Consider the following 60,303-nt stretch of genomic DNA (forward strand, 5'->3'; position numbering starts at 1 on the left):
TAGGTAACTAATAACAAAATCGTAGTTTCTTTTAACGTAAAATAAACGTAAGCGTTCAAACTAACATAATATTCCAAATTCCAAATGAAACCCGTTAAAGTGAATTATTATTATTATTATTATTTTGTAATCTTATAGTTTTCAGTGGGACGTGATGACTGATAACCTAATAAATTAATATTCGCAAAGCATATTCGGAGTTCCGTATAGTTAAGTAAAACAAGTTTTTTTAAATGTATGTCTGTAGAAAAATCCCTAATAAGCCGACGATGACTAGTAACATGGTGTGCTGCGTTAGTTCGACGAAAAAAAATACAGAAAAGAAAACACAACCTTCGTTTCAAGCATAGTTTCTTTCCACCAGTTTAACCAGACTATAAGATGGGTACCTATTAATGTTTTACCGAGGAGTAATAATATTATATCCGATTAAAGCATATAAAATATAAATTAAAATAATTAATTTATATAGTATTGTTGTTACTTATTGATCTCCAAGAGACATATATTTTAAGTTAAGCAAGCACCTATACACAGTAATGCCGTATTTAAGGCCTCGAGGGAAGCAATAAGCGGTAAGTGGATAGTCATCACGCCATCCCTCTAAGAATATGGGCAATGGGCATAGTTTTTTTAATTGTTAATGGTTGTATTCTATTGAGTCACAAAACTAAAAAAAAACCATACTTATTAATTTATTAAGCACTAGGCAAAAATACCTAGGTGTTACAATTAAGTCGAGCAGAAAAAAATTACAAATTATAAATGTCTATTTATAATCAAATTATTTTGAAAATGTTATCAAAAATATAAAATTATAAAATAAATATTTAGTTAAAATTTCAAGTGACAAGGTTATTCGTTTTAAATTACAACAAAATTAGAGAATTGTTAATTTCTGGGAATTTTATTCTTGTGAAGAATACCCATTGTCTATACAATTTATACTTCAAACGCTCATAAAAATTTATTCCGGTTAACTTTTTTTTAAAGGCAGAAAAACTTATGAGAAACCTTGTTCGCATGTAGGGCATTCTTGGAGTATGTGTTCTATATAGTGATGCGAGTTTGATATATGTTACATTTAGGTGGATGATCTTTGCTGATTAGGAAGGAGTGTGTAATGGAAGTATGGCCGATTATTATACGAGTGATCGCAATATCTTGACGTCAACTGAGGTCCGGGGGTGTATACCACTGTTTCATAGAACTTTTTATGGACTTAAGTTTCTTGGTAGTTGGAATGGAGTCTCAGTGGTATTACCATGACAAAAGGATTTTGCTTTTGACGGACGTGAAAATATCATAGGATGATATTATTTTGTTGATGGTGCTGTTGATTAGATCTTTAGAAACGAGGGAGGCTGCTTCGTCGGCCATTTCGTTACCTTTTATTCCTAAATGGGAAGGCACCTACGTAAATTCGAAGGTTTTCTGGGGGTTGATTAGTTCGGATTGGGTAATTTGAGTGATTCTGATTCATGTATTACTATCATACAATTATTTGAAAAATAAAATGTTTTTTTAGACCTAAACAAGGATTTTATCACCAAGCGATGAAAATTGTAAAAAAATATCATGGGCGAAAATAACCCCACGAAAAAAGAAAATATATAGACAGAAGAATATCTAAAAAATACTGTATACGGTTATGAAATTATGAAACTACGAAATATTATACCATACTTATTTAAAAGTCATAAGTAACTCATAATAATTTCTATTTCTATTTCTATTATTTTCTTACAATTGTTTATTTTATTTTTATATTCAAAGGATTATTTGTAAATTTTCTTAATTGCTTATTTACATAATTTTGAAAATGTGTATAAATTAAAAATTAAAAAGGGTTTAAGTAGTTCACCGCTCTGTTGTACGGTTGAGTATTTGAGTGTGTCTTGTCATTAAATAGGCACTGTAATGGATTTGTTAAATTTTAATTCCATGATACATCGTTGTTTACGAGTACTGATACGAGGTTTTTTACTTGTGTCCGTCTTCCGGTGCAGCCATTATTTAAATGGTTGCCATTGATGACAGATTAAATTACTCATTATAATGAGTAAAGAAAAATGGCCACGTAAAAATGTTTACAAATATGAATAGTTAAAAATAATAAATTTTTTAATCAAATACATATGAACACAATTAGGTACCTACAGTAATTAGGTACTATTTTATGATTTGACTTCTTAATTCTGGACATATTTTTGATGTAAGCATATACAGACGAATTCTAGTCTTAACGATATTGGATTTACATTGGATTTTAATCATTATCGTTGAATTTGTCTCCAGTTTTTTGTGTTAAGGTAAAAAAAAGTCATTATAATTGTTTTTGTATTATATATTTCTAATTGAAATATCCAAAAACTGGTTGAAATATATAACCTAACATGCTAGTTAATCTTTACAAAAAGTTAGGGTACCTACCTACGCTAGGAGTCAACAGACTAAGTGAGTCATCTCAGCTAAAATGATAAAAAATTTGATTTTCCTTTAAAATAAATTAAGTTTGTTTTTCTTTTAAAATTATAGTTTGAGTCACTAATAATAATTCTAGTTCTTTGTAAGACGTAGGTATACTTAGTTATTGTTTTATGGTATTCTGAAAATTATATTTCTGAAAATATATTACGTTTCCACCCACAATGTCGTCCAATTTCAGTGAAAATTTATATAGATTAGCAAATAATGTTGAATCATTCCATGCGAATTTCAAAGAACAGTTCTACAAATCACGCCCTAAGTTTAATTTCAAGTGTTCAAACTAATGGAGGTATTTAAATTAAAATTAAATAAATAAATATTTTAAAATTAAATATCTAAAAACCAAAAAGATAAAATATCCAAAAAAGATTAAGCAACAAGTCAATTGCAATATAACAGAATATAAAACTAAATATTACCTTCATCGAATTTTGGAGAACAGAACCTGTATCTACGTAAGGCACGAATTGGCGGACAAGAATTTTTATTTTGATGGAAACTCCCACTCCAAGTATTAAAATATTCGACCGGTTGTCAGCAAGCAACATGGCAGAAGTCTTGTAGCAACTATAATTACGGGACTTCAAATCACATGTACCATAGGTCATCAATATTATTATAATATCGGCTGCTATTTTATCAGAGTGCAGAGAGCTTGGTAAATAATTACCGAAAGCAGCCCAACCTCTCTATAATAATGTAATCTCCACCGGTATTTTTGTAGGTACCTGTCAATATTATTATTATATTAGGTATTAATACAAGGTTATTATACCAAAATTATTATGGTATTATACACGGTGTTATATCATAAGTACCTACTCCTTACTCGCTCCATGTTCCATTCGATTATGCCCGTGCGGATTATATACATGTGTATTTTGTATTGTTTTCATTTTTAACTTCACATTGACAGACGTCAAATCCGTTGCTTATTAAATATTATATTATTATATATAATATATTAAGTGTTATCGGCAAAGTCCTATTACTATGTAAAGTTAGGTCTCGTCGGTTAATACTAGGATTTAATAAACAGTAATCGTAGTCAGAAAAGGCATGTTTCATAGTTATTTATAAAAAGGAAATTATAAGATTAAAAAAATGAAACAATAATTATTGTGAAAACAAATCAAAACAAAAAATGTATAAGCATGATTAACTAAAATTTATCATCTGAAAACAATATCGTCAATTAAAACAAATTACAGAGTTAAATTAATAATAAAAAATAAAAACTTTTCTGCTGCATTATTAGATCTTGGGTCAAACAGTGATAGTGAAAGTATCTGATTTTTACCGAATGGTAAATTTGTTTCTCACACATTAAATATCGTGTAAGTTATTGACGACGCATGTTTTAAGGTCGAAACTCTAAGCGAATTATTCTCTAGAAATAAATTCACTTTATTTGAAGAAAAATATATTTCCATATCGTGTATTTCAAATTTAACGAAAAGCATACGATAAACCGTTGCTCTACTTTCATTTTTAAGTGGGCAAAGATTTATGAGATGTTGTTCCCAGAAAAAATGTGCAACCGAAAAATTTAAGTGACGTCATTGAAATATACTAGGTAATATGCAAATAGTAGGTGTCACAATAATACATCTTGTGCGAATAAAAAATTTCTCCAATAATATTTGTTTTTTTAAATAATTTAAATAAATATTAGAATTTTGTTTTACTAATATGCCTATAGTCATAAACTCCAATCAACAAGTTTGTGATAACAAACAAATGTAAGTAGGTATTGTTTAGTTTAATACACAACTTGATTATTACTTTATTTTGTTTTGTCGTAGATTAAATCAAGATTGAAATGATTTACTAATATTATTTGTACATTCTATAAAACGTTTTTAGTTGAAGTCCAAATAAAATTAGGTTTATTAGCTTTTACTGTGTACGAAAATAGGATTAGTAAATTCTAGTTTTAACTAGTAAAATCTAGCTTCGTGGATTATTCTCACTTGTCAGTACCTACCATTTATATCTAACAAAATATGTGTACAAGTGGGCGAATTGGCTGTATTTTTGATTTACATGATTTTTCGTATTGATACATATTATATCTACTATATGATAATATAATAAGTACCTATTTGTATTATATAGAAATATTTGATATGCGTCGGTACACTGTTATTAGTTCTTTTTTTATAATATTAATTGCCGAAATCCATTGACAATAATAATGATTAATCGTTCGAACGATTTATGAAACTGATTCATGCGGCATTTGCGTATTCGGTATTATTTAAATGCGATTTAATGGTGCCGTACCTTTATTATGTGTTTCCGCCCTCACCACCACTCGCCGTTCGCAGTACTATACCAATTGCATATTATTATAATAACGGTTCGACGGCCCACAGTATATGATAATAATTATATTGTCATGTTATAATTATTATTATTAATTTATAAGCTGTGGACGTACGATAATAATAACAATAATAATATTATCATTAAATCTGCTTATTCCGCAAGCCGATCGATAATATTATGCTCGATGATTATGCGCGGTCTCGTCATCGCATCGGTGTCATTGCTCGCCCGCAGCACCGGCATGTGCACCATGTTCAACAGGTAGGTATAAGATATAGACGCACAGTCACGCCCGATCTATTATCACGTCCACTCGGCCGGCAGTCCTCATACCTCGTTCACGTGATGCCCGCATATGTTGTGTCCGTCTCACGATGAATAGTATAGGTACAAGACGTGTACAACACGGAGAATATTTGAGTTCATCCGAATCCATTTTGTGTCTTTAGTTTTAATATTACAGTAAATTTACTAGTTATCAAACTTAAACGTAAGACGTGCAAGACATATAAGTAGTATATTTAGGTTTTTTTTCTATTTTAGTTCTAGAGCGTGTTACAAGACATACACGCAGTGCTTGATTTTGAAAAAAATTGGAGGGGGGACTTAATGGATATTGGATAAAACAGAGTTCCACACAAAATCAACCGTCACGTTACCGTGAGGGCAAAGCTCCCACAACCCTCATGAGTAACAATCACATCAAACAATATAAAATTTGTTCTACAGATATATATATAAAAAACACTTCTTTTTATTTATTAACAATAACTGAAAGCTGATTAGTTTCATAATTTTGAAAGCAGTGCCTACTGCAGTCTACAGCTGCTATGAACTGACCCAACAATTTGGTTGTATTTAACTGTATTTTATAGTTATAAGAAATTGCAATAATTTTTCTTCGTAGGTATAAGGAAAAAATGTTATGGCTAGGTATTGTTACGTGGTAACAATTAAATTATTGTCTATCCCTACTGGTATACGGTGTGTAATTGTGTATACGTAGTGATAGATCAGTACCAAACGGGGGAATGTGAGAGAATTTGGATGTTCGACAAGACAACTAGTTATACCGAGTATGATTTAACGTATATTTTAAAATGTAAAATAAAATGTAATATAAAATATTTTACTTTACCGATGACCTGGCAGCAACAATACACGGAGCAAGTGGTGAGACAAGACTAACTTCATTCGGCTGACGAATGTGTGGCAGGCCGAACGATCATTATAAATTTTGTTTACTATACGAAATAGTTATACATATATATATATAGCTTTACTCCGTGTGATATTACAGAATGGATGAAAGACGACACGCGCGTCTATGATATATGTATAGTATATAATACAGAATACTATACATAATATTATAATTATAAAAATATGAAAACTGTAATTGTGTTCCACAAACTGTAATGGTATTATATTTTGTATCAGAAAAATTGACAATTTTCTAATTCACGAATAAATATTGCTTCCAGTTTCAAAAAATTGAAGGGGTACACTCAATAAAAAAAGAAAAGAGACTCCCCCACGACCCCCCTAAATCAAGCACTGCATATATGTGTATAAAGTACTAAAATAATTCTCACAACTCGCTCTAAAATATTGAAATAACCAAAACACCAACTGTAGAACACCAACAATTGTATTCCTACCTTTAAAGATGATAATTGGTCAATTATTTACAGTACCTATATGGGCTATGTATCATTAAAACTAACCCAGAATATACCTATGATTCTAAATGCAAATTTGCCATGTTTTACGAGTTCATATGACCGAGTGCGGAGACAGCATGTCATGTTGTGGGCCTCACGTTCTCTCAGTTGATATATACATATAGTATATAAGTATAATTATTATGCCGCGGACTTGAGTCCAAAAAAATAATAATAAATGCCATTTGGTTAGTATATGATTTAATGCACTAATAATATAACAAAACTTAAAAAAATTGTTTTTATTATAACGTTAAATAAAAATGATTAAATAACAACAATTTATTTGTATTATTAGATTATCGCCAAATTTGGTGTTATACTGTTATCTTGATGATTGTGCTAGTCGTAAATAAAACGAAATATCTATAATAACACATACTACTTATATCTGTCTACACATGAATAAAAATAATATGACAAACACCCATTTTCTTTTCTTATTTTATAGTGATGTAATTTACGGTCAATATTATAAGATGTTATCCATTATTATAAACAGAGGTTAAAGTAGGGAGGACGTAAGGGAACTCAGTCCCTCTAGATGGCGGTTAAAAAGCGTCCTTTGTATAATGTCTCCCTTTAAAAATGTAGTATTATTTGTGATTTCAATTAAACGTGAAATAAATTACAAGTTATAACATTATTCAGGATTCAAACATTAAAAGTGGAATGAGTAACTGTGCTCACCCAATCAATGTGCATTACATAAACATTAAACACTCTACATATAATTATATATGGAACGCTTAAACTTTATGGAGATATTAGACATCCTGGGATTTTTTTCTTTCTTTAAGCACTGATTATAAAATACACGCAATATGCACTCAATATATAAAAATTCCAAAAATAAAAGTTTTTTTTAAGTTCTTTGATTTAGGAAACGAATATTGACTTATTATTGTCCTTGAAAAGTTATGTTTCAGGAAACATATTAGCAATTAAATCCGAAGATTGTTACTATCGGTGCAGTATGGAGGTCATCATTAGGTGTAGGTAAATACAATTCATTATTAATAATTATTAACTCATCGTTTTTTTGAGGTCCATTAGTCTAGCTCTAGACTTCATGAATAATAATTTTTTTCGATTTTATTAAAAATTACTATAAGTACCTGCTCAATAAAATATGTATTATGTAAATTAATAACCTGGAACACAAAATTTGTTACTTTGACAAACCTTACTTATAGGTACTAAATACATGCGATTTATATTCAAGATGTTTTATTTCTTCGGTTAAACTTAAGTCCAAACAAGAAATTAAAATGCATGACAATGAGTTACAAATAAATATGATGGCAAATCATACGTACCTACCTAGGTGATTAAATATTAATTATTATATGTTAAAAAGTTGATCTGTAAAAATCATTTAAGTTTGGGTAGTAAGCTGGACGAGGAAGAACATCGTAGGCATGTAATATTATAAAGTCGGGGTCCATTCGAGGATAAACACGTCGATGAAGACACAGTACACACGCAGTTTACTGCATATTATCATAAATATACCTTAATATAATATTATGTTACAGTAATCAACGATTCCTGTAGGTATTGTATTAATGTGGTCAGTAGATTCGTGGTATTATATTGTATACCTTAATACCTACATCATCCAATACACCGACCTGTGACGTTTATTTGACCACACTAAATCTATTATTTATTACGAGTTACGACTTCAAGTAGAGCCCACATTTCATGAGACCTTCTGCGCCGTCTGATCGCCACTTGTAATAATAAATTGTTCATGTGAGTGTTGTTAACTCAATCATCACATCATATCATATTACATTTATGTTCTACAGTTAAAATAACAACGATAGTAATAATATGCAATATTATTATTATGGTTCGAAAACTACGTCGGAGCAATCGATACAGTTTAGTTTCGATGATCGGGTCACACGGGCACGAAGATAATTTCGGTCTACCTCTAAAGTCTATGCTTTTTATATCCACTGTTAATTATAATTTGTATTTTTGCGATGTCACATCGAGTGAATTTCATAAGCTGTATACATTATATATTTAGATTCAAGATTGCATAACATACATTTTCAAGAAACGATACAATTACTATAGACGAATAACGAACTACTAACAAGCCAAAAAGTCTAAAATACTAGAATTTTTTTCAAAGAGAAAGTTTGAATAGATATCATATAGTTTCATAGTAATACTATCACTGTATTTAGATTTATATTAAATTGACCTAATTGTTCTAAACTATATTATTTGATATACCTATATTAATAAATTGAAAAATAAATATATTCTTTTATACGAATTATCAAACCAGTTATTTTGTGTGGAATAGTATTATAGGTAAGCAATCGTTTCATTGAAATTGATTAATACATATTACACACTATATTGTACGTTTGTCACAACAAATAGAACATTTTTATTACAGCAGTAATAAAGAATATTCAAATTCAGATTCGAATTCAAAATATTGTTTATGGCTAAATACGTACCTCGAAAGTAAAAGATAGATTTTCACTATAAGTGTCAACGTCAAACAAATCAAATTTCAAAATATAGGTTGAAGAGCCGTCTACAACAACGTACGAACCATTATACCACTAGCTGAGCTGAATCATTTCACCGGCATTATAATTCCCAATTTAATTCTCCAAATCATAATATTTACAACCTTTAATAGGTTGTCAGACATATGTACATGATTATGTAGGTATATACTATATATAACATAGAGGTAGGTACCTACCTATATACCTATAATCCATATATATTATAATATGTAAATAATAATTGTCTAAGTGATATTTGTATTGCAAGGAATTTCGTTAATCATATTAAATTAGACTCTCATCTCTGTCAAAAATATGATTTTATTATCATGGTTTTATGCAAGTACCTACATATTATTATTGTATACATTTTAAATATTTTTCCAAATTATTTTGCGTGTTTACCCATGCTACCTACTATAACAAAGTGAAAATTACTCAAACGGTACTTTCCCAGTTATATCGTAGGTACGTGTACTTGAACCCGGATTAAAACCTACAGGGGCCCAGGGGCTGTAACTTGATCGTGGGTGTCCATTAATGAAAAAAAATACAGTCCTGTTTATATCCATCTTTGATATTATTATAATATATATAGGCTGCATTGAATATACATTACTTTATAATTTATGACTGTAAGAAATATTATCAATTATATCACCACAGTAATTAATTATTACACATATTATTACGACACAATATGAAACATGTAAATCTAATCAATGGTATTATTCTCATTATCTACATTTAAAGTAAAATACCAAATTATTACCAATTTTTAATTTCATACAATTCAATATTTTGAAAAAGTTGTTATTACTTTAGGTATAAAAAAATTATATAATAAAAGAGTATATGTATAAAAAATATTATGTGATTATACATACCTATATGCTGCATCCACATAGTTTAATTGAACTTTTTATGAAATGGATATTCATTCCACAGACTTCGATCATTGTAAGACATTTTTATTTTCATGTAGGTAATGGATACAAATCGTATCCAATTCGTGAAATGCAAACCATTATTATACGCTCATATATATATTTTTTAAATTTACACCACCTGTATATTGGTAACTTTTTATGAAATAGTCATCGGAGAATATCATTATGTACCTAGCTAATTAACACATTAAATTAAGGTATAAAATAAGTAGGTATACAGCAGAACCTCATCATTCCAGACTAATTGGGACTCTATATGTTGTCCTGATTAAACAAAATAGCTTATGAAATGAGCCAAGCTACCTGCACATAATTTAAACATTGTGGTGCTGTTCAGTAAAAGAAAATGTGTGTTGAAAATTTAAGAAATATAAAGTTTATTTAATATACATATATAGTTATACAAGATATAATGCGACATTGCAACATATATTGCAATACAGTATTAGGCAGCACCTAAGCACTACCACAAGCGTAACAAGGGGAGCCGGCCCCCAGGCTTAGCTCCCCCGACAAAATAAATTATTTAATTGTTTTCTAAAATATAATAAACCTTATAGTGTTAACTGAAATTCTTATAATTTATGTTTTGAGAAAAAATCTAATTTTACAATTTTTACTTAAAATTTATAATTGTTAATTTATATCGCCTATGATAAACATGGTAAATATCATTAGCTGTAGGCCTGTATTTGTTTTAAGGAAACTATATCATCTGGTACGATTAATATCCATAACTTTACAGACATTACAGTATATCTATGCACTGAACTAAAAAATACAGACAGTTTATAATTATTGTGAAAAATGAAACTTGAGTAAATAAATATTTGTTTTTTGTATATTTTAATTGAATATACCTGTAGGAGTTGTAGTGGGGCCGCTCCCAAGTGTTAATTTTCAAGTAATATCAGGGGAACTATAGCCCTCCCCAACATTTTAGCATTTTTAGTTCTAGTTGTGCCACCGAGCGGTGAGCACTACAAATACTAAATAACTAGTTACTCCGATTAATTTTCTGATAATATGCTAATTATTTCGGATAAATGAGGTTCTACTGTACTTGTTTTAAATATATGGTTATCAATAAAAGTTTAAGCTATACATTAGAAATATAGTGGTATAGTATCTAGACGATTAAATAATAAATACCATACTAAAATATAATAAATATCTGCAGCAACATACATTTATTAACACTAATTAATAATCAACAACTTCATTGTGTCATGAATGTTTTATGTGTAATACTGTTTTATAAATTATATTTACATCGTTTCTATATTTTTTTGTTAAAATTACATAGTTTTGAATATTTTGATACAATTTTTAGGTAAAGCTAAGTACCTAAGTGGCTAAGTGCTACCTATGCAGTGTATCTAAACTATAATATACACTATCTGTAAAATAATGGTACCCATTTCACGAAATGAATACAATTTGTGTGCATAACATTAATGTAAAAACAACTTAGACGTTATGATATATAAGTTCATGAATTGGATATTTCTTAAAAATTTCAATTACACCACTTGGTTGTCGATATGCTGTTGCTGTATAGGTGTCGTGTGAACATCGTCATTGAGTAAGTCCCTGTAATGGATGTGGTAAATTTGAAATCAACGATGAATTATTTTCAAAATAAGTTTAAATATTTTGATAATTGCATTGCATATATATATATGTATATATTTATACATAGAAATATTTAGAGTAGTCGTATTAACTACTCTAAACAGTCTACACATGTTGTCAACGCCAAATACTATACTTTATTAGTATTACTGGGTGGTATTGTTTTAACATTATCATATTGTTCTCACATTAACAATTTAATATTAACTTTTCTTGGAGTTAAGACAGAACCGGAGAAAATATGTTGAGAGTAGAATGAGTAGATATAGTAACATGTTCTAAGTTTTTGAGATTAATATTTTTTTTAATACATCAAAATAACAATATAATTGAAAAATCGTAAGATAATACATCATTTGGGTATGAATATCCAATTTCTCACCTTTCAATCCTCTCTAACGGTACTTAGTCGATAATATTGTCAAAATAAAATATCTATGTATAGTTATTACTGTCACAATTTATATAGTTTAAGCTAATAACATTTTTTTTATTAGCATATTTTACATCTCAAAAGAAGTGTATAATAACAACATTATAAAAAGCCAAGTGAACAAGCTGAAAAAAGCAATCGAGGCAAAACAAAAACCTGTGTATTTAATTATATTGAAGTATGAAAATAGTTTAGTAAAATAATTGAGTTTATCAAAGATTTCAATATAAATTAAAAAAGAAAAGTGTTATACAGAAGGTTGTGGTCATAATTAAAAGCATTAATGAGTTATTGTTTTAATAAAAATAATTTCAAACAGAGCCTTGTTTAACTTTTAACCGAAGATATTTAAATTGTTGTTAAAAACTATAGTGTCTGCGTCTTTATTTCGTAATAATTGTTGTTGACTTTTGTGCTTCTATGTTTTTATTTAATTTGAAAAAAATACTTTTATAAAACAAAAATCTGATTTAATTTTGAAATTATAACTGTGCTGTATTAAAGTTGAGCTACACGAGTTTTTTTTATCACTAAATAACAAATAAATGTGAATCTATCATAAGTTAAATAAATCATATGATAAGGTATAGTATTTTTCGATATTTAATTTTAATTATAAGGTAGTAAATACGACGAATAGTACAAATACAATTGTTTTAAATATTTTGTACTAAGCATAAAAAAATATTATTTATGTTGCATTTACCCGAGATCAGTTTAAACCAGAATTTACTAGTTAAAAATATTTACATAGAAATATGTTCGTAAGAATGTGATTTTATCAGTTTTTAGTATTTTACTACTAACTCAATTCACACATGACATAACACTAAAAACTAGTTGTATCCTTATTTTTAGATGGACAGACGATTTATTAACATTCTTATGAGTAGGGTATACAATTATATTAGATAAAAGTTAGTTTAGATGGATAGTGATCAGGGAAGGTCCTAGGGGGGGGGGGGGATTACACTCCCCTAGAATGTCAGCAACTATAATTTCCAGTTTTCATTTTATAGAAATTCTCAAGACGTATAATACCTTCAGTTTTAATTTTTTTTTTTTTTTTGTTTTCTTTGAACTAACAATTTTCATTGTTGATTACAATTATCGTAATTCTTTAAAATAATAATATAGAAACATGAATCGAAATTTCGCTATAAACCATTAATCATCATTATTATATATTATAATTTATAGGGTAGTCGTCAATATTCGAGAACAAAGTTATATATCAATACTGTTTTCCAAAAATAACAAACTCTAAAATATGTACAATATACTGGTGCGTTTCACCTGGTCGATACACAACTACGTGTTTGTTATCATGTCTATTACAATTTACAAATATACCAATGACTAAACAGTAGAACCACGATTATCCAAGATAATTGAGACCTCATCTGTTTCAGTTTCGTGAAAGTTCGGTTCCTGGAAATTGTTTAAAAAAATATTTTTTTTTGTTTTTAAAACATATAACTATATGTTATTTTATATTATTATATATTACATATTTATTAATATTATTATTATCATATTAGAATTACATTATGAATTTAGAAATATATAATCACAAAGACAAAGTACACTGGAACATAATAGTATGTTTATGATATTTTTTAGACAGAATTCGGAGAAGTTCGGATGCTCTAGGTAATTGTAGTTCGGATAATAGAGGGTTCGTATAACGGAGGTTCTGATAATCGACGTTCTACTGTATATTTAAATAATATATTATTCCGGTATTTATCATTCAGCTCATTGTATTTCTCCACTTTCTTCACAGTTTAAGAATTTATGTTTTAAGAATTTTACTGTAAAAAGTGGTTTTATAGTCTTTTATTTATGTCACCTGTTACAACAGCTACCAGTGAACGGACTTTTAGTTGAAACTTATCAAACATAACTTACGAACAACAATGACTTTGAAGTTTCAGACCGATTAAAGAGGATGTCATCTCGTATTTTTTTCTCTATCTGACCAATGCGCAACCTCTTAAACAATTTAAAAGGAAGATTATTATCTAGGGCATCTTAAAGGATTTGTATAACATTTTAAAGGGAGTTATGAGTTTTTTCAGATGTATAAACTAACAATTTTATAATACTCATAACTCGCTTTGAAATTAAAATAATATAATTTAAAGCCTATAAGAAGTCCTTGATAATAATCTTGCCTTTAAATCTTATAAGAGGAAATTTCACTCTAATTTTAGAAATTATTATGGTTTAAATTATAATCATTTCTGTGTACTTATTTTGTGTTTGTCATCACCTTTTAGGGCAGTAAAAATGCTTAAATTTTTTTCAACAGCGTCTTTTCTGGGTAGGAGAGTGAACATAATTAATACTTGAGGGGGTTGGGGGTCAAAAGTAAAAAATGTGTACAGCAGAGCGACATCCATTTACCCGCTTTTTATTATAAAATTTATAATTTTGTGATTTGTTCTAAATCAATATGAGACGCTAAAGTCAAACCAACCAAGACATGAAACAATTTGAACATAATGTATCACCTACCTAAATCGTCTACACATTCGAAATTGATTAGGTAGGATCATAATTCATAAGATAAATGCATAATCCTAAATATTGAAAATTTCATTGCAAGTTCCAATATAACTTAATTATAACAATGTTATTAATATTTTTACTACTAAACAAGCAAGCAGAAGATTGTAAATTGTTATTATTTAATACACCATGGTGATATCCGTTTACCCTCTTTTTTCATTATTTTTTCTAATATATTTAAATTAAACTAATAACGAATATAATATTTTTCGTTTACTGGATAAAAATGTTAATAAATTGTCTGTTTATTCTAAAATAAGAATTAAACTAGTAGGTATTTACTGAGAGCCGAAAGGTCATGCGTAAAAACTAGTTTTTACTGAAAATCTAGTAAAAACTTGGTACACATAAAAATATTTGCATTTTTAGTGTAACCATTAGCAAAAACTAGGCGTATCTTGCTTAAGATCGCATTCTTTCAAACATTGTTTCTAGTAAATTCTGATTTAAAATTATTTCGAGTAGCTATTTGCTTCAACATAATATTATTAAGCAGGTACACATTCATATAGACATATTAACCAAGTTAAAAGTTAGTCTTATACTTTTACTAGATTTTGGAAACTTGATCTGGCTGATTTATTTGATTCTTTGCATCAATATAACACATTATTTAATGTTGAAAAAATGTAATGACAAAAAAATTTACCTACCAATATGTACCAAAGTAAGATGAATACGTTCATGATTTCATTTTGTGTGAAGGCATCTATCACTGACTTCATAAATTGGAACATACTGATATTCTCGTTTTGTTTTGAAATATTCTCTTCAACTTTTGTTTTTTATATTTATTATTATTTATTTATTTTTAATACTATTAATTTTAAAATATGTCTGTAGTTTTGTTATTTTCTTGCATGTAGATGCCAAACGTGTATTTGGTGTCGGGGATTTTTACCGCCACTGTTATTATCGGGGAGTGTGAGAATTCACCTGTTACAATTTACTATACATTTTGTAACAGTCAATAAAAAAAAAAAAAAGGTGTAAATGAATGCTCAAATATATTTTTAGATTTACAAAATGAACAATAATACCAAATTATGTGAAATATATTTGTTACATTTATGTTTTATACAAACGCTCGTTTAAATTTGTAAATGATTGCCTTTTTTAAATTGATTGTCTCCTGCAGGGCTCCAGCTGTAAGTTGTTGTTAAATTGCTTTCAGCCTCTAGCAGACCATATTTTTTATTTCTTGTTTTATCATATAGATAAACTTCCACACTGTCATGTGGTTAGCCACCAATTCAGAATTAAATACTTTTGGCCATCTCTCAACTGCATTATATTTTGTCCTAAAAGAGCATTACATCACAGCAACAGACCTATTCGATGTTGAAATTGAAAAACTATAGGCAATATTCTCACATCACGTATTGGTTTTTGAATCCACGTCAAAATAATCAATAATTGACTGTAAATCTCGTTAATTTTCTACGAGGGTAGTACTCGTAGTAGTTTGAGTTCAGTAATCAGTTTTTTAAATAAATGCAGAAATAGCATCAGAAATATTTACAAAATCAAGAGCTGATAATTCTTTTATTTAGTCTGAAAATATTATGATCGTCAAGTACCTATTTATAGTATTCATGATATCATATTTTATCAAGAAGTGTAATCATACGAAATAATTATGATCGACTGATTAATTAGTGTTATCAAAAATTATTACTTAGATGTATCATTTTGTTTGTTATGACGTCAGTTAGTTAGTACTTACTTATGTTACTTATTTCTCTACATGCAAGATACTGAATAATAATAATTATTATTATTTATACGCTTTTTATATAATTATAGGTAAAATTTAGATATAAAAATATGAAATATGTACTTATTGGTAAAATATTTAAAAATAATAGTTGTAACTATATTTACTTAAAAATATCTAAAAATAAATGCATTTTATTTAGAATTATTTGAAACGTGGTCATTTATAACCAGAATAAGGAAATTAGCATAAAGTTATGTATTCACATGAAAATACGTAAATACAATCACTAATGACTTATTATATAAAACTAACAGTTAATCTAACAGTTAATTTTAATTAATATTATCATTCTTTTTTTATATGTTAGAAGGATTACTAATATATTTCCAGTTTAATTAACCACTTCACCGAGACTCACATTCAATTGTTCACTAAGTATAATTTTTTTCAAATGACAAGTTTCCTGTATATTCAGCTATTTGTAATAATCACATAGATTCTACCAACATTTTTACGTATACTTTGTGATTTAATTTCCAGTTCTAAGTCAGTTGAAAAAAGGAAAGAAAATGTAAAATTTGACATACTTGTTTTGAATAAAAACGAGAAGTCTATTACCCAGCTACTTTACAAAACTAATCCATTGCACACAATTCTCAGAAACATCAGTCTTTAAATACAGTCAATGTAAATAATTAATGTAGTTATTATATTGAATAAAAGTAATCAAGTACTTTTTGGGTACTTATAAAACATTATTTAAATTTGTGCTTTTTTAATAATTGGTATCTTAAAGTTTAAACTGTACCTAGGTACCTAAAATAAAGAATTGTCAAAAATGTATGTTTAAATATTAAATAATAATTCTAAATTATTGGAACTAATAAATAAATTATAACCTAACGAAAAGTATGAAAATAAATTTATTGTAAGTCTTTTTTAAAATAATATTTTTCGATGGTTTGCTTTTTTTGACAATAAATTCCTTACAGATACATGAATATAAAATTTTAATTTATTAATATCGATGTTTTCCTAATAGATTTTCATCAAGTGTCTCTTAAAATGTAAAAGAAAAATATTAAATTTTTTCAGTAGATATTCGAGAAGTATTTTTAAATACTTATTAGCTCAGAATTGTGGTTTATGAAAGCCACATTGATCATTGATGTTGACACTGTATACTGGTGTGCTATGATGACATAATTATTAAACATTATCAATTAATCAATAATTGTATGAAAGGTATCTATAGGTAAAAGTATAATAAGAGTATCTATAGATAATCAGGTATTATAGGTACCTACTGCAGTACTGTCGATTAACTGTAGTGATTACAACTAAACAATTATAGTTACGGTAGTCACATAATAGTTAATCTAGCAGGTAACTAAGGAATATTTTACTGTTTACTATTACAAAATTATTTATTTCTGTAGTATAATATGACTGATAAGCATCAACATTTTGTGGGAAAGTCGTAAGTGGTAGGTATACCTACGTAATTATTGGTTGTATAAAAGATTATGAATATTATTATGCGGCGATCATGACCTTACCAATAACGTGTCCGTCTAGTTCTAAAGTCAATGTCAAAGTCAAGTGTGGCAAATCTTAACGATTTAATTTTTTTTTTACGTCCCCATAAAAAAACAATGGTTATCTAATCGGATGCATAAATAATATGGATTGGATAGCTTCCATAATATTGAGTTATCAAATTTAAAACGTATTTACTGTTATTAACGCATTTTCTATCGGGTTTCACTATTTAGTGTTAGCTCAAATCACGAAGAATATATTTACATATTAATATACGTTTATAATATTCTATTTTGATTATGCTATACGTACCAATCCATCTACGTAATACTATACGTTACATGAGAATTTCTACATATTCTACTCGCTATGTCAGCGTCTCGTCTATAACTGTATTTTGTTATAAAATATAATGATGTATCTTTTAAGAAGTGTAGACATTAGTTTATTTTTGTTTAATATCGAATGTTTGTGTTTTGCCTTTTCAAGAGATTAAAATACCAATGATAAATAAATATATGTGTATTTGAATGGTTTTTTTTAACTAATGATATAATTTAGAAAACTTACGTTGAAAATACTTCACATTTTTTATGGGATAGCGATGACGTATGAATCATTTTTGAACATAATATAATATCATTATATATTGTTGTGCGTTTAAAAACTAGTATGTGATTCTAGATTAGGTATTATAAATTATAATATTAAAAACTATACAATACAAATAATTAAAATGTACCTATTTATTTTTTATGTCTTAACAACGATTATAGTTTAATTACCTACAGTCTGCTGGTGTCTTTATAGATATACGTCCGTATTATAATCGACTAAAATAATATATAAGCTAATACTTAAGTGTTTAGTTTGAGTCCGATTTCACCAGTATTGCGTCTTGAGCTTCTATAGACTATTTATAAATTATATTGAACGCTATAGATATTATGATTACATCTCACCTGCACAGTTCCCAGCTAATCAAGTATTTTAATTTATAGAAATTTGGTGTTTGGCAGTTGGTGGTCTAAACGCACAACATACTTTGGTAGTTTATAGTATGGGCACGATGGCGTGCGTTTAAACTGACAATTTCCCTACCCGAGGGTCTTGATTTTGAGCGGCCCAGTGTTTGAGTGAAATTAATCTTTTGTGCACTATCGTTTCGATTTTTTTTTTATAGCGATCGATCCGGAATGAAGACTTACAAGAATTACATTACAGAATATAGCTATAGATGCTGCAATATTCACCGTATGATTATAGCTGATACCTAAGTATACACAGTGGTAGGATTGTATAGAGTATTAGAGCAGTGCCTTAAAGCAGAGCTTTATTTTAAATATACATTTTATATTACATAGTAATTTATTTCACTTATACAACAATAGAACCAAAATAAAAATCTATTGAAATTTTAAATTTAATAACATTTAATAATAATATTTTAATTGTTGTATTACTGGACAATATATATTAGTATACCTACAAGTTATAGACGATTGTTGACTATATTTATAGTAAGACATGGTTTAATTAGTTATACTATTAATAAGTATATACGATTAAGATCTTATACAAACTAAAAATAAGTGTTTTTTTTTAGTTTTAAATGTGAAATTTTAATTGGCTGGGTGTGAGATGTCAATGTTGTAAGATTAATTATTAGTTAATAAATGTACAAATGATAAAAACTGATTCATGAATTGTTTAACGTTCGATATAACCCTATCAATAATGATCAAAATTTTAATCCGTGTAAGATTTACTAATAGGTGGTAACAGAATGTAGCAAAACCTACGTGACTTCGAGTTACTGAAATGTAATTAAGGTATTTACTATTTGAAATTAAATTCTTAATTAATTTTATATGAACGAACCTATATACGTGATATTTAAACTTAACTCAACCCTTTTACTCACGCTAATAGATACTGATTGGCTATTACACGTACACCACCAATAATAGTGTTTATGTAAATATTAGTCTTAAATTATTTAAAATATATTGTGTGCATACTACATGCATACAAAAAATCAAATTCAACCCACATTCATATTAGTATCAGATGGTGTGAAATTAAATAAACACTCATTGAAAAAAAATTTTATGTGAAATATTGTGTTCTCTTATGATTTTGTATTATAAAGAATAATTTAATTTTATTGCAGAAATTTAATTACGGAACGCATATTAATATGCATGCCCACGAGTCACGACTACCTAAAATACATTAACACTTTTTCACGTTAATTGTCGAAATCGTAAGATGTGTTCTGCACCATAATAATATGACTTATGGCAAATGGTGTCATTTCATTTGTATTTTAAACAAAATAAAGAATTTATTTTTTATTCGAATACGTAATATATATATAAATATGTGTATAAATATAAGCTATGCTTAACACATTCAACTGAAATATAGTTGCTTACAAAATGTAGTTACTTATCTATTCACGAATGTTGTTGTAGGTACTGGTGTTTTAATACAAAACTCAGTTGTAAATACTTTATTATGAAATAAAATTAAATAATATTTTTAAATGTGTATTATACCCGCGCATTTGAGCCGAAACCGCTAAGAGATTATTAATTAGATTTCCGTACGAAAGAAATTTACGCCGAAACAAGTTTGGAAAGAACATGGCTGTTACCGTACCCCACCAATATGACATTTAAAGGCGACGGCTATTCGACACTTGAAAAAAATATTTTACGATTTTTTTTCGCTATCGACCGGAGACGTTTTAAGTTACCGTTATCCGCAGTTATAGGTGTATCTCATCGTACTCAGGCTTAATAATTCTGTCAAAACCGGTACTATGAGACAGGAATCTGTTCCATTGATTTTTTTCAATGGGTGCCCCAAAGACGAAATTCACTCTAAGAAGACATCAGTTGCCATTTCCTCGACAGTTTTTGGCACTACCATAGCTAGCGCGGGTAGTGGGTACGAATATAGTAGAGCAAAGCTGAAAACTAATAGGTAATAATTGGCACTCAATCTAATAGGTCCCATGCTAGAAGAATTAAATTAAATCGGAATTCGTACTCCGATTGCGGTTATGTACATATCAATAAGACTGACTTCACAACCACCGTCTGTCACTGAATGTATAGGTGGTGTAATCACATCATATTTTAGTTTAGACGACGAGACATTCAAATTATCATAGTTGCTCAATGCCTTAATGGTTTAACTAAAATATAGTTAGGTACAGCAACAGTTTCACGAGAACTATCCGTTTAATTTGATACATTTTTGTAATATTTTTGAAAACATTGGATAGTCTATTGTAAACGTTTTAAGTAAGTTTTGTGTACCTATATAGTGTGCATATGGTACTGTGCACTAGTTTCACCTTTTCAAACATCGAGGTTGGCACAATCGTCTTCATTGTTTAAAATTTAAAATTATTCTGAACTTTGAGTATTAGATCTTTTTGATCCATCTGTTTATTCAATGTGTTATAATATGCTTTGACGTATTTTCATTTTTTTTTTTTTCAATTTATAGTAATAACAATAATTATGTTCTCACTACATTCATCTAAATATGTATACCGAGTGTTTCTTTATCTAAATCTAAAACAGGTAATTTTTTTATAACAGTTTCAAAAATTTAAAAAACGCAGTTGCACCAATAATTGAAAAATCAACTTTATTTTTCAAATGGTAACAACTATATTTTTTAATAGATTCAGGTAAAGATTTTTTTTCTGAAAATGTTGATAGTCAAATCATCAATTTTGATTCACTAGTTGATTACCTATATGGTCGTCAAAAGTTTTGTAAATGCATTAATACTTCGGATTGAAATAATTGGTATAAATTTAATTTACAAGAGCTAAATATTTTTTTCTTTCAACTATCTTTTTATACACTTTAATCAGCAATCTAATGAAACCTTAAAAAAATGTTTGGGATAAATACCTTCAAAATTGTTGCGAAACATAGTTCATTATTTTAATTTTAACATACAATCATTAAAATAAGTATTATTATTGTATTATATTCGTCATTAATCAATTAACATTGTTTTTCATCACAGTTACTTTTCTTACAATACCGAAAATTTGGATTCTTCATGAGGTGGCTAAGGCAGGTAATAATAGTTTATTGGTATTAGATTATTATTACGTATAATAATATTGGAAATCCGTGATTAACTCAGATGTATACAAGTATAAAATCTGAACTGAGGTACACCAAAACCGAGATACACTAATAAATCGCAATATTTACTGCCCCTCTCCCTATTTGTCATGACTCATGATCAACGCGATCGTGTCCTGACTAACTGACTGACTTATCAAAGTAGAGCCTAAACACTATGTTAGCTTGAGACATGCAATATTCAAGGTACTTTTGTATCATCATATAAGTGTGCACTAAGATAGAATTTTCCTAAATTCGCATTTTAAACTGGTGATTGCAGTTTTTTTAAATTCAAGGTAGTCGATGGAAATTAAAATTTTTTTTTATCTATAAATATTTGTAATCATTGAAATAAAAATGGATGACAACTTTTAAGTTTTGAACAATATTACACCGAATTGAACAAAGTGTGAATCATGTATATAGTTGTCAATTTTAACGGGCAAGGAAGTGCACGGTATCTTCATAGTTTATTATACAAGAATGATATTTTCACTGAACATAAAATAATATTTTATTCGCCTGCATTTGAATAATATTACAGCAATCTAGATACATAAACTATAATATTTGATTATGAACATTTTTTTTTGTAGGCAAATTATTCTACGAATGAAAAAAAAGGTTATAAGTTAATCTTACAGATTTTTTTATGAAAATGAAGAATGCATTAGCCACACAAGATTACTGCAGATTGACGTTAATTTATATAGAAAAATATAGAAAAAAATAAACAAAATGAGTTGTTTACGCGTCACAACAAAAAACGTTGCATCGACCTTACCATTTACTGTAGCCACATAGGTACTAACAACTGCAGAAGTACATCGTTATAATGACATGCATGTTATTATGAATTTGTTTAACATAAAGCAATGTTTGTGATGATTTGAGTTTCCAAGATATATATGCTTTTAAATAAAAATGTAAAAATATATAACAATATTTAAAACCATATTATGTGATCTACGAGATAGCAAACATAATAAATGTTATCCACCATAATAAAAAACTAAAAAAGACATGTTTTTGAGACATAGTAAATATAGGTCGTAACACCAGTTCCGTTGCTTTAGAGCAGATGAAATAACAGTAACCGTCTTTTATCATAGGCAATTTTTCAGGGCCGGATTTTTGGGATTGACGTGTTTTAGACGCAATAAAATAACAGTACTGACCATTAACCGGTGTTTTTATAACCAGTGTTTTTACAACCGATGTTCACAGTACGAATATAATAAATTAATATTTATACAACCCGTTCATAATATCTAAGCACTGTAGTCAGTCACTGTTATGTTAAAAATTGATTAGTGGTTCATGGTTATTCAAAATAAAGTAGATACACTTTGATATAATAATTATATTATATAGTTTATAAGTATACCCAGAATAAAACATGTGGCGTGAACCTATTCGTTTAATATTGGACGAGTGGAAAATATTTTTGGTAGCAAAATAATTAAGAAGTATAGATGTTGGTACAAAACACGATTAATAAATCGAGTTATTTTTATGTTCTACGAACGCCTTTGTCGGTGAGCTGGGCTTAGTTGCCAGAATATCGGCGAGCCATGACATAATTATATTATTATAGTTATTTCATTTTTAAATCATATGAAATTATCGAAGGTAAAACTGTAAAAGAAGGGTAAAACTATTCGTCAAAACGTATACGCTTTTTCAGATTATAAAGCGAAGTAAGGATTGCTCTCTTCTAACGCTATTATTTGATGGTCTAATCATTTAAATACTGGTACAGGATATAGGAACCTACTGGTTAAATTCAATCGTTTAACACCCGTCAAATATTATGTCCTTGACCGGCGTACACAATATTATTTTATAAATTGTTGTCGATGTTACCGGTTTTAAATAAATCTTTTATATTGTTGGGGAAAACTACAGAGATTTACTCGAAATCGTTTGAATAGATCCAACGCATTTATCATATTTTTTTTCGAATTTAAAACTTTAATACAATACCGCAGACATTCCTCGACAAGAAGACCGTAGATAACAGAAAACATTTTAGAACTCCAGTTTCAGCAGGTAGGTACCCTAAAACTTTCACTTTGATAAAACTATTGATACAGGTACAAGGTGCATATTATGCACTGCATAGTATTGTCGTGATCGCAGACGGAGTGTATAAAGATCGTGTGACTCTGACAAGAATTATTATTCAGTGGTGTCTAATGTCTATAGTTTAAACTTTATAATAATAGTTAAGACTACCTGACTACACCGTCGTGACCGGAAAACCATAAAAAAAAAATGTGAGAACCCATTTGGGAGCAAATAATGGAATAATGTTTATAATAGGTTATAGGTATATATAAAATGAAAGACACGTTGACATATGCCTATTATACGGATGTAGGTGGTTAATTTTTATCTTATACTCGTTCCAGTAGAAAGCTTCTAATTTTTTTAAAAATTATTTTTAATAATATGTATTATTTTGCAGGTTCAGACTTTTTTACGTTATAGGTACCTACGTAAATTGTTTTAAATTTTATGGAAAGCAAGTAATTTAAGATGATAATCGAATTTTAGGTAGCATATTTCCACTTTCTCTTACTATTTTATTACTTGACTATTCGTTTTCAACTGCAGTTAACCCGACTTTGAAATTAGGTGTATAAAATCAGAAACTTCCACATTGAATAATAAATGAGATACATAGGAAATGTTTTGAAATCGATTGATTTGGAATGGTTGCTATAATGCAATCTAAAGTATTTCATCTAAAATAATTCTATCAACGTGTATCGACATTTAACGAGCTTAACAATAATAAATTAAATTGTTTAGTTATATTAACCTATTGATTAGTTTTTAAAATAATAAACCCACATAAATCTACGTTCTACCTTACATAATATTACTAATATTACATAGAAAATAAAAATAAAATGTATTTAAAGTTGTTAAACATATTATTCATGGATTGGATGATTTATTACTAAAAAATAAATATTAGTAATTCACTAATACATATATAATAATATATTATAATGTTGGAATACAATAGTCTATGCCATAAGCTAATAAAAAAAATATATATTCTAAAATATATAATATATATATATTGCATATGTTCTTTATATTTTTTTACTGTCATTACTTATAACAATATAACGAGGATTTTGATGCAATCGCATATTTTTTCCACTTCACATTTTTAGGATTTTTGTCACTAATCTTTACGAACCGTTATACTTTGAAGCCAATGAAAATTTTTTTTTTTTGCATATTTCTGAAATGTTTTAAGTTATTGCATATTGTGCATATTTTGATGAAATTAAAAATTAATTGAATATCGAAGCTAAAATTTAAAAATATCTATAAAACAATATTTTGTCAAATAATGTTAAATTATAAGTTATAGAATTAAAATTATTTTTCGTTTATTAAGTAAGTACTTATAATTATAATGATACATTTTTTTTTAGTGTTTTTGGTTCAAAAGTGAAAACTCGCGAGGAACCTTATTCTAACTAAATTTTCGAGTTTGTAAATGTAAGATTTCAAAATTGTATACATTTTCAACTAAAAAATAATTCTAAAATGTTCATAATCTTAACAAAATTTACCAAACTTTGAGCTTTTTTGTTTGATTTCAAATTGCAAATGCTTATAAAAAAAATATGTTGTTAAAGCTATAATATTTTTAAATGGCTATAATAAAAACTTATGAAGAACTTTTGCATTAAACAAAAATGTCTGCAAATAGCTCGAAAAGATTCAAAATATTATAAGCTATTTTCTCATATATAGGAATTAGAAATATATTCCAATTTTTCAACTTTTTTGCAGTGTGCATAAACAAATTTATGCTAGGCTTTATATCGTAAAAAATCAACGAATGAACATAGATAATGTTCTTATATTTAAGTTTGATAATAAACCAGTTCACTCTAGTATTTAAACTAACAAAATTGGATCTGTTGGACGTACATTTTGATATAATAGTACCTATTGCTTTAGTAAAACGGATTCAAAAGTCCTCTTAATTTTTACTTATTTATACCACGATGTATTCTTTACACCATTCTACGGTACTTCGGCATTGACTTACAGGCGCGGATACAAGGGGGGCATGGGAGCAATGCCCCCCCCTCAAAAAAAATTTAAAAAAAAAGAGCCATGCGAAAAAAATAACATGATTTATTATAGAATAAATCCATTCTATAATCAATGAAAATACTATATTATTTCACATTAAATTATTCTTAGACTCTAGTAATATTTAGCACAAATGTAGAAAAAGTAATGTAATTAAATATTTTATAAGCAATAAAATGAGATGTAAGATTGAAGAACTTAAATATTAAAAAAAAAAAATGTTGTTTAATTATTTTTTAGTCTATTTAAAGGTAACCTAATCAGTATTCATCATTATCCTGATGTCGAAAAATATTATCATAATAAACCCTGATAATNGGTTAGGTTCTGTTCTGGATCCGCGCCTGTTGACTTATAAGCTATTATATTATAAATTATAATAATTAGATATTATAATATATAGTATAATAGTATACAATACGTGTGGCTTGTTCGGAAATAAGTTCAACCTCCCATATTACTAATAGAAAAATAGATAAATATGGGCTGAAAGGCATTTTTCGCTCAGTATCGTCATTATAGTCATATTAGTCTATAAAAAATACAGTATTGTGCAATCAAAAACTACTCACACTTAGAGCCTATAGGTGAAAAATAAATACATTATTGTTAAACCATGTTGTAATCTAAAATTAAAGGTCGCAATTTTCTTAGGCGATATATATATCTTATACCACTATTTAATATCAACATTACTATTTAAAATATTAATTTAATAAGATACAATTTTTAAAACTTGATTTACATAAAAACAAAAAAATAAACCTGATGTACACCAAATAATAACTGTACCTGCATGAAAATTACGTGTTTTAGTATCAAGCTGACTTTGTATCATTTTATTTTGAACTATAAAAAAAAAAAATATATATATATAATATGTATTATACCTATATAATCTAACTATTACCTACATAATATAATGTAGCATAATAAAAATAAATATTGAGCCATAATATTTTACGATACCATAGCCTGTAGACGTTTTATAAGTACCTATGTAATTACAGATGCAATATTATTCTTATTGCAATTGCATATTTACATAACATGCTTGATGCTTCTATTCTTTTTGCACATACACAATATAATAAGCATTAATCACGCTTGCAGTACCTAGTCCATAAAATCAAAATATGGAAATTATAATTTCAGTTGAATCAATGAATAACATTATTATGTATCGTTGTCACGTCGACGTCGTGTCAAATGTAATGCTGTAGTAATTATTAAAAGATGACAAATCGGGTATTTTACGAAACATGGTCATATCCTTCTTTCCTCAGATACAACCATTAGTTGATCGTATTGGATCATTTGGATCATGTATTAGTAAAAATGATGATAGTAATAATAATAATAATAATAATAATAAACAAGTATAATAAAAATAGAAAAAGTGAAATAAATTTAGAAAACATTGTGTTGATTTTTGAGCTCAAAGTCACGTATTAATTGTTGTACTTTCAAAACTAATAATAGAAATTATTGAATTCAATAATCGCTTTTATTAAGATTTGGATTTTTTCGTGCAAATATTATGAATAACATTCATTAATTAAATTCAAATTCCTGAATTTATAATGAGTTTTTAAAGTTCATGTTTGCAAGTAATTTTTATTATATACGTAAAGCGTTCACAAAATTATTAGAATACTCAATAGTGTCTTTAAATCAAAAAAAAAATGACGATTGGCATGATGAGGATTGTAAATTATAATTTATATAGGTTATTCAAATTTTAAGATATATCTATTATTTAAGTAAAAACATATTTCTTATAACATTTTATATTAAGGGGCAGGGTGTTTGAAGCATTATTCCAACGCTCAAAGAATACTATACGTCACAACTAGAATATTATGTTTCAAAAAAAAATTAATCCATATCATGAAAAATTAACTAGAAAAGTAAAAAAAGTTGTGTCAATATTCCAAACCCAAATTATACAACTCAATAAAATAAAGAATCGTTTCAAATTATACGTTTCGGAAATTATACAGGTACACGTTCTTAAATTATATTTTAAGGTACCTAGTATTAAGTCAATACGCATCATAGATAATATTTTTTAAATTAAATCACTTATATTAATTATATACACACAAAAATCTGTAAGTATATGTGTATTACAGATGTAATAATAATAATGTAATAATGCATACCTATTAAGCGAAAAATTACGCCCATTGGAATCAAAATTCTTTTAAACATAAACCTGTCCGTTGTTACATTAAGTGGGTAAGTATTATAATATATTACCAGTATGGTTGCCAGACATCCTATTATTATGGCATATTACGATTTCCGAGCGCCTATTGGTGTGTACTTATTGGGGAATGTGGAAGTTATGAGTGCTCATTTGCATTAAAATATTATGTTTGCAGTGAAAACTATAATATGACATGCATTGCCGATGCGGTCGGTCATCGTATATCATATAGGTTTAGTACCTAGCTGTTTCAATGTTCAAACCGATGACCTAACGAATCGCTTTCAACAAGAAGTTGCCACATTATATGGGACATGGATACTGATACAAAGTGATACTGGTGAGTCCATAACTGGATAAACATGCACGGCGATGTGCATTAATATTATCCGTTACCTATATAATAGGTTATAAGACAATCATTAGAAAAATTATATATTTTACGCGATGTACCTATTGAACGTGCTCGCCCAACGTCTCTATGCAGCTTTTTACTGACCTATTTATATTTTTCTCGAATTTTTGATCTTTTCATGTATGTAGGTACAGCATAATATTGAATACAGTATTCATAAGTAGATCAAAAACATTGATAGACACTAAAACAATTGCAAATATTAGGTACACTCTTGCCCAAATATCTTTGACTAGTAGTCAAGAAACATCGATAAAAACAAAGTACTTTTGAAAATCACTCTTTATTGTGCCTATCGGGCATAGTAATGGCTTATTGGGAAGATGTTGTTATGAAAAAAGGTATTGTTTTTAAATAGGCATACTCGTACAATGAATTCAAATAAGTTATTTTTATTATTTTTCCAAGACGATCGGTTAAATGCAAATAATATTTATTAAAATACACATAAGTACATAAACAAGTTATCAAAAAGTAACAAAGTGTTAAATAGGTTATATAAATTACTCTAAGAATACAAAATATATGACTATTATTTATATTTTAACCAAAAGCATGGCACCAGATTAAAATTAATTTGGAAAATTTAAATTTTATATAGTCGGTATAGTTAAAAAGTGATAATATTATGTGGAATATAATATTTTTTTGATGAGATCATATTTTAGATATCTAAGGAGACGTAGTAGATGTAGTAGATGAATAAATAGAAGATATAGGTGGGCGAGTTGTGATAATCATTTTGGGCAGTTGAAGATTAGATATACAATATGCACAGTCCAAAATAGGGGAGAAGCTTTAGGGGCTAAGCTCCCAAATAGTTCCTACATTTTTTAACTCATTCAATATTACTTAGGTAGGGGCTCCGGCATTTACCCCAAATATCAAATGCTATTTGCACCTATAATAATGTTACAAAGCTTAGAGTTGATGTAAAGTATGCAGAGGAGCTAGTAATTCGATGGAAGCTTAAAGGAACATTATAGTAAATAAGATGTGGCCAAATTGAAGATAACGATTTTATGCATTTCCAACTCTCAGATATAAATTAAAATATCCAGTTAAAAATATAGCCCAAATAATCAGTCAAAATTAATGCAGAACACTAAATGAATAACCTAGTTAGTGGCTTAGCGTATTTGTATATTTTTAATTTGTACGAATAATTAGAAACCAGAAAACTAGTATAACAAAAAACCTAAGGTTAAATTCCTGAGGTTTGCTTGTATATATTTGACAGCCCCCAGTCATATTATAATATGTAAATTTGAATATTATCTTAAATCTGTAGGATAGTTTAAATGTATTATTTAATTAAAGTTTATATTTTTAAAACAGAAACAGTTAGGTTAAAGACGTAAAGTTATCACTTATCAGATATCATATATTACAATCTTAAAAAAAAAAACTGTTATATATTATGGTATAAATCATTTTATATTTTATAAAATAATTTGAATTAAATATAATTACCACCATATAATTTTTACTACCTAAACATTGTACCTATACTTGAATCACAGTGATAATAATAAACTTTCACTATATATTTTAAACTTAATAATTTTTTAATCTTTTTAATGACTATCGTTAGAATAGTTTACTTATCTGACCTTCTACAATTTAATAAAACAAAACATACATTAAATTGGCTTTTAAAGCCATTAATGAAGATTTTACTTTTCGGACTATGACAAATGTATCATGAGAAAATTGCTCTCAGTAGGTACTTCCTATGTAGGAAGGTACTAACATTTTAGACAAATTAGTGGTAACTGGGATAATAACACTATTGTTTGTTTTTAATGATAATTAATAACATTATTCACAGAAAGACATTCAAATGACCTACTAAACATGTGAAATACCTTTAACGTGTGAAGTATGTCCATTTTTTATGATGATCAAGTATTCAATTTATAATTGTTATCTTAAATATATAAATATATTTAACATGTCAATGAATAAAGTGCAACAGGTGTAGCTAGTGCACATGTGTTTACTAGAATATTTATTATAGGCATTAGTTGTAAAATATCTACCTATAGGAGAATAATAAATCGACAAGTACAAGGAAATGTAACCTATTCGAAATTCCCCAGTTTATAGAAATAATATTTAAGTTAAGTTCAATACAACCAAAAAACCAAGAAATAATAATAATTTTAACTCATGTAAAATAACAAAAGTACAAACATGTTCTGAATTATTTATTTATTTTTTAATATAACGGGACGAACACAAAAAAATATAAAATATAGATAAAATAATATAACAGATACAAAAACACAATAATATTTTATAAAGGTGAAATAAATGGTTTCTCACAAAAACCATCATTAACTAAAGAGTGTACCTACAGTTCACGTTAGTTGGAGCATATACGGAGGTCAGATAGTGATTGGTGCGTCATTAATATAACTATGTAGTGGCGGATGATTGAACGAGAAAATAGCTAGTATGATACGACGGAACTTTGAAACTAACCAGATACCATAGTACAGGGGATTCAGTGTTGACTGTAAGGAGATTAAGCGGAAAAATAGATTTGGAAGTGAATGCGATTAGCCATATTAGAGACCTGGAGCTAGTCTAGGACGGGTGAGCATAAAGTCACTAAGAAAACGAGAGGTGATCAGCAGCTAAATAGCACTCACTTTCCCATTTCCTATATGCTAAACTCTAGTATATAACTCATATCTCATGAAAATTCCCTTTGGCCTCTTTCTAAGATTTCCTATTAGCAGAGGAACACGTGGAAGCAGGATCCCAAAGAAGGACACGGCCACATTCTAGGATGGATCGTTAAATCTATTACGGTTGTAGCTTATTTACACGATTTAATTGTGTTTTTTAATTACTGTATATATAAAGTATAAACTGTATAGGCTGTAGCAGAAAACATGTCAAATAAAAATACAATTTAAAACTAGTTAAACGTATGACAAAAATGTATGGAAATTATATGGTTAATAATTAATTTAAGAAATACACTTATTTGAAGAAGAATATTTAGAAAAATATGATTACGTTTTAAATTAATTTACTCCAAAAATATTTGGGTATTTTAAACATTTTAAAACATAATACTTATATTTATTTTACTTAAATACACTTTTTACCATTAACATTTATATAAAAATTGGATTTATAAATTGGCTATTTTGAATTTTTTCAAAAAACATTTTATAAAATTAATTTATTTTTATTTTTCAGTACCTATTGAAACTGAAAATGAACTGTAGTCATAGAAAAAAGATTAGGGCAGAAATCTATAGATTTTATGTACCTACCTGTTGAGTCTTTTTATCAGTGAACAAAAAGTATCGATATTCTTGAAAAAAAAAGCATACGAGGTACCTAGTCGTTAAAAAATAAACTTTTTATCATTAACATTTTAAGTTTTTTACTTTATCGAATGACAACGTACAGTTTTAATTTCATATTCTATAGTTTACGATTTATATAAGTATTTAGTTACATAAAAATTATATTTGGGTCTAGTAGTTTAAGAGGATGTTATAATTTTGATTAGAACAAAAGTTATTTCATTTGTAAGGGTTTCTTTTACGCCTTGTAAATTATATTACTTTTTTTTTTATCTTTACCAAATAGTTGATTTTATATGAATTATGTTATATACATTTATAGCAACTTAATCAACTTTATATCTTAGAAAAAACATATAGTTTTTTTTTTTATTGACGAAAGACCCTCGACAACATGAGCCATTGAATTTACAAACTATAATTTAATCATTTACATTATATATTGTGTATTAAATGATTTTAAATTTTGGTTTGAAAATTGACGGCTCTGACGATGTTGGCTATGAATTAAGAGTGATTGTGGAGTATTTCAGCAAGTGATTCAGGCAGGTTGTGACTTGTTCTGAATTTCTGATGTTGTGTTATACTCGACATTCAGCGAGAATGTGGTTGATGCTGACTTGGACACCACAGACTGTGCATATTGGGAGATTTTCCCCAGCCATTAAGCAACTGAGGAAGATTTGAGTGTGTCCGATTCTAAGTCTCGTTAAGATAACTTTAAATTGTTTGGGTGTTTCGATAGGGAATATCCAATTGTCAGTGTTATGTAGGAATAGGATGTCCATTTCTGGTGCCATCTTAGTTGGCACGAAACAAATATTGTAAGAGCTGCTAGTCCAGCTTTGAACCAACAGACGGTCATAACAAGCGTACAAAAAGTATATAATTTAACATGTATATTCTGTAAGCTTAAGTCCAATTTAATATTTTTATTTATTTTTATTGTCATTAATATTATTATTATTATTTATTATAATCATTACAATGTTATCATCAATTTTTTTATAAAAATATAAATTTAATTTTAAATTACCATAATAAAGTGATTGGCCATGTCTGGCGGGCTGGTGAAAGTGTCATACGAAATGTCCTAACCCGAAATCCAACAAAAAAGCGACCAAGGGGAAGACCTCGATAGCGGTGGTTAGATAGAGTTAAGAAAGATATTTCTGATACCGACGAGACAAAGCGATTGGAAGATGCAATGGACCGGAATATATGGAGAAGTTTGGTTGAAGCGTGCAAAAGGCCTTAATGGCTTATGTATAGCAAAAAAAAAAAGTGATTTTTGCAACCTAGTATTAATTTGCATACGTTTACATAATTTCTAAAACGTTTACCTAACTACTAATTGTAAATCGCTTCCGAAAATGTATTATTTTTTAATTGATGGTATCCAATATGGAATCCGAGATTTATAGTTATTTATTTTTAGTTTTGAAAACAACTATAGCTTAAATATTTAAAAAAGTTGAGTTATATTATCAAATCGTTTATATTATTCGTCTTTATAATATTTATTTTTTCCCGGTGTATTGGTCATCAGATCTATTCGTCCGGGATAAGATCCGGTTTATACATCTCATACCTACGTCATGTTCTATTCACTAGTCATTGTTTTCGTATGAAAATATTTGTAGTGCAAGTTATGATTTGTAAGCCCCACACACTTATAGGTACATTGAGATCGATTTCACTTTTATGGTTAATGCTGGATAGTGGATACAGAAGATATTATGTGGGATCATATTTTTATTGTACAATACACTCTACTCATCTACGTAGGTCGTGACACAAAAACAAGTTGTTATAAAATTGGAAAATAAATTAGAAAGCTTCAAAGGAATATTATAAGGTAATATGTTTTTGAAATGTATACTACTACGTGTGCATCGAAGATACTGTATACTTAAAATGTTACCCAGCTAGAAGAATTTTAATTATTGGTTGTACACATATAATATAGGTTAGTTATACATAATTTATATATATAGTAGGTATGATTTCCAAGTACGAAAATGGTAGTTTATAATGTTTTTCGGTGTTCAGTGGCAAATACATTAAAAATCTCCATAAGCAATACAAACTATCTAAAAGAAATCAACACAATCGTTAATTCGTGTTTACTGTAATGTATACAAACATTAATTATGTTCTCAATTTTATCGATACTGTTGTCGTCAATATACTGTGAAATTATGCGGCGTAGCATTCAAGGGGGAGTAGTGTTGAATCCCTCGCCACCAAAGTACCACGGTACTACGGAATATATTTTTTAATCACTTCCAACACCAGGGTAAGCTTTTGGCATTCCGAGTTAACGATTATTTAAAAACGCAATATTTTTCTTAACCGTTATACCTAACTATTGAAACCATAACTAGTTTAAGAGTGTGACGAACCACGTATATATACGTAGCGTAGAACAAGTTTATATTAAATTTACCGCAGCAATATAAACATTTAAATAATGTTTGAAATTATTTTAGGTGATCCTTGGTGAGCTAGAAGCTTAATAATGTATAAATAAAATTGTTGTGTAACTGTTTACATATAAATATTAACGTATAAATTATGCTGTTATTTTGATGACATAAGCAAAATGATATAAAATTATTGATAACAATTAATAGTGTATTGTATCACTAGTTATTGCGTACTCATTTATTTACAATAGAAATTAATGAATTTGTTAATAGTTCATAATTACATGAAACTATAAAATAAGACTATAAAAAATCTGTATGATAAATTATATGTTTAGTAATGTTTTCATATCATAACATTAAATATAACTGTAAGTCTGTGATGGTGTGTAAGTATTATGTCTATTATATGACATAGTGACATATATCAGCCACAAAGTCCAAGTGTCATATATAGCGGTGAATATATTATTATATAAGTTATAAAGTAACTCAGAATTCTTATTTCCTTAAAAGGTCGAGGTTGTAGGAGGCCAGCTGTAAATATAAATCAACATTAGGTGTTTAAAGATTTCTATTGGAAATTGTTTAGAACAGAAAGCTATTATTAGTAATTATAGTGTTGTATAAGTTCTATTTTTATAATTAGCTTATAAGAGGGGGTATAATAATGTTTTGATAGAAAAATTAACCTAATCGAAAAAAGTTCACAATTAAATAACATTAAATAACTAAAACTACCAAACCTTGTTATCAGCCTTTAAATCAAATATAACGGACAACTTTCTACTATACTAAGCTCGATTTTGTTATACATATAAAAAATTATAATTAGCTATTATTAATTTTATATTGTAAGGTAAAATATTTGAATGAGTGGTCAGTTTGAAAATAAACAAATATTCGATTTATCAATAGTTGTGCCTATAGGTATAGCCGTATAGGTACTATGTAGGTACTTATATATCGATGATAAATGAAATGAATTTGTGACAGTTAAATTATGATACATAGATATTATGACAAGTCAACTGCAAAAAATGATAAATGCAGTACCTATCTTATTTATTGAACGTCAGACGCAAATTGCATGATTGTTGGTTGGTCTTAATTTTCAATGATTTATAATAATTGTATGATAATTAAGGCTTAAATGATTTGGTATAGGTACCTATATTAAGGTCCAGATATGAATTATTATTAATTGCATCTATTTCTTTAAATCATTTAAAATTTAAAAATTTATAAAATGTGAATCAAATTGACAATTTTGAGATATTTGAATATTATTATGACTTATTTTGAAACAAATTTCGTTTGTTTAATACATCATATCAAAATGATAATTAATTAATACTTCTTGTACACGTTGAACCGATGTACCTATTTACAAAATGTGATGACGCCCAAAAGCAAAAATATATTTTAAACAATGAAGAGCTAAATATTTTTAAACTACATACCTTAAGCATTTCAGTGCTTATACTGGTGATTGTTGTTTTTTAATGACTTCAAGTTATGTAAACAAAATATTTCCAAAAACGATAAAACTTCTTAAGGAAATTAGTGTTAACTTTGATAGGATTACTCTGTGGCCAGTAAACTAATAATTAATTGAACTAGAACAAATGTAATGTAGCTTAAAATAATTGTTCCAAAATAATTATTCTTAACATTTTGTAGTATTTAGCAAGTAATAGAAAAGTTTCTAGTTCCTACAAATAATATTTTTAAATTAAACACAATAACATTTTGCTGAAATGTCAACATAAAATTCCCCCAAAAAATTTACTTACCGATTTATATTTTTAGGTTTCTGTAACTACAAAGACAAAACTCGTTTTAAATTCTTAAGCATTATCTATTAAAATTGAAATCATATATATTTTGAACTACGAAAAGTTTGGAAATTATACCCTCTTATAAAAAAATATGTTTTTGTATTTTTAATATTTTTAAATTTCTCTAAAAAATCCAATTAAATGGGATCTTGAATTTAACTTTCAGGTTTTTTGGGTGATCAAAATATTATTATCAACATTTATAGAAAAAACTAAAAATGTCAAATGCCTATAAAAAGCTTAAAATATTTCAAAATTAATTTCAAAAGAATGTCCCTGTCCTAGTTGGTCCTTTAGTATAGTCCAGTTACCTGTCATAGATATTAACTTATTATGCTCGTATAATAGTACAATATAATCCCCTTTATCAAAATATGGTTTGCTATATAAATTATGTACTTAATACGTAAGTAATGAAATAATTGAATGATATTATCTAAATAACGGGTTATGAGAGTCATTAATATATTAATGCGTGTATCATAAGAATTCTTAACATAAATTACTTATATTCTTTCAATGGTTTAGGGATCACCATTCATTAACACAGAATGAACATGAACACAAAATAACATGTATAGTAAATTAGTAAATAAAAAAATTTACAAAAAAAGACAAGGTTAAACGGTGAATAATGATTAATGGATCAGCATTTGCAGTTAATATTAATCACCTAAACGTCTCACCCTAAACAATTTTGATTAGCGTAGGGACTGGGGACATTGAAACTATCAAAGAATCAGGTTTCATGTTGAGGTACCTTAAACCATAATAATTATGGAAGAAGGGAAGGTGAATCGATAGTACCCTTCAACAGCCTATTAATAAATCAAATATCCGAGGCCCAATATTCTTCCAAAGATGAAAGGCCGAGGAAAGATTAAATATACATACAGATATAATATTTTCTACAAGTACCTATTTGAAGTTTAATTGTTGACAAAATTCGTAAAATCACGACAATCTCAAATGAATAAAATGTTCAATTTGTAGAACCAATAGGTTTGAAAGTGTAAAACAAGGTTTCTCATAATTAGTTTAAAAATATTCCCATAAATACAATTTTTTGTAGACATTTAAAATTCAAATTTTGATAAAACTAGGTATATTTAATTCAAGAATAAGAATTTTAGTAACTCGATGCACAGTACATTCGATACTCGACACCTATAAGTCCCCAGTACAACAGCATTGTAACCTAAGTACTTTACCTATTTTTGTTTTTTAAGATGAATATATATTTTTTTATTGTTATAAAGCTAGTGTCTTAATAGCTTTGTTTTTTATAGATTTGTACCTGTATGAAAATAGGTATCGAAATGATAAAAAGTTTCATTTCAAAAATTAAATGAAGCAGATTATAAATTTATGATTAAATAATATATGTAATTAAACAATAATATGCTTGTACAAACGAAGGTTAAATTGATTCAAATAAGATTTCGATGAAAGAATAAGCGGTTGATTTATTATATTCGGGCTCAATGTACAATAATATTATGCCCTCGTGAAATTATTTTGTTTCAAAATCACAAAGAAAGTTTTCATGACGCAAACCTAAAATTGGATGAGTTATTTTATTCATTATCCGCTCAAATAATATTAAGGTATGAAGTTAAAATTATCTTATATATATTTTGTAGTATTAATTGACATTTGTATTATTGTATAGACTATAGATTGCCAACAAACACGTCGAAAAACATGTCGTGTTCGAGTAGGGTATCTACACCTCTACTATAAATTACTAAAATATGACTTTAGGTATAACACTTTAAATATATGGATTGTATTTGATTTAAAAATACTTTGATCTTAGCTATGATATAACTATGTAAGTCAAATATCCAACTGAATAATATTAATATAATTTATATTTTATACACATAAAACATAATCACAACATTTTAGTCAAAATAATAAATAATTGATCATTCACCTATTGTTTAATCATAGTTATATAACTATACAAACACAAAATAACTATTAAAGCACTAATTTAAATGTATATTGTTTACTTTAAAAATCAGTCGTATTTTAATAATTTTATTTGAATAAAATTTACTTTAGCTAGAGGCCAGCTAATCCCGAAAACATTGAACCTTCCCTTAAGAGGACGTCGTACACGCATATGTTGTTTCCGTCTTGCACATAGCAAATTTTCGTTGACCAGTTTTCATAGCGAGCTGTTAGTTTTGATATTACAGTGAATTGACTTAGGTACTTTAAGATTTACAGGTAAGCTTAAGGTCTCGTGTAGACTTTTTTTGATATCATTATTTTTAAGTAAGTTATGATCATTTAAAAAATGTACAGTTTCAAAAATGTCATAACTTACTTAAAACGACGTCCTCATAAGAATTAATCATGTGTGTATATATATATATAATTACCTAAAATGTTTTTGTACAGTGTAATAAACACTGATTAATCATAGATATTTAAATTTTAAACACAGTAATTATATACATGTTAATTTTAATGATTATAAGACTACTATTGTTTATTAACATCTCCTTGGCGACGAGCCAATGTTAACACTAAGATATACTTCGTAACATGCTAATTGCGTGGGATGATTCGTGTTACCTGTTAAACTGCATAACTCAGGATGAGTTGTAATTTATAACTGCATAAGCGTTGTGACTATGTGTCTATGTGTTTGAGACCACATATGTACCGAGTCCCAATAAAACCTTTAGAACAAATTGAGTCCAGTGTTTTTTTTAGGTGTATATAGGTACTAATATTGTCTTTCTAGAATTTAAAACACGATACTATAATTAAGGCCATGTTTAATTAACTGGGTCTCGCTAGACTTAGAAAAAAAACCTTTTCTGCTCAATTTTCACAAACTATTAAGATTGTTCGTAAGAAAAAACATTTTAGATACTGTTGACAATTTTCTTTTATGTTAATTCGGAAATAATTAGAATATTATATATATCTGTAATATGTTTTATTATTGAGTTGTTTAAAATAATAAACAAATAAATGTTATGCCTTATCTATACCAGGAATTCATAAAAAATTACACTATAAACATTTTATGTATTCAAATCTAAGTATTTGTTTTGTTTCTAACTGCTGTATTTATCTCTAATTTTCTTTTCTTTTCTTTAGATATAGGAAGTTTAATTTCTTTTGGTTTGATTCAGTTAATGCACTAATTTTGTGTTCAACAATGTTGATATTTCTATATTCTGTTACAATCAAAACTATAGAAATGCACAATAAAATCATATAAAATAAAAAAATTATATGGAGTCAATTGACATATTTTACTTTTCTAAAGTACGGACTCAATTAGTTTATTTTTTTCCTCGTTTAGTAGTGAAATTCAGTAAATATACACCGGCTTATAAAATAATAAATGACTGATTAGGTTTAGATACTACTACTTGTAGGTATCTACTGTAAAAAATAAATATTTAAAATAATTATTATAAATTAAGAAGTATTAAGTAGGTAGGTAGGTACCTTTATTTGTATTATAGTACCAACCTACCTGATCTTGTGTGTTACAACTTAAGTTTAGGTAGTCAATTAATTATAGCAAGTTTTTCGAGGTTCGTATAATTACAGTAATTAAGTAAACTTTCCCTTTTATCATGAATACAATTTAACGAATAAATCAAATCTCCTTTAATAGATAATTATAATGTTAAGACAATTATGATAAAATCAGGTACCCGTTCACTATTTAAATTATTGTAAAATGATCTCCTCATTAATTAATCATTTCAAGAAGATACAATAATTGTATAGGTAATTTGGTACATTACGCTATCTATTTTGCTATTTCGCACATACTAAATAATATTTTCAATACCTGCCAAAATGTAATTAGATAATAATAATCGATTTACTACCTTTATCGTGGTAGGTATATTACAGACTGCTGCTGTAGTCATTGCTTAATACGATTTATATTCAAAACGCCATAATAGCGTGAACGTAAAATCAGTGATTGTAATAATACTCGGCAATAAGCCAATAACTGAAATATTATTGATGATGTCATGTTACGATTAGGCATGTACCTTTTATTAAATCACTGAACTTTAGAGTTGAGACTACATGTATACAACGATTAAAATTACACACAATCATTGTACATTAACTGAAAATAATTAACATCTTTTAAAAGTATCTATTCATTATGTTAACCTATCCGTTATTTGTTTACCCATGTATACAAGTATTTTGATACTTGTATAATATAATATTATGTAATGACGTATGTAAAATATTTCAAGTGTTTTTTAAAACAAAAGAATAATCAATTACAATGCACACAAATTGATTCATAATATTTAAGTATTAAATAGGTAGGTACATAATTATATCAATTACAATAATATTAGATTACTTAATAACACATCAATTTATTATTATTGTTATACAATTCAACCTTGAAAAACTGTACCTATAAGCTTCTTCGAGTTTTAGAAGATCCATATAATCACTATAAATATCTCTTTGGAAAAATAAAAAATGAATCTGCAATTACTACTATACTACTATCACCGCAGGAACCTAGGTCTTAAGAAAAACAAAAGTTGGTGTCTAATATTACTCAAACCGAAAAATTATAAATTTACTTGCAGTTTTTTTTCACTGTTTGGTTTTTTTTCAAAATCGTTAACAATTAATAGTACTAACCGGTTATTTTTAAAAAAGTCTTGTCTAGAATATAATTTATTTCACTTCACAAAAAAGACTGATATAACAATGCTCGTAAAAGTAGTATAGAGTCTGGGCAGTTCGTCAAAAGTGATTATTCATAAAACATGATAAGTTAGCTAGTAAAATATTTATTTTTTGATGACTTAATTAATACAATTTAATTTTAGTATGATAAATAAATAACATATCAAAATTAAGTACACAAAATATTTCTATTACTGATGAAAAGCACATTGACAAAAAGTGTTAATGACTTACCTATCGTTTTTAATTAACCATCTTCAAATCAAATGTTTTTAATCAACTGTTCTAGGGTCCCATTAAAATATATGATTTAATTCTAGTTTTCTTTGATTTTATATGGTATTAAAATTCTTAATTTCTTAATTTCTTAACATTCTTGACCTTACTGAAACCAAACTTATTAAGTGATTTAACTTTACTCTAATTCGTTTGTCGTTACAATAAAAGCTAACTAATATGATATTATAAACGTCAACCGTTCCTATTCATAAATGTAACCACCATTCCGAACGACAACTTTCAGTTTTTCGGAAAAATTAGCTACTTGTGTGTTATAGCACAGTGATTCTCAACCTTTGTATATTGGCGACCAAAGATTATAAATATATATATAAGAGTTACCCAATTTTTCATGCGACCTTTTTGAAAATAATATTCAATGGGTTGCTACCCACACTCGCCTACCCCGGAAATTTTTTCAATTTCCAAGACTCTCGGACTCAGTTGAACGTTTCTAAAATACTCGCCCCGACTGCACATCGTCCACGATTTATCAACACAAAATTATGTTCTAATATCGTTGAATATATTATGCAGAATATATAGGGATATATTGAGTACCTATGCACTGTGCAGGTATAATTATTATGTTATGTTATAAAATTGACTTTTTGCTGCATCGAAAAAATAATATACACTGTAATGTGGCGTCCTTGACTGCCGGAGAGACCTACTATGATATTCTACGAGTATATTATATTATCATAATATGTATAAAAAATAAAATCGGTACACGAAAAACGAAGCCTCCCGGAACGTGTTGGGTAGGTTTACCGCGGGCGGCGGCGACGGCAGCAGTGGCTATTGCGCGTTTTCTGATAATCTAATACCGTATCGTGCGCGCTCGCGCTTCTCTCCCGCGTGAGCTACTTCCGAGAAACTGGTCACGTCCGGACCGGGTTGCCCGTCGGCGGCGGCGGCGGCGGCGGCGACGGTGCTTCTATAAAGTCACCGGACATCCATTCACAACCATTCATTGCACCGCTCATCGTCGGCAACCGCGGCCGGGCATTCACGTCGTTCCACACACAACTGACGACACGCATACACGTGTGTCCACGCGATCACAAATCGCATTGTTTCTACCGCGACACTGCACCGTTTGCCTGTCCACCACGATGGCCAAGTACGTAGCAGCGCTGGTGTTGGCGGTTACCGTCGCCGCGGCTCTTGCGGTCGAACAGACAGTGCTGTCCCCTGAACAGCAGCCACAGCAGCAGCAGCAGAACAGCGCCGACGAAGGCGTCTCCTGGGCCGAAGTGATCGCGTGCTACAAGAAGCCTCAAGCGGCCCTCGGATGCCTGGAATCGCGCATGAGTCGCGCCATGGTGTCGATGCGCGACACGGCCGTCGGACTGGCCCACAGCGACCCGGACACCGCGGCCGAGGACGTGGCCGGCGTCGGAGATCTGGTCCAACAGATCGGCGATTTCATCACGTACGGCATTTCCAGTTACTTCAACGGCGGCGACAACGGCGGCGGTGGTGAAGAAGACGAGACCTCGGCGCCGTCCGCCGGCGGGTCACCCGTCAACGCCCCGAAAGACCTCGACCAAGGTGAGTTGTTTTTTTTATGCGCCATATTATTATCGTACTTTATATTGCTATCATTATTATTGACGTATTATACACACCTACCTACTCGCGATTGCGCCCACTGTTTGCCGAACAATATTCTTTTTACTGTCACCACCCTCCAGACTCGACTCGTTAGTCAAACACCACACTAATACCCCGTCATCATCGATCACCAAAACTGTATTGCGTAGAACACCGTGATTGGCTCACACTTGCCTGACTGTAACTTTTCCGATTTTTTCACTCAAGATCCAACAGGTACCGATTATGTATGCGGATATCAATCGTTTTCATATAGGCAGTACATTCATAATACGCTTACTATAGGTACCGGAAAATCTATTGCTCTCGTTTTAAATTATTTTTATGATAATTATTGACATTGAACTGCAGTTTGAGTTAACTTTCAGACCTTATTTACACCAAACAATGTACCTAGGCTATAAACTATTATTATTATCTAACCCGTACCTACTCAATTTGGTGGCCAGTTTGTAAAAGGATTGTTTTAGGCACAAACTGGACATGAATCATAACATCGTGAGTTTACCGACAAAACAAAACATTTACACAGGTAGTAGGTACATTACTATAATCAGATGTCACTCCGAAGTCAATTAATCCCTTCATTTTTCTCTTATTCATTCACTCAAATATGCATAGGTGCAGTCGTTTGTTTTATCGTTGGATTAAAATGTAGGTAGGTATAATTATTCAATTCGAAACTATACTAGCGGATAATTTTTGTTCCAAAATACGTTATGACGAACTATTAAGGTATTATCAAAGTTAAAACAAAATACATTCTTCACACATATTTTCTAAAACTCAATAATCCAAGAAGTAAGGACTACATAGTTTAAAATTTTATTTTTAATTAACATAATAGTACCCATTATTATTATAATACTTATCCGGACAGTCAACATAATAATATGCGTATCTTTAAACATTTGTGACATCGAACGTCTAACATAATAACGTGTACGTAGAAATGAACAATTCTTTATTTAAGCTCTTCTTCTATAATATAGGTACCTACATGATTTATGACTTTTACAATACCTATACGCTATGTTTCCATTACTCTATAACAACTATTAAATGCTATACTATTGACTAAACGATAATAATAAGCACATTATTTATGTACCTATATGATGTGTGTATGTGTATAAATACAATTGTTCATTCGGCCTGTGGCGCCAAGGAAACAGTAATTTATTATTAGATTTTGAACTATCGCTCGCACGTAGCAAAAATTAACTGTATCATGAAATATTTATTTTTTGAACCAAATTAATGAAATCACGTGAAATTTCACATTCATGATCCAGTTATTGTAAATGCAATTATGCTGCATAGTAAGTTACACATAACAATCATACAATAAAAATTGCATTAACTGCATAACTTTCTGCTGTAGAATAAAAATATTAACTATTCAAAAACATATAATTATGGGGCATCAAATATGTATAGGTACCAATTGTGATTACCAAGTGTGTTCTTACACAAAACAATTTTATCCAAACCTTTAAATATGATTTCTCAACATAATAATTATAATAGTTCCTTATTAATAAATTAAAATTTGTAATAATAAATGTTACACTTGGTAAACACTTTAAAAATCATGATGAAGTTACAATAGGACTAGATTAAAAACAATAATATGCATACATCAATTAAAAATAATTGTTGACTGATACGTACTAGTAGAAATTGAGAATTATAATTTTAATCATGATCATTGTTTCTCTGCAAAGAATAAAAGAAAACTTATAATGTGCATTTTATAACTCATCAGTCATCACCTACTTTTTATTGGTTTTCTTCCATTCATATCTCGTCACAAACTATTTAGAACCGAATATAACAAATGAATAAAATACACTAGGTATAGGTTTTCGAACGTATCAGTTGTTGTAAATTGCACATATCACATATTATGTGTACATCGACAAGAGCATAGTCGTAGAAATGGGTATAATATTGATATACGTGGGAGTGACATTGATCGGAGTCCGATCGAACAATACCTACATTCATACTCCATAGTAAGATAATATTTTTAAATTAGCTTGTGTCTTGTCACTCTCGAAACTCATCTAAACACAATTACTGATCTACGATTGAGTTTTCCAATTTTTGTTTGTTCGATATTTGCCCAATAGGTTTTATTAAAAATATTTATTAATTTTATCTTTGCAAAGTGAAAACATTCACGTCTTGTACACTCCGGGGGAAAATGTATATGTACATACCTTATGTTTAAATAATCACACGAGCGATAATGGTCTACAAGGACACCGGAACACAGATACCTGAACACACATATTAAATGCACATATATTATATTATACCATTGCCGCCGTCGTGAAGATGATACTCTGTACCTGTAGGACTTTCACCGTAGTTGTTAACACCTCTTGCAGTGTCGTGTTTATACGATTTCTCGTAGAGATTCTATCAAAACAATTGAATAATATCTGTAGCTAGTTGTTTACTACGATTAAAAGCCTGTAATTACCTGTACCTATTACTTTTTAACCACTGTCCAAAATTAATTTCCTATAAAAAAGAACGTACGGCCTAACCTAGATTAATTTGAACATCCATTTTTCCGGAGAATAATATTAATAATCATAGTAGTAGCGTAGGTATTATATTTAACAACAAGTGTGAATTATTTCACGGCACCTTTGAGTCGATACCAATGCGTTTCGAATTTCGTTCATAATTATTACCATTGATTATAAAGTATTAATTATTTAAAATCATGATACTACCTATGTACTATCGTATTGGCTTTTTATTGACCATTGGCCCGCATTACTATAGCGGACATCGTCTGTAACATAATACTGTTAATTTTTTGTGGGTGGTCATTTTTTGGAATTTACCACCAAACCAGTTTCCAAAAGTGTTACGGATGAGGACAAATCACACGCAAATGTTCGGAGAAAGATTATTATTATTATTAATATTAGACCTAAGGTGTCAAACCAGTTTGTCCGATCCAAAAAAAAATATGATAATTTATGTATATGTTTCACCGTTGTGGCTGTGCACTTAAAATACCACAGTCGAAAACTAGTGGACTTCAGTGCGTGAAAGAGTTCACGTATTTATTTATTTGTATTTAATTACACAATGAGTGAATCCGTATACATTGGAAAAATCCTATCAATGTTACAAATATATTTTTGATCTACCGACCACGATACATGAACCGGATACTCGTATTTAAACGCTATAACGCACCTAATTATATATACAAAAAACTTAAAAAACGAAAATGACCCGGGAGAAAGTATATGGGTGGTAGGTATTTTATTAAATTATAACAGAGGAGGTGTCTACACTGGTGTTTTCAGTTTACCGTTTAAAGCTTCGACAACACACAGTCACAATTATTTTCGATTAATAATAGTAATATTAAATAGATCTGCATAAAACTCGTTTACAAAACAACCGGTCGTACCTATACCAACTTATGCATTCCCAAACATATAATAATATATCAAAAACCGTTAATGGTTTTAACGGGAATTAGCGATTGAATACTGCTATAAAATTAGTTATGTGGATTAACAGTTAATGCTGCATCAACGAGTAATAGGATAATTATTATTTATTATATTCAAATAACATTTCACACTTAGAGGAGGGTATAGAAATACGAGAAATGAAACTACGAGTATGTAACGTATTATAAAACATTATCTTATCGCATGTAGGTAATTGGTAAATACGTTGAGTGCAAAATTATTATGAGAAGTAAAATATTATTTTTACCAGTTGTTTTTTATTTTATGATAACATTGGTATGTGTATGACACATAATGCGTGTTTAATGTCGAATCTTTTTACTCAATGAAACCGTGTATAGTACGTGTTTATAATAATTAAAAATTACTATTCCATGCGAATGTTTTATTTTATCACGACTTGTTACAAAAATGTTATTTATAAAATGCGTTGAACGCTTATTAATTACACACAATTATTTAGAGCGTAAAATATAAAAGCGAATTGATCATATTATTTTGACTTTAACTTTTTGTTTAATATTTTCCATACACCTACTTTCATAGCACTCGTACCTACATTACTCTACGAGAAAACAACGAAAGCAATATATCTAATAATCTAATATTGCTAATTAATGACCAGTTTAAAATCCGAATAATTACAATAGATGTGTTCTTCAAAACAATTCTGATATGAATTATTAATTAGTTCAGTCTACACATCTTTTATCATAGGAAATCATAGTGCAAATTGTATGTTTTTTTACATGATTCTGAGTTCTGATAATTTAATAAACTAAGCGGTATCTACTATATCAGAAGAAAACAATAATGCGATGAAATTGAAACACATACAAATAAATAATCGATATACAATCACTAACAAGTCATACATAATAATGAATAATCAAAGGGTTTAAAAATAATAATAAGACAGTGTGCCAATAAAAATGATGAGGGAATATTACTTTGTTATTTTTTTTTTTGAAGTGCATTCGGTTTATAAGTATTAAGTATTACATTTAAGTACATATTAGTATTCAAATAATTACAAGAGAAATCTTGAACAATAAAACAGGCCCTGGGATGTACTTGACATTTTTTAAAACAAAGTATAGAATGTTGACCGTCTCCTTTACATAATTTCTCCAGTAAAAGTTTGTGTGAATTGCTGTCGGACTATTGGTACCCTTATAATGTTAAATTGTGTCAACCGGATTTTACCTCACCGGTAATCAATTACAGCTTCCAGTTTTAATCTTCGCTGTAAATCTCAAGTATCTCTAAAATAAACCAGTTTTATACATAAATATATACGCACTAAATACGATTGTTGGATTTATCTTTGTTAAGCACTAGATTTTTTTTAGTAATTTACCTTTTCTTTTCGATAAAGTCTTAAAACGTGACTTATTATACATATAGATTATAGGTAGTGAAAGCAAAGATTGAAATTGAAATACCATTATTTGTATATATATTTTTTTTTCTATAAAAAATCAACTTGAAAATCTTTATAATATGTAAGTACATCAGTTTATAACTCAAATAATATAAATTTTATATCTATAATGTTTTAATTGTTTAATCTACTCATATCGATTTTAATTATTACATTAGATATCAGTATAATGATTTAACTCAATATTATAATATAGGTATGTTCATAATGTATTTTAATCTATAACAACTTATTTGTTTAATCAGCCATTTTTAAAATCACTAAAAGTATTTAAATTTAAAACTTAATTATTAATAATTTCATTCAAGCGTACCTATTTAAATTGTTCATAATCACTAACTAATGACAAAAATCACAAATTTATATTCGTTAATTCTTATGACGATCATTATTGAACTTAATATTAAATTCCTCTCAAAATAAATAGTAAAATTAAAACATTTTTTTTTTTAAATATTAAAATAAAAATCTAACACTCTTTGGTTTATTTACCTATTGGCAATTAGTTAATTGCTGTATGATTTTGCTGTTTTCGTACCTATACGTTTTCACTCACCCTATTGAACACGTCTTATCCGGTTTTATATGCGTATATAGATAATTGGAAACATGAACATGAAGGTAATTGATGTGCATAGTTAATGCCACTGTCAAGGGTATAATTTCCATAAGCAAGTGATCACTTATAAGAGTGTTTTTATTATACTTGATTATATGTAGGCCAACTAGGTTTAAATCAACATGTCTTCGACTTGGGAACCGGTTGTGAATAAAGATAGATTGAAATCAGCCGACAATAAATTAATTAAACTAGGTCACGCATCCGCCGCGCCGTATGAAAGCAACCGTATTTTCGATCAACGACCTAAGGCCTCCACCAAGATTGTCTTGTTTGTCTCGTATGTTTCCGTTTTCTGTGCATTCCAACTATTCCAGTTTTCTTCTTCTATAATGACATAGGTGCATGCAAACTAAATTGGCTAAACGCAGAGTGATTAAATTAATGCATTAATTGGTTTAATTTTTTCAAATTTAATTTTAGTCTTGATAAAAAAATATATGCTTAATTTAAACTTTTTTTTTAGGCAGAGGACATCATAAGAAGAAAAAGATCCAAAAGGAAATCAAGAAATTCGTGTTGAAAGTTTTGTTTGGTATCTATCTGTTCAAGCAAAAGATCAAGATGATCATTATGACAATCCAATCGATATTGATGAGCAAGTTCTTAGTCATCGCAATGATCTACGCCATTTCCAATACCTTCAAGATATGGTACGATATCAAGTGGGGTAAGCACGGTCACCACGACAAAGTTGTGTACTACGAGAATGCTCACCACCAACACCATTACGAGCCACCAGAGCACGGAGAGTATGATGACCATCACGACCATCACGGTTGGGGAAGTAGCATTTGGGGTAGGAGTATTGTGGCCACCGAACCTTCGGTAATAGAACCATCTAATGGTGGTTCACCTGGTTCTCAAGATGGTATCAGCCGTTATATCAGACGTGTGTCCAGGACCGCGCCACCCCAGGCTGGAGCACAACCCATGGCCTATAAAGCTCAAATTCCGAGTCAATAAACAGCCACACTTTCCAATTTATCTTCACCCTAACCAAAACTAGAAAATATTAGGACATTTTTTTTAAATATCGTTATTTTTCTAACTATTACATTATCTGTAAACTACAAAGAGTGACGAGTGTAATACAATTTATAATTGAATATGCATTCGTCGAAGGCTAATTATTCAGAAGGATGAGCCGATCACGGGAATCGGCAATCTTATAGACAAACTCTTTCGTCTGACTATATAAATCAAAAGACGTTATGAGGAAACATTCTTATTCTATGGAAAGTAATTTTCCTGTAATTCCTATACTAGGCCATAATATTATCATTAACTTGTATGCACTCCTTATTTATTATATATCATACTTTTATTTAATTAGGATCGTAATCATCCTTAACAAAATAAAATTAAGATTATATATAGTTTGACAACTCATTAGTCTGGTCAGTTAGATTATATTTAATAATTAATTTTCGAAACTTATAGTTTTAGTGTAAAAGACTTTTGTTTGTTTACTTAATTTAAACTAATATATTGCACTTAAATTAATGTTAAAACAGTTAGTTTGTCGTTTGTATGATAATCATGCACGTCGCATACCTATACGCAAATATAACAAGCATGACATTTACGGGATAAAACCTGGCCTAAGAAATTGCTCAATATTTTTGGTTTCAATAACAATAGTTAAATGTCAATCAATGTATTAATTTAATTTATATATCATGAGGATGATACTAAACTGAAAATTATTGTTCAGAATAATGATATTACGCATTCATATTATCTTATTGTACAATTTATTTATTTATTTATTTATTTATTTATTTATTTATTTATTTATTTTAATTTACTATATTTTTTTTACATTGTAAAATAAATGTTTTCATCCGAATAATGTTGTTTTCCTTCTATTTTTTTTCAAATCGATATTAGGAGGTACATTGGTTTATTATAATAAACGTATTTAATACATTTTATTGTATACAATAACAGTTAAAAATACTGCAAAAAAAAAATTAAGCGTCTACAAAAATAGATACTATCTATATCTGCTATTCTTAGTACCTAACATAACTTTGAGGTGCTGATATGTTGCGTGACCATTGAACAAATATTTAATTAGTTGGATACAGAAAAAAAAAATAATCTTGTGAGTATACGAGAAAAAGTTAAAATCAAATTTATTAAAATTGGTGTATTTTAAAAAAATTACAATATTACACTGATATTAAAAACGTTTTAATATAATTATTTGACGCATCGCAAAATGTATTATTAATAACTGCCTGCGTACGCAATAAAAGAGAATTGATACGATTTATCAATGACGTTAAATATTTTAAAATTTGGTTTTTTCACAATTTAATCATAAATTGTAACCATAGTTATGTATAATATCAATATGCATATTATGCTTACGAAACCAGTTATATGCATGGAAATTGGAAGTAATATGTAAAATGTAATTTTTTGCAAATTAAAAAAAATCATCTTTATTTAGTAGGTACCTGGTACCTATACATATAAAATATTACACTGTCGTCGATGCACGTCTTTGTAAATTACTTAAGACGGCGAGGAGACTTAATGTGTACAGTCATTTATCGATTTAAATTTCATCTTATCGTATTATAATCGCCGAAACATACTCCATTACTCCTTTAGCAAGCATAATATTTATTTTTAATTTATACTCCAGCAGACGTGTATCTTAAAAAAATTAAAAATTCGCAGTGTCAAACTCCAAAATCGTAAAAATGTGTTACATTGGTAGAGCTTTGGTTCAAAAAAACCTCGTGATGTTGAAGGGACAAAAATAAATTTAATTTTTAGTTATATCACGAAACGTTCCAAGGAACAAAAATTCATTCGTTATTTCGAGATTTTGAGTACATCGACTGTCGTTATATCGCGAGTTGGCTGTATTACCTATATACAACTATATAGTAATCTTTGCGTTACATGGCTATGCAAAAAAAATAAAAAACCAATAATAATTCATCGCTTATACGTTGTAAAACCAATTTAAACATGTTTATCATAATGCCAATAGGAATACCGAATAAAATATGACACAATAGACAATATACATCCTGTAAAAAACATAAAATTATTTTCGGTAAATTATATCAGCTGCTATATTTCGTAGTGCAAAATTTCAATTTGTGCAGTACCTATGCGGAGATAGCCTAAGAATTGGTTTTTCATGTTGTTTGCTTTCAGGTTGTAAGTAGGTATAGGCAGGTAGAAATATCACTGCTATTGTAAAATATAGTATTGACTATTGATATCTATCATTTTTTCTGGTCAGGATTTCGAGTATAGCTGTAGCAATATTATTCAAAAGTGTCTTCTCGCGTCACATGCAAAATTCAACAACAATAAGAGGTACTGTTAATAATTTTACTGCAGTTTAAATGTGGAGTTGATAAACGTTTTCCTACATTTATCGATTTTTCCATTTTTTGTTATTTCCGCAATACTAACTACTTTTTATGAGGGGAGCTATTATAAATTACAAATTGCATTGTACTTAATTTATAAGCGCAATAACATAAGTCATAAATTGATAAATATATTTTATCTATCATGTACCTAGAGACCTATAAATTTTAATTTTAATTATAGATATTCCCAGTCGTTTAATTCTTAATTAAATATAATAAATATTTGACTAAAATACCAACCATACAATCTCAAAAATTAATTATGTTTAGAAAAATACAATAACATTTTCAGAAAAATTCAACGAAAAAAAAATATTGAAGTTTACATTTCTACTGCTATACCTAGCCATACATTTCCGTGCAATAATTCATCAATATTCGTCAATGTCGTATTTACTATGGATTGTAAATACTACGTAATGAAATTAAACTTAGCAATTAACCTCTTTGTGAGCATGTACTAAATAGTGCAATAAGAGAATGTTCTTAAAGTGGGAAATCAATAAATTGAATTTTATTACGTTATTTGACTTGTTGAATAGTGAAAAACCATTTGGAATCTAGAATACTGAATATTGGATTTGTACCTACAACCTACTGCAGTGCTATTAAATAAATACACCATCATTTAGCTCATCTCTTCTAGTGTATCTTACATTATCACTACTAAATACTAATACAAAATCAGGGTAAAAATATTTAATTTGTAGGCATGACATTTTAAACGTTATAATCTAACCGGGGCAGATTCGATAACCAGGCAATAGGTTACCTTTTATACATTTTGGACCCGTCTAAGTCATGTATTAATAAAAAATATGATGCATACATTTTTAAAAAAACATTCACCATATTAAAAAATTATACTACGATTTGACCCAAATTTTGTTTTTAAAAGGTAATTGTTCGAAGTATTTACTAGTTTTTAGGAAAATTATTATGTGAATATGTAGATTTTAGAATCGTTCAACTTCTACGGATGCGTTATGATTAGTCATCAAAATGAAAAATATCCACTAAAGTCTGTTTTCTATTAATCTTAACTAAAATTGTATATTGTAAATTCGACTAATAACAAGACATATGCCATATGCCAATATATTAGATGCATGTGAAACATAATAATATAATATGATAGGTTATTTCTAGGGCTCGGATTTATTTGTATTAAAAAACCAAAATATGTAATTATATATTATGTAATAAAAAATTGCTGTGTATGTGATAAAAAAAATGAAAATATGGAATATAAAAAAATTACAAAAAATATTAAAAATCGCTTTATAAATGACATTATTATCTAATTTATTTATTTTACTTCAACATTATTCATCTTGATCTTGGAAGCAATGAGATACCATATACATTCTCAAATTTTAAAAATTAAATGATCTACGGTTCGGTCGTAACACAGATTTGTACCGACTAAAGAAGCTTTCGACTTCCACCGAGGTAACGGGTGCGAATTTACAATGTCCAAAAGAGTGAGTTCAGTCTGTAATATTAACCCATTTATTTCGCGACGTGTATCTCTAATTAATTTTAGACAGTCTGAACCTAGATTTTTATGTAATACGCTGTGCATTTATTCTTTTACTGCAACTCTCAAAGGTACCTGTACTTGTATTCCATGCATTTTTCAGCTACTTCTATAAGTCAATGTAATGGCGTGGAACACCATTACAGTTTTTATATTTATATAATTATAATATTACGTATAGTATGATATACTATACATGTATCATAGACGCGCGTGTCGTCTTTCATCCATTCTGTAATATCACGAAGTAAAGCTCAATATATATATATATATATATATGTATAACTATTTCGTATAGTAAACAAAATTTATAATAATCGTTCGGCCTACCACACATTCGTCAGCCGAACTAATCTCGTTTCACCACTTGCTCTGTGTATTGTTGCTGCCAGGTCATCGGTAAAGTAAAATATTTTATATTACATTTTGTTTTACATTTTAAAATATACGTTAAATTATACTCGGTATAACTAGTTGTCTTGAACTAGTTGTCTTGTCGAACATCCAAATCTTCTCACATTCCCCGTTTGGTACAGATCTATCACTACGGATACACAATTAGACACCGTATACCAGTAGTGATAGACAATAATTTAATTGTTAACACGTAACATCAACATTGAACTAAAGTCATTTTTCTTGGTTGTAGTTCAAACGCAAACACGTATTAATAAATCGTTATCTATTATTTATCGAAGCCATAAATGTTGAACATAATATGATAATTGGTAGTATTTTGTTTACTCACTTTTGGAAACATGGGAAATTGTCTGTATTGAAAAATACAATCGTATATAGTTATTATTGAATCGTAAAATGAACAAATTTTCAAAATATATAGGAAAAAATGGAATTATTGAGGAATATGTAAAAATATGTACTTACGGCAAAATATATAAAAATATGTAAAATAAAACAAAGTTCATTACATTGGAAATCGCTTGAAACGAATTTATCATTTACCTTAATTAATTTATCGAGTCACAGTAAATATATGTATTTACATATAAATCCTAGCCCTAGTTATTACTATTTCCCCTCTTTATTTTACTTGTATAGTTAGTGCTAAACCGTCTTACATCATTCATACTTATATTAAACATACACTATGTTATCATTTTTCAAGAAATTGACTCACATAGTTCAAATTCCATAATATTATTATTACTCTTCACAAATATTTGCACTTTTTATGAATAAGGAAATAAAATTAAAACTGTTTGCAATACGGTTATAATTATTTTAATTGTATAAATTTAATGTAATTGCATAATATTGTCTTAAAATTGTAGCGGCCGTCGCCGGTATAGGTACAACAAAAATTATTTTTAAATTATTTATATTAATTTGCAGGTGTACTTGTCTGTGTTTTCCGGTCCTTTGATAGGTATAATAACAAATAAGTAGGTAATAATTATTATTAAAATTACAGTTACGACTTACGAGTGACGTCACCGAATGTGTTTAGTAAATAGTAAGTACACGGTAGGTACATTAATACATTTTATATTATCCATGATTTAATATATATATTTGAATAATAGTACAGTATGTTATTGAATTAAATATATACGCTATATAGTTACCTAGGTATATTTAACCTTTTTGAGAGAAACATTCAAATTCAATCCACAAAATGAAAAATTTAATTCCTAAGTATTTCATCAGTAGAATAACAAAACTAATAGATAAATTTAATTTTCAAAAAAAGCGGGTAAAGGGATGTCGCTCTGCTTTAAATTAAGTGTCAAGAAAGTTGCTATAAATGATGGTATTACATTTGAATTCAATGATTTAATATCATTGTATACGAAAAACGATTCTGGGCGGAGACGATACGTCAGTTAAAGATATTTTATATTGTTATTCCTTATTATTAATACGGTAGCCGGTAAGTTCAATAAATATTATTCTTAAATTATCAGTGATGCTGGAAAAGTATTAAATATACTTATGTAAAATTGGGCTGTTTTGGAACCAAATTATAACAAAATGATAAACGTTATTCTTTGTGTTAATATGCAATTTTGTCTTGAATTTAAAATGTCTGTAAAAAATAACAGTATTTATATATTTTTTAGATTTATAGTTACGGAAAAAACTGATTAATTGGAATCTTGTTTTAAAATTTCAATCCTTAGTTATAAAAGTTAAAAATCTTATAAATTTTTAACTATAAATTCATTTTCAATTTTCAAAACCAAAATCGATTTTTTCAAAAACTGGTTTTGCTCAAAAATTCCTGTTTTCGCTTAATTTTTTGTTGGTTTTTCAAGTTGCTTTTGAAAACTATTGGGAGTTCTAAATTTTGACCCCCCGAATGCACCACCTAAATTCACTTTCCTACCGGAAAAGTTGCTGTTGAAGATAATTGAAGCACTTTTACAACAAGAAACAGTGATGACAGACACACAAAAAATAAATAAATATAAAAACACACATTATAGTAAATCAATAGCTCCGCTGAGAATCTAAAATAAATTAAAAATTTAAAAATTTAAATAAAAAACACATAACGTTTTAAAATCAATACATTCATCACTCCGCCCAAAATCTAAATTTAAAAACTGTTCGGTTTGAAGTTTTGAACCCTGTATAAATTGTGATTAAGTGTCCGTTTGCCTTGTAAAATAAGATACATAATAAGATCAAAAATAAAAACAAAATAGTGGGCCAGTGGGTATTACCCTGCTGACAGCAGGTGTCAAAAAAGTCACTGTAATAGATGTGTTAAATTCGAATTCAATTGTATATTATTATTTATCATAGTATAGGTATATATGTTACGGGCAAACCTCAGAGATGCCCCGGCAAAAGGCGAACTGCCCACAATCCTTGGGCAAAATGTCATACTTCGACTTAAATATAGTAAATAAAAAATTATTCATTCATTTTTAAAATTGAATACTGTATAGTATAGTTGTTATTTTTGATGATTATTGTACAAAAAGTAAATTTAAAAAAAAATGTACTTATTTCAATATTAATAATTGTGGATTGGTTTAATTTTTGCCGAAAACATTGTATTTATTATATTCACTAATGTTTAATTTTTTTTTTTTAATTAATCAACATCAAAACATTTTTGCCATTAGTTTTTGTAGTTACATTGATTGCAACTATATTTTTCTTATGTGTATTCTTAAATACAGTGGACAGCGCTTATAAGACTCACATTGGGTCCAGCACAAAGAGATTCTTATAACCGAACGAATCTTATAGGCGAAGTGGGAAAAAAAATGTAATTACATATTATTTATTTATTTTATTTTACTACATAATTTTCTTTGATTTTAATACTTTAATTTATATGAAAATGATTACATACATTAATAAAAAAGTATAAAATATGTATAATGTACCTATTTATTATTTATGAAAAATAATTGTAATTTTAGTTTGTTTTGAGTTATAAACTAATATCCCGGAAGTATATTGAAAAATATGAAATGCGATAAAATTTGTTGTACATACACACATAATAAAGCAAAGAAACCATTTTATTTCAAAATTTTAACCAAACATTTTTATTTTTTACCATTTTTTTTACGAAATTTGCGTATTATAACCGAAGTGTTGAGTCTTATAACCGAATTTTGTATAATGGTTTTGGATAAGTTCGGACCATTTTAGAAGATTTTGAGTTTAATAAGCGACTGAACCTTATATCAGTGATCCTTATAAGCGACGTCCACTGTATAATAATTTAAATTAAATTAAACAAATCAGAATTTCCTAAAAAAGTTAAAATTCGGTAGGCGGTGTTTGCGTTCGGTGCGAGTCGCTGCATTAGGAATGTTTAGAATGTATAGTTCTTCTGTGTACTGAAGACAGTTTGTGAAGATATGCCAATATGGTGTTGTCATTATAAAAATGTAATAGTGTATATTTATATTTTATATCATGTTATATCATTGTTATTAACTTTTGGGTCAATAGGTAGGTACCACCTTACCGTATGACGGTGTGAATAGGTTCAAAATATAAATAAGTAATAGCTTAAATGCTTAAAATTAATCTCAAGATTTTTAAATGTTATATAAAATGTATTATAGGTACCTAAATAAATTTTTAGCATCTTAGAATAAAAAATAAATAACATCGTTATAATAATCTATTATTTGTTTCGGTAAATATCTAATTTCGTAAAAATTTGAACTAAAATGTTTATTTTAAAAAACTTTATTTATATAAGATTTTTTAGATTTTTTAGATTTTTGGATTACAACCTTATCATATTAACTAGGTACCTACTTGTTAAAAATCTTATTTCAAAGTTCAACCCTTGGTTATAATTGAACATTTTACACATTTTTAACTGTATGAAATAATTTATTTTATTACTAGTAATTAGAAATGATAAAATAAGTTATATTAATTTTTTTCTCGGAAAAATTGCATTTGACAATGTCATTGTGTGTGTGACATATAATAATATACTTTATAAGTTTTAAGTATCCACAAACAATATTTTTTAACTATAACAAAAGACCTAATTAAAATCTTTTTGTTTTTAGTTTGAATATCTAACTTCATCTAAATTTAACTTAAAATATTTATAACTGTGTCAATTTTTAATTTTAGATTTTTTGGTTAAAGTTCTATACTTTCTACTTATGAAAATCTTATTTTAAATTTTCAATCCTGATCGCCTTGGCTATAAAAATGGAACATTATATACATTTTCAACAACAAAATAATTTGCAGATTCTTGTGATATTGACTAACTTTAAATACTGATGTATAGAGAATGATAAAGTAAACATTTGTTGAAAATTTCAAGCATCTACGGTTATTCATTTTTAAATTACCGCAAAATATGAAAAATTGTAAAATTACTGGTGAATATTCACAGTTAAAATCCTCCTAAAGTACCAATAAAATTTGCTTTCTACCAGAAAAAATGCTGATGTATGAAAATGAAGCATATTTGTTTCACCAAAAGGTGAAAAAAAAGGAATAAATATAAGCACATCATTTTAAATTAATCATTTATCATCGCTCAGCTCAATCTCTGAAATAGTCTAAATTCCAAAAAGGTATCCATAAATTAACAATCATTTTGATGATGTTGACTAAATATATATAAAAACATTTATAAAACTGTATCCAAGTATAATAGCTACTCTATTTTCTGTAACCGCAGCTCTATTTAGTATAATATACAAAACAAAAAATTATTCGTTTTTCATGAGCCCCTATTTAAAACTCAAAATTTAAATAATTTCTCTTGAGGTGCACACACACACACACACACACACACACACACACACAAACGAAAATCTTGCCATTTAATAGATTAACAGTAACGAATCGTAAGAATCCAACAGCAAGAAGTCGACGGGAATTTTCCGTAAAGTAGTATACAGAAAACGGTACGCGTAGCGCACTCTAGCTTCCTACTCATGATTCATTTCCTATATTCGGGTTCACGTTAAATTTATTCAGCCCGGACACAGCCTGTAATGGTTCGCATAGTATTATTCAGCAGAGTGTCAACCTTTTTTGTTTGTACGCTTCTCTCCCAGACTGGGGCGCAATACTCCGCAACTTTGAACACCAAGGCTTGGGCCGATATGCGGAGAACATTTGCTCGGCAACCCCAACTTGTTACCTCTAATTTACTAAAACTATTATTTCTGGTTTTCGGTTTATTCTTTACGTCATCAAGATGCCCTGTCCAGTTTGATCCCACGGTATTTTGGAGCATCATCACTTATTAGTTTGGTACCCTGGACTGTATCAACCTAAGTTTTCTGATAGCATCTCTGTTGTTCAAGTGGAATACTATGGATGTGGTTTTATTATGGTTAAGGGTGAGCAACCAGGATTTGAAATATTTCTGAACTATTGCTTGGTCTTCGTTTAATATACCATCTACTTTTTCAAATGATTCTGTTTGAGCTGCTAACCCCACGTCGTCAGTGTACATACATTTTCGTGACGAGGTATTTAAGGTAATTATACTTGGTATCTTTTACAAAACCCTATTTTAATATATACCCAATGTTTTTTCAATTTGAATATAATAATGAGTTATCAGAAACTATAAATCCTTTTATAACTCACTATTTTTGAGTGTAATATAATATTTTTAAAAATCTTGAAATATTATGCTTCATAGTTTTCTAACTAAATTATTTGATAGAAAAAAAAAATAGAATTTAATAATAACTACAAAGAAGGAATCAAGTAGGTAATTTCTTAAGCATGTCCTACTTGTTATTAACTATGTACAGCGCCTTAAATTATTGTTTTGCTGTCTTGTCTTATAGTATAAAAAGGAAAAGTACCTACTAAATGTTCATTGAATACTATAATTTCTAAATCCATTTAATTATACTCCTTGCTCATAAATACAAGCCTCAACAAAGTTGAAACATATTTTCTAGTAGTTCTTTAATAGTTTAAATCTGATATTTTGATTGTTGTGTAATATTTTCTCAAATATCAGTTATCAGTTCATCACTCATCAATAAAGCCTTATAAATGGCAAAAAAAAACAATGTAAATAGGTACTTATATAATATAAGTATATAGATATTTTAATTACTTTTAATAATAAATAAAAATTACAGATTACATGAATATTTAAGATATATTGTCAGCGTATTTTGATTCTACGATAATTGTTATTGATTTTATTTGAGTTGAAAATAATTATATTTTAATTGCTTGAAACATATTTACAAAATAAAATACTATTT

General features: G+C 28.3%; 1 protein-coding gene across 1 annotated transcript; it reads left to right on the top strand.

Annotated features, from left to right (window-relative positions):
* The first annotated feature begins 42,415 nt into the window (after nt 1-42,415).
* LOC111038402 lies at nt 42,416-50,323 on the top strand. The gene is made up of 2 exons (XM_022321475.1): nt 42,416-43,011; nt 49,116-50,323. Exons 1-2 carry the CDS (start codon nt 42,573-42,575, stop codon nt 49,613-49,615), a joined length of 939 nt encoding a protein of 312 aa, XP_022177167.1. The 5' UTR covers nt 42,416-42,572; the 3' UTR covers nt 49,616-50,323.
* Nucleotides 50,324-60,303: the final 9,980 nt, after the last annotated feature.

The sequence above is a fragment of the Myzus persicae genome, unplaced genomic scaffold (assembly GCF_001856785.1).
Source record: "Myzus persicae strain clone G006 unplaced genomic scaffold, MPER_G0061.0, whole genome shotgun sequence".
NCBI lineage: Eukaryota > Metazoa > Arthropoda > Insecta > Hemiptera > Aphididae > Myzus > Myzus persicae.

Coding starts and splice junctions, on each gene's coding strand:
- LOC111038402 (XM_022321475.1), top strand. CDS start 42,573: ATGGCCAAGTACGTAGCAGCGCTGGTGTTGGCGGTTACCGTCGCCGCG. Junction 43,012..49,115: donor CCCGAAAGACCTCGACCAAG/GTGAGTTGTTTT, acceptor CTTTTTTTTTAG/GCAGAGGACATCATAAGAAG.